At 39.9% G+C, this 70663-nt stretch overlaps 5 protein-coding genes, 3 long non-coding RNA genes and 1 pseudogene across 20 annotated transcripts in view; 4 read left to right on the top strand and 5 right to left on the bottom strand.

Moving 5' to 3' along the window:
• LOC307019857 overlaps positions 1 to 8073 on the bottom strand; it is a 239411-nt pseudogene extending 231338 nt beyond the window's left edge. The window contains exon 1 of the transcript in view: positions 8054 to 8073. The product of the transcript in view is annotated as an uncharacterized misc_RNA (transcript). The remainder of the gene's footprint in view (positions 1 to 8053) is intronic.
• Positions 8074 to 15865: 7792 nt separating this feature from the next.
• On the bottom strand, positions 15866 to 17519 carry LOC307018216. Its single transcript, XR_013802372.1, has 2 exons — positions 16182 to 17519; positions 15866 to 15965 (listed from the first exon to the last, which is right to left on the bottom strand). It is a non-coding gene; the product is annotated as an uncharacterized lncRNA (long non-coding RNA).
• A 297-nt stretch (positions 17520 to 17816) lies between these two features.
• On the bottom strand, positions 17817 to 20492 carry LOC307019174. The gene is made up of 3 exons (XR_013802589.1): positions 20395 to 20492; positions 19634 to 19681; positions 17817 to 19443 (listed from the first exon to the last, which is right to left on the bottom strand). It is a non-coding gene; the product is annotated as an uncharacterized lncRNA (long non-coding RNA).
• Positions 20493 to 20496: 4 nt separating this feature from the next.
• On the top strand, positions 20497 to 28599 carry LOC307019173 (uncharacterized protein). 9 transcript variants are annotated; one of them, XM_079649837.1, is made up of 15 exons: positions 20497 to 20586; positions 21838 to 22122; positions 22281 to 22404; positions 22685 to 22762; positions 22886 to 23243; positions 23339 to 23434; positions 23516 to 23748; positions 24292 to 24470; positions 24558 to 24648; positions 24732 to 25076; positions 25158 to 25275; positions 25453 to 25549; positions 26005 to 26102; positions 26193 to 26387; positions 26834 to 28599. In XM_079649837.1, the coding sequence occupies exons 5-13, from the start codon at positions 23198 to 23200 to the stop codon at positions 26045 to 26047; spliced, it is 1248 nt and encodes a 415-aa protein (XP_079505963.1). In that variant the 5' UTR covers positions 20497 to 20586; positions 21838 to 22122; positions 22281 to 22404; positions 22685 to 22762; positions 22886 to 23197; the 3' UTR covers positions 26048 to 26102; positions 26193 to 26387; positions 26834 to 28599. The 9 variants fall into 9 exon arrangements, with proteins under 9 accessions (XP_079505963.1, XP_079505960.1, XP_079505961.1 ...); XM_079649834.1 differs by lacking the exon at positions 20497 to 20586 and adding an exon at positions 21097 to 21154; XM_079649835.1 differs by lacking the exon at positions 20497 to 20586 and adding an exon at positions 26550 to 26726 and having other exon boundaries at positions 21460 to 22122.
• Positions 28600 to 33172: 4573 nt separating this feature from the next.
• Positions 33173 to 34549, top strand: LOC307018549. The gene is made up of 2 exons (XR_013802430.1): positions 33173 to 34229; positions 34450 to 34549. It is a non-coding gene; the product is annotated as an uncharacterized lncRNA (long non-coding RNA).
• Positions 34550 to 41539: 6990 nt separating this feature from the next.
• Positions 41540 to 43951, top strand: LOC307020468 (proteasome subunit beta type-3-like). Its single transcript, XM_079651833.1, has 4 exons — positions 41540 to 41686; positions 42753 to 42935; positions 43196 to 43303; positions 43405 to 43951. Exons 2-4 carry the CDS (start codon positions 42925 to 42927, stop codon positions 43622 to 43624), a joined length of 339 nt encoding a protein of 112 aa, XP_079507959.1. The 5' UTR covers positions 41540 to 41686; positions 42753 to 42924; the 3' UTR covers positions 43625 to 43951.
• A 2895-nt stretch (positions 43952 to 46846) lies between these two features.
• LOC307017824 (uncharacterized protein) lies at positions 46847 to 50145 on the bottom strand. Of its 4 annotated transcripts, XR_013802266.1 has the most exons (9): positions 50010 to 50114; positions 49332 to 49545; positions 49003 to 49077; positions 48599 to 48640; positions 48376 to 48485; positions 47853 to 47951; positions 47428 to 47495; positions 47282 to 47325; positions 46847 to 47081 (listed from the first exon to the last, which is right to left on the bottom strand). XR_013802266.1 is itself a non-coding variant. In XM_079647643.1 (8 exons), exons 1-5 carry the CDS (start codon positions 49395 to 49397, stop codon positions 47891 to 47893), a joined length of 354 nt encoding a protein of 117 aa, XP_079503769.1. In that variant the 5' UTR covers positions 49398 to 49990; the 3' UTR covers positions 46847 to 47081; positions 47282 to 47325; positions 47428 to 47495; positions 47880 to 47890. The 4 variants fall into 4 exon arrangements, 2 of the variants coding, with proteins under 2 accessions (XP_079503769.1, XP_079503768.1); XR_013802265.1 differs by lacking the exon at positions 49332 to 49545 and having other exon boundaries at positions 50010 to 50145; XM_079647643.1 differs by lacking the exon at positions 50010 to 50114 and having other exon boundaries at positions 47880 to 47951; positions 49332 to 49990.
• Positions 50146 to 50182: 37 nt separating this feature from the next.
• On the top strand, positions 50183 to 52397 carry LOC307017823 (uncharacterized protein). Its single transcript, XM_079647641.1, has 2 exons — positions 50183 to 50694; positions 51162 to 52397. The coding sequence occupies exons 1-2, from the start codon at positions 50307 to 50309 to the stop codon at positions 52205 to 52207; spliced, it is 1434 nt and encodes a 477-aa protein (XP_079503767.1). The 5' UTR covers positions 50183 to 50306; the 3' UTR covers positions 52208 to 52397.
• A 7035-nt stretch (positions 52398 to 59432) lies between these two features.
• On the bottom strand, positions 59433 to 64443 carry LOC307020418 (uncharacterized protein). The gene is made up of 19 exons (XM_079651752.1): positions 64309 to 64443; positions 64062 to 64235; positions 63672 to 63963; positions 63474 to 63574; positions 63245 to 63364; positions 63115 to 63162; positions 62867 to 62947; positions 62702 to 62785; positions 62495 to 62583; positions 62035 to 62095; positions 61891 to 61941; positions 61760 to 61804; positions 61580 to 61644; positions 61383 to 61488; positions 61192 to 61230; positions 60733 to 60886; positions 60530 to 60640; positions 60328 to 60425; positions 59433 to 60113 (listed from the first exon to the last, which is right to left on the bottom strand). Exons 5-18 carry the CDS (start codon positions 63254 to 63256, stop codon positions 60328 to 60330), a joined length of 1044 nt encoding a protein of 347 aa, XP_079507878.1. The 5' UTR covers positions 63257 to 63364; positions 63474 to 63574; positions 63672 to 63963; positions 64062 to 64235; positions 64309 to 64443; the 3' UTR covers positions 59433 to 60113.
• Between the last annotated feature and the right edge of the window lie 6220 nt (positions 64444 to 70663).

The following is a 70663-nucleotide window of genomic DNA, read 5'->3' as shown; positions in this document are numbered from 1 at the left end:
CCCGGACGTACGGGGCAACCTGACTTCGCAGGGACACATTTTATACAGACCCGAAGGTTACAACCTGGACGTACAGGGTTAGACATGCAAGGATAAACATGAGCCGCGGGGCGAATATACGTGCTGACATGCTAAGAACCACCACCAGTTATATGCATCCGTACCAATTTTAAGGTTGGAGAGACCTTTGGATAGCCAGCACGGCACTGAGGTCCGGACGAATGTAGGATGAGAAGCGGTTGTTGTAGGGAAGAGGAATAATTACCTTGATTGCGGCAGGTTTGCTGCACCTATCCTGAACGAGCCCTGAAATGCTCTTAAGACACCACCACCAGTTATATGCATGTTTACCATAGGTAAGCTGGAGAGATCTTGGATAGCCGGCACGAGCCGATACCCGGCGAAGAGGGAGATGTAGACAATGTAATGCGGCTGTTAGCTTGAGTACAATGATGCATGAATATCATACCCTGCTTAACATAAGCCATGGGAGCATGAAACCAAATATATGAGTGCAATATGAGCAGCATGAAATAATATTTGCTTAGGTAAATACTGAGACATGACCCATGATATAGGCAGGGCTCAACGCTAACTTTTAAATGTGGTTGCCAGGCTGGCAACCAGGCATCAGCTAACCCTTATATTTTAAATAATTAAGATGCTATACAGTTATACATCAACTTAATAATGAACATGTGACACAAAAGAATGTTCAAATGCTTTACAATAAGTAATTAACGCACTTATTTGAACCTAAGTGGTAAACTTGTCCACCCTCAATTGCTGGTATACAAAATACCAGTAGTGCTGCTGTTGTCCTGTTCTTCATAGATCCCTCACAAATGAATTGAGCAAGTCACTAGTTTCTTGATCATCCGTTGTCTCCCTTTCAAATGTGGGTTTTCTTGACCTTTGTGCTGACCCCCACCATAGACCCATTGGCCCTTCAGCATTGAAGTCTTGGATAGGCCAGATTAATACATTTCTAATGTTAAATAAATGAAAACCATTCACAGTTAAACATTTGATATTAATTATTGATGCTGTAAATTACCTTTAATATGTCTAACTATATTTAAAATGTGTTACCTTTTTATAGAAGTGATTCTAATTTTATGCCAACATTTTTCTATGGTAAAGTTTCGTTTTGCACTTTTATTTTGGTAGTAATAAGATCGGGACTCTTATTTTGAAGGAACTTTTACCGGAAGTGAATGTAAAACATTGCTCTTTGTTTTTCGTTCGGGTTTACCTTACGCTTTATCAGTTGAATCATTTTGAACATTCGTTTGAGAAGTTGAGGTGTTGGCTGAACTTTTTACCACACAGTCAAACAACTCATTTTGCTTCGCCATTTTGTTGTAAAACAAACACACGGCGCACCGCGCACGCGAGTAAAGGTGCATCGCTTTCTGGCTCCGTAATCACGCCAATGCACGTGCAATTTAAGTATCAGGTTCCGATTGGTCACAACAATTAAATATCACTCTTAAAACAAATATGAACATTGCAACAATGCATAAATGAACTTCTCTCTTTTTCTCTCTCCTTCTCTTTCCTCCTCTCTTTTCTTTCTTTTCTCTTTCTTCCGTTCTTTTCTTTTTCTCTCTCCTTTTTTCTTCGTTCTTCTCTTCTTTTGCTTTTCTCTTCCTGGTTCTTCTTCTTTTTTCTCTCTTCTCTTCTTTCTTTTTTTTATCTCTATTCTTCTTCGTTCTCTCTCTTTTTCTCTCCTCCTCTTCCCTTTCTCTTTTCCCTTTTGCTCTTCTTCTTCTCTCTCTTTTCTTTTCTTCGTCTCTTTTTCTCTTCTCTTTTCTTGCCTGTTTTAGTGGTGAGGCGCAGGGAAAGGAGGCAAGCCTGCTGTGCACTGAACCTGCTAGCCTTCTATGACGCACTTAGTGTCCAGTACTGGCTACTGAGCCGGGAGGAGAAGTAGCTTCGATGGGATGTAGCTTAAGCCCTGCCTGCCTGCAAGAGGGGTTGTAGTTGAAGCCAGAAATGGGTGAAGCTTCGCGAGCAATGAGGGCCCGTTCCGCGTGAAGCCGGAAGCGCCGCATTAGAGCGGCCCTGATGCCAGTGATGCTCTCTCGAGAGACTGAAGGCGTGCGTCAATTGTTTGCCTGAAGTAGCCCCTTTCCATTAAGCCAGAGGAACTTCCGTGGAGCCCGATGTCCTTGCCTTTTCCTTCCGCGTCCGGGTTTGCGGGGTGGCCAGCTAGAACCACTAGCCAACTGGGGAACGCCGCATGTAGCTTAATCCGCAAGACTGCGGAGCTGATGAATATATATACCCAGTGCTTGAATTGGAATAAAAAAGGTGCCAGTACTCTAAATCAGCAACAAGTATTTCGCACAAAGTCATAGTATATCCTATAATGCTGGTGGGTTTGTCTCTTTACTGTATATTTTAGAAAGGCTCACTGTACTTAAACAAAATGACTCAGGGTGCATCTGAGATTAGAGGGGGTGCAGTGGTAAAGTGCTATTTTTATAAGTGGGGAGTGGACCTGACACCCTCTAGTCTAGGGGGGTCCGGGGGCATGCTCCCCCGGGAATATTTTTTTTTAAATATTGAAGTTAGATGCATCAATCTGGTGCAATTTGAGAGCAAAATGAAGAGATATATGGATACCTCTCAACATCCATAATGAAACAACTGTAAACAGATTTACTTTTTCTTTATGGATATAAAAGAAAGTAAAGCTTGACTCCTACTGGCTGGTTAAATGACTCCTCGTCCCTGAGGCCACTACCAGTTTTTTGTGCCATTTTGCTGTATTTATTTGTCAATAGCGTTGCTGCACAAAGTGATAGCCCTCTAGTTTAAATCTACTACCCAAAAAGAAACATATGGAGATGGGTTACTATTTAAAAAAAATTGCAAATCTATTTGGGAACAGTGGGGCCTCAAATCCTATAGGGGGGTCCGGGGGCATGCTCCCCCGGTAAGATTTTTTTTTAAATGTTGGACTTAAATGCATCAAACTGGTGCATTTTGAAGGGGAAATAAAGAGACTACACCCATATGAAACAAAAATGTATACATTTAAATAATCATAAAATCATAAGTACATGGCCATAACCAATAACATACAATATCCAATATGAAAAAACATTGAAACTTGTTTATTTATTTGTTTTTGGTTCATTTATAGTTGTGAGTGTGTCTGGGCTCCTGAATCGGCCTCTCCTGTCTCCCTCCTCTCCCCCCTGCTCCTCTTTGAGGCAACAGCAAAGACTAGTTTTAGCTCTCAACAAGTTTATCTTACCTTTTTTCACCTAGTTAACATTTTGTTTGTATTATTCATGCATATTTTACTAATCACTACCCCCTCAAATGGAAATATGTGTTTACATAAATGGTGACCGAACCGTTTGAGACCCACTGAGATAACTTAAACTAAGTTAACTATCTAAAGACTCAGAGAGTAATTTACCTCACCAGAGCTGTAGTTATCAGCCTCTCAGTCTGACAGCAAAGGACTCTCCCTCCACCTTGTTGTTGAAAAAGCTCCTTATATCCGTTAGCGCAGCTAGCTAGCACCAGATGCTAATAACAATACACGTAACCGGTGCGCGCGCTTTCTCGCTCGCTCGCGCCACACATACACCAACACACACCCTCCTGAGCTTGAATGACACACAGAGAACAATCAAGGGCATTAGTATGATCTGTATGAAAGTGGCAATGTCGGCAGGCCACGTCATGTAGACAGCCAGTCACCCTCTGTGAGGCAGAGTCAGACCCACATTTGCGCTGCGTTGCGTTTACAATATATACGTATATTGCCGGCGGCTGAGTACCGGCATTTTACTGAGTACCGGCACCTTGCCGGTACTCAGTAAGAAGTGCTGGTACCACATGGGTAAAAATCAGAATTGCCGGTACTGCGTACCGGTGAGTACCGGCCCAATTCAAGCACTGTATATACCTGGAGCTGGGACGAAGCCCTGCTGCTGCTTGCGCGTTGACACCTGGAAGACAGCTGATGGAAAAGGGGAGAGCATATACAGAGGGATTAACAGGTGCGATAAATAGGCTTGTGAATGGAGGGAAGTGATAGGGAACGCCACTCCTCAAGCTAACCTATCATTTAGTGAAGGGAGCGAGTATTGCCATGACGTGCAATACGAAGTGATAGGTCTTCCTGCCTGAACTTGCGCTGAGCTTCATTATATTTTCTGTGTGTTTGTGGTCCTCTTTCAGTTGAGACACTGTAGGATGCTTCCGGAAAAGACCAAACACTGGATGTCTTTCAGTCGCCAACATGTGTTTTCGAGACACTGATATTAACGGGGAAATCCTGCAGGACTCAAATGCCTCGTCGGGGGTAACGCTGCCTTTCCCGCAGCGTTACCCCCGGTCTGCACGTTGTTTCTCTTTCAGAAACACAGAGGACTGTGATGCGATCACATGCAGCAAACGGTGTCCACCAAATGTCGAGTCCAGTGTCTATGGAGTGTCGTTTTTATTTGTTATAGTTTGGGAAAATTGAAAATCAGCTAAGTCGGTAGGCGGTAAAAACATGTAAAAAGCGGTAGACTACCGCCCCAATCGGTAGGGTTGGCATGTATGTAGTATAGTATAAAATATATGGATATTAATTTCATGATAAACATTGTGGAACAATCATGAAAAATGTGAATGGAAGTGGCGACACAAAACAACAACAAACTTTTGCCGAGCCAATGGAGAGTTTCATCAGCAGCACGGGGTAAAAACCACCAATGAGCGCTCAGCTCGAGATACCAGCGAGTCGAGAGTGAATTATATCTGCATTTTCTCTTTTGAGAAGCCCCCACCCCCCATGTTGCAAACTCTTTGTTTGAAACTAATTGGCCATCAGAATGTGTGGAGTAAGTCTCCCAAGGGGGATGCTCACATTCCACAGCTCCCCCCCCCCCCCCCCCCACCCCCTCCTGTGATCTCCCAACCCCCAGTCTGTAGGTTTGTGTTCGCTGCAGCATGTCTGTTAGGCCCCGCCCCCCGCACACAGAGAGACACAGGGAGAACGCTCTTCTGGAGTGAAGAGAGCGGAAATAATGATATTGCAAGTTAGAAACGTAAGATGCATTTTGACAGACAAGATGGCCAGTCCGCCACTGCACCCAGCCCAGGCCACGTAAACTGTCAACGTCGGGAGCCTCGCTGCGGGGAAACGGTGGACCTAGTATCCCGATCGGAGTGGGAATAATAATAATAATAATAATCCGTGCATTTTATCCATTAATTTCCCCAACATTGTTGTAAAAAAAACACACGTTTAATCCATGTTGGTGTACTACAACTACAAAAAGCATCGGTTTGTTTTCTCATCAGGAATGCAGACCGGCTCAAACAAACGATTTTTAAATCATCATTCTCACGATCATTTAATGTATCATATGTTCGCCGAATTAACATGAAAGCACTAATAAATGTAGTTTCATCCATTTGAGTTTACAACTGCAAAAATAATCGATTTGTTTTTATATCACATCCTACGGGAGGAAATTCAGCAGCTCTCACTACCGATTTTCAATCCTAATTTAATCATCATCTTCACCACCATCATTCATGTTTATGTTCGCCGAATTGACATGAAAGCACTGACAAATATGAATATACTGTAGTCAACTCCATTAAAACGTTATTAAGGTGCCTAAACTCAGTAATTCACCATTTCTACGCATGACAACACACTTTGTCCGTGTTTGGCTCTCTCGCAGCACAGTGAAGCGTTCCCGCATTGACTTCACTTCCGGCTTCCCCCAAAACTTCAAAATGAGTCGAAGGAATTTCCCCGCGATGTTCGAAATTATTGATATTTATCGGAACGGTATCGCACCTTCTTTTTTAAACTGACGGTTCGAGATGACTAGTAGCCCAATATTTCATTGCACAACAGTTGTTGGGATGCTGTCACAGGCTCTTTAAACTGTCGCACTTTCTGTTGTTTCTATCGCGCATTGCCGGTATGAAAGGGTCTGTGCCGGAAATATCAAACATTTAATAAAAGTGAAAAACAATGAACAAGACTTAACGTATTAATAATAATTAATTATATTTATTCCGTTTGGATGTAGGATTTTTGACTTTGTTTAGAGCAATGATCTTCAGCAGAGAGCTAAGTGCTGTCAGACCGGACCTAACCCTGAAAAGTATTATCATTTGAAATTAATCATTATGTTATTCATATTAAATACATATTGTATTTTTACAACTTGTATTTAGAAATACTCTGTTGTAATTATTGATGCATAAATGTGTTCATCCATTCAATGTGGCATCTGCTATAATGGGGTTAATGTATGATATTACTTAATAATACAATACATTATAATATATGATATGATGATTATATTTTAGTTTTATTAATTTCTTATTTCATAGTTTCTCATTATTATTATTTTAATTTTTATCGCTCATCTTATTTTTGATTTTATTAATCTGTGTGAATCTGTGCTATCCTGTTTTTCACTCTTACCCTGTTGCTGTTTGAACTACTGAATTTCCCCACAGGGATTAATAAAGGTCCATTTTATCTTATCTTAATGTATACATTGATTTACTTCAATCTACTGTACTGTATAAAAACACCCCAACAATATTACAAAAAATATACAAACTATATACTATAAACTATATATAAAGCAAACTATATACTTTATTTGATCTAAAATATTGATGTTTTTTCATTATAGTAGCCTGTGAAAACCATAACAAATAAGTGATTACATGCTACAGTATTCAGCAAACACAACTGCAGAGCTGCAAACATTGCAAACAGACTAAGTTCTACAACACCCAGTTGTCTTTGTGTATTTGTGAATGAAGCGCCATCTCATGGTTAAATCCTGTAATTGAACAAATGGGGAAATTTGGCAACGCCCTCTAGCAATTTGGCAACACCCCCAGCCACTGGGATCCGCCGGGCTTTTGACTGGGACACACCCATGTAAGTCCTATCTGGAGCGCTACATCTGTAGATGCTATTGTATGCATTATTTTTGACCCAACATTTCTACAGGCATGGCAGAATATGGCACTATTTTCACATGAATATTCTAGCCATTGTCTATTTGTATACCACGAGCTGCAAAATGACCGCCTAACCCCACTGTACAGGCGGGTAGTTGTTTAGATATACCTGGGCAGGTTCTGTTTTGCCGTGGTTTCCTGGCACCTGTGGGCCGCAGAGGGGCGGCGTAGTTTCGGGCGACGAAGACTGCTGCTCCGGGGGCAAAGGCGGCGAGTCAGGCGGGAGTAAGCTAGTGTCCACAACGGAGGGTAACGTGATGTCCCCATCTGACTTGTTGCTACTTTCTGCAGTAGATGCAGTGTTGCTGGCGTTTAGTGATGGTTGCTTTAACCATTTTCGTATAAATGATTATCCACAGATGTGTGTCACTGCTGTGGAAACACTTTGGAAATTATGCACGCGCAGCGGAGCAGGTCACGCGCACCTGACACAATTTGTTGTTAGTATTTTTCTCTCCGTTCTCTTTTTTTAAAAGAGGGTGCATAACATTCAACTGCCCCGAAGATCCAGACGTGAAGCCTAAAGAGTAAACACACCAGGTTTACTAATCTACCCGCACAATTTGTCTCTGGTGTCGGAATGTCTCGCTATGTTAGTACATTCTTAAAAAACAAAACCCCATTTCATTTCGGGTTAAAATGTTTTGTAAAGGGGGCGAAGCCTGCGAGCTAGTTCAGGCAGTCAACTCGAGCACTTATGCTGCATTCATACATAACGGCCCCTTGCCACTCTACAACCAACCAAACAGAGTCTCCTTAATTTGCCGCTCTATTTAACCTGTCAGATCTCTCTCCATGCATTTCTTGCTGCTGCTATTGCTGCAGCTACCTCTACGTCGCTGCTGCTTGCCTGCCCCACCACCACCCCAGCTTCCACCCCAGCTTCCACCTGTAGGCTCGGGGGTTAGTTATTTGATCATCACTCATCGTGCTATGTATATCTATGGAGTGATGATGCCCGAGCCTAGTCGCCAAAACTTAACTATATGCTGCTTCTAATAAACATGTTAAAGAAACACGTGAGTTGTCTGACTGAACTGCGTTACCGAGCATTGTAACGGGTAATATATTCAACCCGGTATCACGGCAAGACGTGAACATGAACACGTGAATGTGTCACGGTTTTGTCCCTTCAAAACGTGACAGTTACACGGTATTGTTAACCCATGTTAACCAGTGGAGAAATACCCGGAAGTGCCAAGCAAAGGCTCAACCGCGCCTATTGGTCGGTTTTTATTGTCAAAATTAGATGTTTTTAATTTATTTTTTAATCCTCACACTCGATTTCGCCGATGTTCTTGTGGCCCTAGCTGGTCGACACCTCTTTCAGCAGAAACAAAGGCTACATTCATGTATTACATCGATGTTAATCCCCTTCAAGCGTGACAGTTACACAGTATTGTTAACATGGAGAAATACCCGGAAGTGCCAAGCAAATGGTCAACCGCGCCTATTGGTCGGTTTTTATTGTCAAAATTAGATGTTTTTAATTTATTTTTTAATCCTCACACTCGATTTCGCCGATGTTCTTGTGGCCCTAGCTGGTCGACACCTCTTTCAGCAGAAACAAAGGCTACATTCATGTATTACATCGATGTTAATCCCCTTCAAGCGTGACAGTTACACAGTATTGTTAACATGGAGAAATACCCGGAAGTGCCAAGCAAATGGTCAACCGCGCCTATTGGTCGGTTTTTATTGTCAAAATTAGATGTTTTTAATTTATTTTTTAATCGTCACACTCGATTTCACCGATTTTCTTGTGGCCCTAGCTGGTCGACACCTCTTTTAGCAGAAACAAAGACTACGATGTTAATCCATTTGTGTTGTTGTGGAAATACCTGACGTGACGTTGTGTGATCGCTTAGCAACTGAACTCCGTGAAAAATAAACACCACTAAGGTTCAAGGGTCAAGGGTTTTTGTTATCAGATGCTAGCTACAGTGTAATTTTGGCATTTCAAATCTTAGATCCCGAGCTCCTCCAACAGTGCAACATAATATAAATAGGACATAATAAGAAAATAAATAAAGATAGATAAAAAATAGTGCAAAATTCACCACTTTGTTTCAAATGATGAAACCAGTAGATTCATTCATTTATTTATTTTTGTTGCCCCAGCTAAATCGATGTTAATCCATTTATGTGGTTGTGGAATTACTGTACGTTACATTGTGCGGTCGCGTAGTAAGTGAACACCATGCTACCGATTACTATCCGATGACCATGTACGCACCGGACATCGGCTACAACCTCCTCTCTGTCTGACTTCGTCAAGTAGGTAATGTGCTGCATCGCATGCCTCCAATATTTTAATGTTTATTGCAAGTAAATCAGTTGTAGTTACATATCTTTTTAAAGCACGAGCTAGCTAAACACATATTAGCTTTACTTGACCGGAGATATAAGCTGTGTCCCAATTCAGAGACTCCTGAGGACCCAGCCTCGCAGTCCGCGGAGGAACCAGCTTGGGTCCTCCGTGGACTGCGAAATGAGACGGTCTACGGCGCATGTCCTTGTACGTCACCGGCAGTTACCCCTACATTTTGCCGTCACCTAGCAACCAGCTGCAGTCACAAGTGCCGGTAATAATTTCTGACACTAGGCAAAATATTTTCAAACTGTTTTCAAAACTGTTTTCAAAACTGTTCAATATGGAGTCAGATCTAGCTGTACTTATTTTGGTGTTATATAATATGTTTAAATTATTTTCCCGAGGTCGCAACAGGCCCCCGTGAAGAGGGCTTCCTTCTCCCCGCGCATCTGGATAAATTGCGCAGTCTGCTCCTTGCTCCCTATCAAAACAAAATTGTTCCAGTAAGATTTGTATAACAAAAGCAGTTAAATAAATAAATTAGCTTTATAATGAATCCCAACAATATGAAAACCAAACAGGGTTTAGAAATATTTTCACTTCATATTATTTTATGTATGTAATATAAAGAAGACATCTCCAATTGCCAGTATATTTAAATACACAAATTAAATAGGTTTACTTTTCTTTCATGTCGTTTACTATTTGGGTGAGTACATTTAAAAACGAATCCAGCTGAAACCGTTGTAGCCGTTGATGGGACGTTACAAGCCATACATTTTTTTTAAAAACTCATTCGTCACAGTCACCCGTTGCATCCTGGGATATGGTACACCGCGGAGTGTACATCAGATGTATCCTCTAAATCTGGGGAAAGAAGGCTGCATTTGCGGGCCGCATTCGGAGGAGTCTTGTCTTTTTTTTTAATAGAGAGGCGAAGTCCCGCCCATCTACTTCCGACCCATGGGACCCCGGAAGCGGAAAATTATACATTGACGTCAATGGAGAGAGAAAAGTCATCTTTCGATCCCATTTTAATTGTGCCAAGAATGACACATATGATGTTTGTCAAATTAAAAGAACATTTTGCAAGTCAAAACAATTAAAATGTGTCGTAAAACTGTGAAGTTGCAATTTTTTTTGTGTGAAACCGCTCAGTGAACTACAGGTCTCTGGTCTCGCACAATACGACACACAAAGATGGCTGTCACGTTAGTAAATTGCACCTGTTTCTTTCAGAATGAGGCGAAAAAGTATAAAACGAGGTGAAAATCACTACAAGTCTGGGCCTGTTGAGAGCTGTACACACGAAAGGGAGCGGTTCTATAAGAGCCAGCATGCGGGACCGGTGTTACAGTATAAGTTGAGTCATGACAACTGGCGACATTCTATTATTTTCGTCATCGGAATCCGGGGCGTGTACATTGAGGACCCATTGTTGACTTACCAGGAAAGAAACATCGTTTGTCGTTTACGTTCATCTTTTGCTATATCTGCCTTCCTAAGATCCATTTGCTGCACATTCAGTACTCGTATGTGAGGTTGTGGGGCAGAGGCCGATATCGTGACGCTTACAGGGAGGTATCGAACATTTCAAAGTAGGTTACTGTGTGGATGCCTGTTCAAAACATTGCAAACTTCAATAAATCATTTAAATTATATATTTGTGTCCGACTTTCATTTGTTCATCGTTCTTAATGTGATGTATAGTAGCTTTGATAGCTGTCCATACCTTCAGACAGCCTAAAAGTAAAACACAAGTTGTTTATTCACAGCCTGAACGCTCATCGAGATGACTGGATCAGTCATGACAACTTGTGATCAGCTCCGATTAAATTGTGATATCAATTCTGTAGCTAACCTCCAGGGATCACGTTTATTTTATGAAATACCTGTATCCCTCTCATCACAACAAGACTCTACACTGTGCAGGAAAAACAATTACATACATGAAAATAACCTTGATGCATGGGAATTAAACACACAAACTATCTTCCGTGGCTATATTGATATGTCACAGTAACGGTAAACCACAGAAAAATAAGTCCAGCGGGGCACAAGTTGAATACATATAATACGGTAGTTCTATTATGCCTTTAAGCCTATACGTTTAACCCATAAGAACCCGGACCCATTTCTACTTTTGGGGAAATTAAGGGGAACGTCATTTAGACTAAATAGACACATTTCTGACAAGTAACCCCCCCTAGTGTCAAATATCTGGGCTTTAATGGTAAAGTAACTCTTATTTATAACTTAATTAACAAGGATGATGTTTTGGTTTGCATTTGTTTGAACATACTATGAATTGAAGAATAAAGTATATGTTAACTAAATATAATTGAATCAGCTAAATTAACTGACCAGACCATACTCATATTTCTAATTGTGCATATATGTCACTCCGGGTTTACTGTGAATGTTTAGGGTTAAAGTCCCGATGTGACACCATGTGTCACAGCAATATTTATGGCATTTGTTTCATATCAATTTCATCAAGAAATGTTTCCACAACAGGTTAAATGTAATCAGAATCAGAATACCTTTATTCGTCCCACAGAGGGGAAATTTACATTTGTTACAGCAGAAAAGAGCCGAAGACAGCTTAATGTTTAACAAATGACATGTCATGTAAGCATTTTTATTCTTAAATGGCTTGAATATTAACTTTAGCAACAAAAAACCTTTCCAAATCTAGCTAGTTCTGTCACATGTTTTAGCCTGACACATGGACATCTTGGACATGTTGTTATGGGAAGACAAAAGCAAAGGACAAGGACCATGACCCCAGACTGTTCAGTGTGTGTCACTTAGGGACTTCATGAGATAGAAAAATCTCATGAGGAATCTGTATAAGGAACTTTCCAGAACCTTTAAATTTCATGTGACACCCGTGTCTAAGCAATTCTGTCTGCCTTCCGTGTTCCTTTTGTTATTTACTTCCTCTCTGCCTTCTTCTGATGATTTATCTGTTAGTTTGTGTGTTTAATTCCCATGCATCAAGATTATTTTCATGTATGTAATTGTTTTTCCTGCACAGTGTAGAGTCGTGTTGTGATGAGAGGGATACAGGTATTTCATAAAATAAACGTGATCCCTGGAGGTTAGCTACAGAATTGATATCACAATTTAATCGGAGCTGATCACAAGTTGTCATGACTGATCCAGTCATCTCGATGAGCGTTCAGGCTGTGAATAAACAACTTGTGTTTTACTTTTAGGCTGTCTGAAGGTATGGACAGCTATCAAAGCTACTATACATCACATTAAGAACGATGAACAAATGAAAGTCGGACACAAATATATAATTTAAATGATTTATTGAAGTTTGCAATGTTTTGAACAGGCATCCACACAGTCACCTACTTTGAAATGTTCGATACCTCCCTGTAAGCGTCACGATATCGGCCTCTGCCCCACAACCTCACATACGAGTACTGAATGTGCATCAAAGTGATCCTATGGAGGCAGATATAGCAAAAGATGAACGTAAACGACAAACGATGTTTCTTTCCTGGTAAGTCAACAATGGGTCCTCAATGTACACGCCCCGGATTCCGATGACGAAAATAATAGAATGTCGCCAGTTGTCATGACTCAACTTATACTGTAACACCGGCTTTACAAGGTTTCAGTGAGTAATATGAGTGCAATGTTTAAGGTTAATGTCAGCTAGCTAACAAGGTACACTAACGTGTTTTGTTTTAGCAACTAGTTTTCTACTTAAGAAATTCGTGGTGTCTGTGTATGCTGTGGATAACATTAGTGTTCACAAGAACAAGATACACTCCCGTGTTTTGTTTTAGTTGCTCTTCAGATTGAAGCGGCCAGTTTTATATCGACTATATGTGTGATCTCCTTTTTACATCTCGTTGTGTCATTTGAGTTTATTTGCTGTGTGTAGATTCAAGGATTTTGGTTATCTTGTCCAGGGATGCAAACTTGTCACCTTTCGGCGAAATTCTCCGTTTTTAATCCAAAATAGGTCGTTTGTGTGAATCATGTAGATCTGCACTAAAAATATTTTGGGGTATGGGAGGGGGTCTGGGACCCGGATTAATGTGCGGCTGCGAGCTTTTTTTATATATTATAATGAAGCGCGACTTGTGTGCTTGAGTCTTCCTGCCTGTCGGCTCTGCTCATGATGTATAATAAGCCTCTGCTGCTCGGAGATGATGGTCTAGCTTCAGCAGCTACATTACCTACGGTGCGTTCGTTAATATTAACTGTGCGCCCGGAGTGACTGTGGCACAGACTGGACCGCTGGTGAACAGCTGTTAGAACGGGCCGTTCAGGTGTTCAGAGTAGAGCTCCCTGTCGGAGCGGCAGAGCGTGATGTGCACTGAAAAGTTTTTTTTCCCGTCGCAATATTATCGTTGAGCTAGTTAACTAGCATACATTGTCACTATCTGCTAGCGTTAGCTTTAGCCTTCGTTTTCTAATCGTTTTTTTCATAGGCTATAAACAGAGGTGGTATAAGTATATATCTTGTAATTGATTAAAAGTAGAAGTACTCAGTTCTTGTACTAGAGTAAAAGTAGAAGTACTCAGATCTTGTACTTGAGTAAAAGTAGAAGTACTCAGATCTTGTACTTGAGTAAAAGTAGAAGTACTCAGATCTTGTACTTGAGTAAAAGTAGAAGTACTCAGATCTTGTACTTGAGTAAAAGTAGAAGTACTCAGATCTTGTACTTGAGTAAAATTAATAGTTCCAGAGTGTAGGAATACTCTGTTAAAGTAAAAGTCCTGCATTCCAAATGTTCCTCAAGTAAAAGTAGAAAAGTATTATTATTATCAAAATATAGTGAAAGTAGCGACAGTAAAAGTAGTCATTTTGCAGATTGGTCCATTTCAGAATAATAGATATGATATGTTTTATAATGATTGATCATGAAAGTGTTATCAAAGCTGGTAAAGGTGCAGCTAGTTTGAATGACTTTGTATGCTGCAGGGTAGCTTGTGGATTTACTCCAGGTGGAACTAAAGTCTGATTTAACACTTGATTATATTTCACATCATTCATCCACATCTGTAAAGTAACTAAAGGGATTCAATACATGTAGTGGAGTAAAAGTACACCATTTACCTCTGAACTGTAGTGGAGTACAAAGTAGCAAAACATTGAAATACTTAAGTAAAGTACAAGTATCTCAAAATTGTGCCCAAGTATAGTACTTGTTGAGTTTATGAACTTAGTTACTTTACACCATGTGGCTATAAAGATAAAAAGACTTAAGCCTTGCACAGAGGCATGAAAATACATTTTCAAAATGCTCAACAGTGCTGCCAAAATTATAAACTGACTGCTACACAATTAAAATAAATGTTTTTTATATATTTCTATTAGATGTGACTCTATGGCGTTTCTTTTATTATTAACACTGCTGCTTTAGTTGTTCTGACTGCTAAAATCCTCTGTTATTCCTCATTTTAAAGCCGATATTCTGTCGGGTCAGGGGGCTCGGATCCTTGTCACCTTTTTCATACCTGATGAGTTTGCATCCCTGTTGTCAATTTGTTTGGTTATCTAGGCACAGCTGTGTGTGACTCCCTCTGGTACACTGGTATGTGTTTTCCTAATGTAGAGAGCATTGATTAATTAATAAACTACACACTGACTCTAGATTCTGACCAAATCCTTTTTTGTTGATCAAATGTTTTTCAAAAATGTATTGTATATTATATAACAGCTGCACATCACAGACCGGAGTCTCTGCTACTGTGGACCACGAAGGAGGCGATTATCATCCCCATCCCCAAAGACCCTGCATGGCTTGGCAATCTCCTCCTCCTGGAACAATTCTACACCTAGCATATGCTCCCTGTGTTGGCCAGTAGAGAGGAGGACATTTAAATAAACATACTCTTAACACCCTCGGACTCTGCGTTGTGTTTCGTATGTGTGATGGGGTGTTATGCAGAGGGGAGGAAAACAGGACACAGCAGATTGGGATTGTGGTGGAGATGCTGAGCAGTTATTTAATTGTTGCGTGTAATTATTATTATACTGCGTGCTTCTTAGTTATTCCATCTTTTGCTGTAACATGGATCTGTATGGAACTCTATATGTGTTTGTTATCTACCACACTTCCTTCTACATCATACACCATCATTATACATGATGGTGTATATAGGATATATATATTTGTATACATATCTGTAAATTGTATAATTTTATTTTTCGTATTTGGGATTTCTCTTTTGTCCACTCAAATACACTTGGCCCTTTCTCTTTTCCATGTGGAAAATGGCAGCTGCATATTCTGCTTTTCTCGTCTGGCTCCCTGTCTGCTCATCTACAATGAGACAATTATATAATTAATTACTAATAATCATTTAAACCTGTTATTACCAATATTTCACAAATTCTTCATGTAAACTTAAGAGCACAGCTGTATGTTGAGTGTCAGCTTTGCTTGGTTCATCTTACTGGGGGGGGGGCAGCTACATGGATGTCGGTGCAGTCCACAATAATTTTGCAGTTGAAGGCAGAATGAATTTATTATTGACTCAGAATGAAGCACAACTTCATGTCATACAATACATTGACTTTATTTGTAATTGTGTAAAAAAATATGAATATTGATTAGCAAGCAGGACCTGCAGGAACAGAGAATGGTGATGGATGGAGCTGGGAAGAGAGAAGAATAAAGAAAACAGATCAACTTTATTATCGGATATTAAAAATTCAATTTCAAAACAAGTTGCCGCTCCTACAGTTTTCTAGTATGTAAAGATGATTTCACATGACCAATGCAAAATATCACACTCAATGCATGTGTGTCTCTGAGGGGTGCATTCTGCCTTTGATGTATATAAATAATATACAATAACCAAATCCTATTACGTAGTGGAAATCAGGTTGCCAGAGCAGGTCAGTGTGCATGTTCTTCAGGGTCTCAGCAGTTACAGGTGAGGTAAAGAAAATAAAAGAGAAAAAGGTCAGTAACAACACTTTAAAGTAACAACACTGAATAATTATCTATTTTAATAATTTTCTCTCAGTAATCACTCAACTACTGTCTTTCCAATAAACAGATTGACTCACTCTCACTATCATCACAATGAAACACGTCCAGAAGAATGTCATGCAAAGCTGCCTGCCTTCCTTCCTTCGACTCTCCCTGAACTGCCTGATCTTTTAATGTTCAATGTTAACCATTTGTGCAGATAGCATTAAGTAGAAAATGTGCTCATGTAGCGTTAGCCTAACTCCCGCCCCCTTAGCACCTGGTGGAGGGGGCGATAGGCTACTCTTCAAATGTTTCACAAAATACTTAACATCATGACTACTCTTACTGTTTAACATTTTGGTTTACTTCATGTTAAGGCTAATACAAATGACAAGGCTAAGTAATGTAATGTAATGCTAACTAACATGCTCGCTACTAGCTAGGTAGCTAACTTGACTATGTTCCATGCAAAACATGTATATTACCTGATATGTTTGGTCCAACGACTCCTGGTCCTTTCATAAGACGGGAAGCGATAGAACGAGCAAGTGGTATGACTCCTTTGTGATTACAACCTGGTACAAAGCACACAGGCATCTTGTAAAAGTGAATTTATTGGAGCAATCTCTTATATTTATTGGAGGGAATAAATCAGTCTTCTTCTTCCTCTTTGCTTTGCGAGTCGCAACCAGTCTTGGAGCATTATCGCCTATGACATCACTTACGCGACCCAGAATGCATTTGGGATTTGTAGTCTTTCTAGTTGCGTATTATTCATAGTCTTATATTTCAACAGTTTTACGACAAACTGTGACTTTTTTTACATGGAAATGATTGTTTAAGATTGACAAACATCATATGTGTCATTCGTGGCACAATTCAAACGGGATCAAAAGATAACTTTTCTCTTTCCGTTGACTTCAATGTATAATTTTCCGCTTCCGGGGTCCCATGGAGGCTCCCGGAAGGGGAGGGACTTCGCCTCTATAGAGAACCGCAGTGACGCGTCGTAAAACCCGGAAGTAAACTTCTTCCGGTTCCTTCGCGAAAAACTAATGCAAATTCTCCATAGGATTTTGGAAAATAGCTCGAAATAAGGTCTGTGGTTGACACACATTTAAGAGAGGGATCACGTTTTGTTCAGCCGGATAATCTCCACATGTCAACCCTACTTTTATAATTTTTGAATCATAAATCTAGTCGCCAAAAGCGAAATGCTAACGTTATGCTATAAACGAACTACAAGCCAGTACAGCAACAGGGTAGCACGACTTCAACGTCACGCCAACTTAAGATCGTTTCAACTGACTTGCACTGAAACTGCACTTTGAACATTTTAAACTGTATACCCCGGTTATCTAGGCCCGTTTTGTTTAAGGTATACCACGTTTATCTAGGCCCTTTTTGTTTTATGTATACATGTCACATTGTGGGAAACGATATTTCGATATTTCTGGATGTATAACACATGTAGACTTTTTGACAATAAAGCTGAATTTGACTTTCGCGTGCTTGCATATTTTAACAGAGCTTTTCATTTTAGCCACACTGAATTTAACTAGAAGTCATGGCTGTGTCAATTACCAGTCTGATATCGTTTTACAAAGATGACAAGAAGAGTGTAGATAGAGGAGAGAACCACTACAAGTCAGGACACGTAACAGTGCAGCCTAGATGAAGGTGTGCTTACCGGTGTTGTCAGGGCTAGCATGAGGGACAAGGTTTATAGTGTCGGTGAGTAGTGATAGCAAGAGTACCGTTAACCTTTTAAGACCGAGTTAATTTATTCACATTAATTCCCATCAACAAATCAATTGTATGTGTCACATGAAATCTTTATTAGGCAAGGCAAGGCAAGTTTATTTATATAGCACTTTTCACAAGGCAATTCAAAGTGCTTTACAAAAAATGAAAGACATTAAGAAAATGGCATTTAAAATCAGTCATTAAAAAGAAAAGCTAATAAAATAAACATTAAAAGAAAAAATACATGGATAAAAGTTACAGTGCAGTCTAAGATATGAATAGTTCAATTAAAAGCAGCGACAAAAAGAAAAGTCCTCAGCCTGGATTTAAAAGTAGTAAGTTGCAGCGGACCTGCAGGTTTCTGGGAGTTTGCTCCAGATATTTGGAGCATAATAACTGTACGCTGCTTTACCATGTTTAGTTCTGACTCTGGGGACAGAAAGCCGACCCGTCCCTGAAGACCTGAGAGATCTGGATGGTTCATCATTTAGCAGGAGGTCAGAAATGCATTTTGGTCCTAAACCATAAACAGCAGCAGTATTTTGAAATCTATTCTTTGACACACAGGAAGCCAGTGTAAAGACTTCAGAACAGGAGTGATGTGATCCTCTTTCTTAGTGTTAGTGAGGACTCGAGCAGCGTTGTTCTGAATCAGCTGCAGCTTTCTAATAGATTTTTTAGTGAGACCTGTGAAGACACCATTGCAGTAGTCCAGTCTACTGAAGATAAAAGCATGGAAACATTTTTCCAAATCCTGCTGTGACTTTAGTCTTTTAATCCTAGATATGTTCTTTACGTGATAGTAAGCTGATTTAGTAACTGTTTTAATGTGACTGTTGAAACCAATAACAAATTTAAACCGCTGACAAGAGAGCCCACCTCCGAAGATCGTGACTGGCTGAGGGACAGACTCGGGGGCAGGTTCTCAGGAATTTCTTGGCTTCTCTCCCCCGAGCCAGAAGAGGAACACTACAGCTTGGAAACACTTACTGTTTCTGAAATTATCAAATCTGTTGGGCATCAGGGACCTGAGGCAATTGTGGCAAGCATGGCATTGTCTGAAGAGCAACAGAGGGCAATTCAGGTGGCTACCACTGGTCAGCGAACCAACCCAAACTGGCATTTGTTCAGGAAAGGAAGGTTGACTGCCAGCAACTTTGGAGCTGTCCTGAGGTCAAAGCGTGTGACTGCTTCCTTTATTGCCAGGGTGCTAGGGCAACAACAGGCCCTTGATGGTGTTTTGTCTGTACAGTGGGGGACTATGAATGAATGTGAGGGCGTCAGGGCATTCACCACTGCAACTCAGATGCAGGTCCATGAGTCAGATTTGTGGCTCTCCCTATCAGGATTGTTGGGGGCATCTCCGGATGGTCAGGTAGGGTCTTCCGCTGTGCTGGAGGTAAAGTGTCCCTACGGAGCCAGGGAAATGACAATTAGTGAAGCATTGCAAATCAAGGGCTTCTGTGTCAGTAAGGAAGGAGAAACATTCAGCCTGCGTGAGGAACATCCTTACTGGCACCAAGTGCAAGGTCAGCTTCACCTCACTGCAAGGAAGAAGAAATAAAAAAATGTGAATTGTTTTTAATTTACATTTACTCGCCTTTGCAATGTTGTGGTTGTTAGAGTGTTAGGTTTCCTGTCAGCTCATCTGTTGGGAAGATATAAAATATAGTTTCATGGAAGTCACACCGTCACATATACTGTAAGAGCATTAAGACATACAGTACATAGGCTAAAACAAAACATCTAAAGATATAACCTTGCACTTTGATAAGTCTCGTGAACATTTTCACTATTTAGACATTTTTATAGATGAAAATTGAACTAAAGAAATAAATGGTAGATTAATCCATATTGAAAATAGGTGTCAGCTGCTACACTAATTATAATAGTTATATTTCTTAATTAATTGAGATAAGATTTTACTGTATTGATCCCAATTTGGGAAATGTTTGTGTTGCAGCAGCATAACAAGAAAAACAAAATATAAGTTATTATATATACAAAAGTATGTGAGGGATGGAATATTAAATTGAATATAAATGTAAAATGTACATGTGATTTTACGTCCAAGAGAAGCTATGGAGCAGAGAGTTCTCTGCCAGCCAGAGGTGATTTGTTATTAGTTCAATATGTCAAACTGATTTCCCTGACTACAATCTTTAGTTACATGGTGAAACGTTATGCTGCTTGTACTAATAAGACTTATCATATAAGCCACACAGGTTTTAATAGGATGTATTCATTATCTTTACTTATGTTGCGGTCTTTTCAGCAGCGCCATCTCTATAACGGCGATACAGTCACTACCCATTATTTACATTTCACCGTGACATGGACAAAAATGTAACGTCAGCTTACCTCATGGCACGAATCCAGACTCTCCTTTGGAAAACATTGGCCGGGAAACGATAGAACAAGCACGTTTCATGCGAAGACCTGTGGCTGCAACCCGGAGCAAAGCAACAAACCATTGCGTAGCTAACTAGTAGCGCTAGCTTTAGCTAACGTTAGCCAACGAAACGAACTGCCAAGTAAAATTGGAAAACACTGGTAATTAATTATTCTATCATTTGTAAAACTACGATGTTAAAAACGACAATTTCAAAAATACAGATTCTAATGGTCAGATATAGATATACAGATACTAAAGATAGGCAGGTACTTGCTTTCAAGCACAACACAGGGGAAAACAAACTTAGCGGGAGTGTTTACGAGTTCGGCGTAATGACGTACAACGGCCTCGACAATTTCTGTAGTCCTATTCAGCCATTCGGTAACAACCATCGTTTTTCAGACACGTAAACTCTTCAAAAATCCCCAGTGGGGTCACTGCTGATGTATTTAATGTCGTAGAACAAAACGTCAATTACCTCTTAAACTTGTGTCAACCACAGACCTTATTTCGAGCTATTTTCCAAAACCCTATGGAAAAAATGCATTGCTTTTTGAGGAAGGAACCGGAAGTGCTAAAAATGCTAACTTACTTCCGGGTTTTAAGGCGCGTCACTGCGGTTCTCTATATGGACAGCCTTCGTTTGGCGGAAGTGACGTATGTGGTCTCCGAATGCATCTTCAGGAGGATGCGGCCGCTGAATTGGGACACAGCTATAGTGCAGTGGTGAGTCCTACAACCCGGAAATTAGTTAGCATTTTACAACTACTGGTTCCCTCGTCTCAGAGTCAATGGGATTTCTCCATAGGATTTTGGAAAATAGCTCGAAATAAGATCTGTGGAAAACGAACCTGCTTCATAAATGCACCTTTTGTTCAGCCGGATAATCTCCACATATCTACCCTACTTTTATAATTTTTGAATCATAAATCTAATGGCCAGAAGCAAAATGCTAACGTTATGCTATAAACGAACTACAGACCATGGATGTATAATAAGAACCTTTAGAATAATTACCTTTTAGAAGTACACCAAAACATAACTGCTAACAATGTAAATGCTGTGTTGGAAACAAAGTTAATGTAAGAAAATGTTGAGTTAAATACTTTTGGCACTGTATATACAAAGCTTGGAAAAATGCCTATTGTGGCTGTCATACTTGCATACAGTGGCAACTAATAGTATTGTGAAGAAATGTCATGACAACCATCAACAGACTGTTACTGCACGCTGATTGTTGTGGTCCTATTTAGGACAAAACGTTCAGAGCTGTCCTTGTTCCAGTCCGCCCCTGATTGATTAGTGCTTTAACTCGTAAATTACACCCAATGTTAAAGCTTGTTGATGATATGTGAGATTGTAAATTGTCATGCATTCTAAAGTGTTCACTGTATTTTTTCTTTCAACAGATACCAAACCAAAGCAAGATCAAACAGCACTTTTAAGAGCCTTTTTCAATTTCTTCTCTTCTCCCTCCTCAGAGCTATATTCCCTACATTTCTTCCTGTCTTCTCCCCATTTTTACCATCTTCATCTCTGTCTCTTTACCACTTTCTCTTTTGTATTTATACGCATGCAAACACACACACCTGTGTGTGTTTTGATTTCTAGTTCCTGAAATGGCTGCTAAACAAGGCAAGGAACAGCTAGAAGATGCAATTTTCCTTGCCGATTTACTTTGTAAACAACTGAAGGTACATTTTTTTATTTCAATTGCATTGGTTTTGTGCCCGATGTACTGATTAGGTTGATTGATTATGTGCTTGTAATTTTGTAATGCTTGTAAGTGAATAGGAATACCCTGGGAATGAAAAGCAGCTTGTTGTGAAAATGCATGACTACTTTATTGAAGGAGGAAGAAGACAGGGCTAGAGCAGCATCTAACAGGAGCAGAATCCGCTGGGTTGGCAAAGATGCTCAGGGGTGTCCTCTAAAAAGGAGGAGCAGAAGTCGGGCAACCTGCCGACGTACTAAAGGTTTGTGCATGTATACAGGTATTCATGATTAACATATCATTTTTGTTTTGATTGTTCGCAATATGATTGGTACAGCATGTTTCAGCTTAGAGAGGTATTGAACAAATATCTGTTATTCTGTCGTACATATAAAAATAGGCCATTGTAATAAATAGTTAGAGTTGGTTAGAACTGTTAGAACTCTTTTAATGCATAACATTTGCCTGCGATTGCCTCCTGTTCTCTGTAATTATTATCTGTTACCAATATATCTATTATTATTATTATTATTATTTTTCAGCCAGAACTGTTGCCATTGACAGTCCAGTGACTGTGGAACCAGCTGGAGCAACCTCTGCAGTACCCCCTCAGCTTTTTGGTAGGATGACATTTACTATCATTGAAAGTTAGGAAATGTGTCAACATAACATCAAACGAATACGTGATGCAATATGAGTACGCTTTTGTGATGCTGAACATTTTCTTTTTTGTTTGTTTCCAGAAGATGAGATTCAGCAATTGCAGGAACTTTTGGTTGATCAACCATCAACCTCTTCCTCATGGTGCCTGCGCCAAAGTGCTGCCCAATTGGAGTGGCAAAAGGCAAGGTCCCATCACTTGGACAGCTTGCTGTCTTCAACTAGGGTACCGGAAAGGAGATGCTCACATTGCTCCGCTCCTGCGGTCCTTCGCTGCAGAGAATGCATGCCCCTTGAATGGTTGTGTCATCACTGACATTTCTAAACACAGCATACACACCCTTCATATCAGGGAGTCCTTCAATTAAGGATATTTCAAATGTATTCCCCCAACAATGTCACTAGTCAAGACAAATGACATGTTCACTTTGAGACACCAAGGTATTTCACTTAACACAATTTAGCCCCAAGTGGTTATTTTATAACTTTCCTAATGTGCTGGTAGTTTAAGACATACTTTTAACCTCTCTTCACAGATCGTCTTCTGCCCACTGGTAGGCCTTCACACTCGTGTAACCCTGAAGGTGTTACAGAGTCTATAGGCAGGCCTGTCATTTTCGTCTGCATTAATGGTATGATTTTAAGTGTTCTTTTTGTCACCCTAATACAGGTAATGAATGTGATTGTTTTTACTAAACTGTATTTGTTATTAGGGCGTTATGATTTGCATCTCCCCAAGAGGGTGTGCAACACATGCCATTACGAATGGACACCTGATTGGGGAGACCTCATTAGAAGCGGTTACTGGCCAGCTTCTGTGAACGGAGACACGTTATATTCCACGGATGTCTTCAAATCTTTTGAGGACCTGAAGACTGTGGCACCAGGTTTGTCCAGACAGGCCTTTTTACAGATGCTGGAATGGAGGACACAGCATTATGGAAGGGTAAGATGACTTTCACTGAGTATTGCATAAGTAGAGGGCATTGTGAAAAGATGCATTTTATTTTGTGTAGATGAAACATGTTGATTGGAAATATGTTTATGTCAAAATAACTAAATTGAAAAGCTTACAATGTTACTGAAAGTAGTTTAACTAGTGTTACATTAGAGCTAAAAACCTAGCACTGGTAGATGTAGGACATACTGTATAAGATCAAACATATCATAATCCAACTTTTGTTCTTTACTGAAGAACACAATTTGTATGATGAAAAACATTGTGCTTTTCTGTGGGAAAAAATAGGATTATGTGATGTATTGTACTGTAGAGAAAGTAGAGTCATGGTGCATATGACAGAAGCTGAAATAATGCTCCTTCTCTTCCAGCATCTGCCAATCCTAACCTCACCTTCACTTTTCAGGATATCGTGTGTTAGGGATACTCCTAATAGCCCCCGTCTTGCCCCCAACCACTGTGAAAGTCTTCCTGTTTCCTCGTATTATTCTGACATGTGTAAGGTAACAATTTTGCTTCTCAAACTTCCAGACAGGAAAAATCCATGGAGATGTCTTCCAAAGAAGCTTTCTGGAGTATATGGCCTGCCAGTACGAGTGCCAGAAAATGACGTGTGAGGAACCCTTCTCATGCCCAGCTTCTACTCCCAAAATGTTGGCTGTGTCAGTGGATGGGAATAGGAAACAGTACCGTTTCCGACAGTCACAGAGGTACATCTTTTTTGTATGTCAATTGAATTTAAGAAGTAGCCTATCAATGATGATAATAATGAATTGAATATTTATTTTTGAATTTAGGATCGATGAACCACTTTTTAAAGGGCCCTTCATCATGGAAGACTCGGCTGTCAGAGACTTTGTTGAGAAAGTCAGAACAAATGTAAAATGTGTAAGCACAACATTTTTTTTCCTATCATTTTTCTAGCCTTTACTTGTTTTGAGAGTGTAAGATTAAAATGTCTTTAATTGTAGACCCCAGGAAAAGGTACATGTTGTACCAGCCAGTGGTCAGCAGCTCGAGAGACAGCAAGAAGAGCCAGCAGGCTTGATGAAGAGGGTTTAGAGGTGGCTGTATGTAGACATGGAGTGCTACTGAAAGCTCTCAACATGTTCAGAGGAGAAATATTGGCCTACCTCTTGTTCCTTCAAACGCAGTTTCAAGCTACAAACGTGCATTTTTATTGCACAGATATTGCTTGTAAATACTGGCCCTACCTCGAGAAAGTGGCAAAGACAATGCCAGAACTGCGACCTTTGCTGAGCATGCAACCGTTTCTCTCGGTCATGCATGCCAAGGCCCATTCCACAAAGTGTGAGGTAGGCCCACTCTTATATTATTGTGATTGTAAGAATTTTTTTTAATTAATCTATAACATATAATATATATGTATTTGTTAGATTGTGTGGAGTGGGAGAAATTTGGAGGGTGCTGGTTCGACGGCCGGGGAAGAAGTGGAGATGGTGAACAGCTTTCTGTCACGTTGTGCCATCAAAGCTAAGTACATGACAAAATCAGGTATGTCCTCTTGTCATTAGACCAACATAATTCTGTCTTGAAGTTATTATCCATCTCTTACTTTACTTTATCTTTGTCTTTGATGTAGTCTGTTTCAACAGTACTAGAGTTTTTATGAGTTGATTTCCAAATACCCAAGTTATATTATCTGCTTGTCAATTTTACTTTTAAAAACAGCTCGTAATGACATGTTGACTGTCCATGCAATGCCATGGGATGGAACAGACGGAAGCAGGAAAACCTTCATGTCGTGTTGGCCAAGAGATATGTCAAGGTAATTGGCCATGTAAGTATAGGCATGACAAGATTAGATTTGTAAGACTAATGTGCAAACCTGTCACAAACAAATAATTGTCCAAGCTGGTAAAGTGTTGGATACTGAGTGCTTGCGCAGGTCTGGAAAAGTTTGAATGATTAATTACTGTTTTCAAGACATGAAAAGTTTTGGAAATTTGGGTGAAAATCTTGAAAATACATCTGTATCGGCAACATATTTTTTACAACAGACAATCGCAATGTTGGAGGGTGAGACTCAAAAAATGAAGGACACCTGCGAAGACCTTGGATGCCCTGAGTACAAAGTCCAACAATGGGTTAATGATGTTAGAGACTGTGCAACAAACGGTATGCTGTTTCCTAACTTGATAACATAACATTGTTATTTAACGTATAGTATTAACACCTATGTTTTCTTTGTCCTCAAACTGTGTTTCTTGTTATTTACCCAAGACAACACATCAGGCGACAATCAGTCTCTCCAGATGTCCATTGAGCAGCTATTTCTAGGGCTGTGCCAAAAGAAAGCTTGCCTCTCTATAGACAGACTGGTAAGTTATTATTATTCAGTTGCAGTCATGTAATTAAAAAATTCCATTGAACATTGTTTCTGTAATCTTTTTTACAATTACGTCATATAGACAGCAATAAGATTTGGCAGTTGCGTCGCAAAAGGTTAAGGGAGGAAAAGACCAAACTCTTAGCGACAATACGCCAGTACAACACCGGACAGCCTCCTGAAGGAGAAATCCAGGAAGAAGAGGTGGAGAGAAGACTGTCTGCAGAACAGCAAACAACAGACAGTCTAATATGGCCATGGGAAGTGCAAAGTGATGGTAAGAGCTTCTCTTGTTTGTGTTTATATAATATGTTTATTTTCTGGCACTAAGCAAGACCTATAACACCAGCTTCCCAGTCAATGGACTATGACCGGTCACTTATCCTACTGGTGCATGTCTTGGTCGGTAATGGTATGCTTGCTGTTCCTCTCTCTTCAGAATCGGTGTCCATTTTGGCCCCAAAAAAATTATTTGATGCCTACATGGGCAAAAGGAGACTTGTGGAGGAGAGGGCCATAATTGTGAGGGAGATGAGGCAGCACTGCCTTTATCTGAGAAGTCAAGCTGACAAGATCAGGATGCAGATGCAATATGTGTGATGTGGAGGACATAGTGGTAAATTCCATGATGCCATAACCAAATACTACTTAACATCCACAGTGTGTACTAGTAACAAAAATGAGATGCCTTTTCACTATTCTATTCTCTATGTTCTGCCCTAGACATGACTCAAGAAGGGAGAGATGGATTAGCTAGTCTTCTAAAGAAAAGACTTGCTGACGTGGACACACACATCCAGCATCTTTCTTCGGCTTACAGCCTGGCAATCGGACCAAATGTCCCTCAATGGCCTGATGATTCTGTGGAGAACCATGACCAAGACAGTGACATCAGTGATGACAGTGAGGAAGACCCTGATCAGGACATCACACACACCCTACCCCCACCTTGAGGAAAGGACGCTGGGGCACAGCGCCTCTCTCCCCCACCCTACCCCCTCCTTGAGGAAAGGATGCTGGGGTACAGCGCCTCTCTCCCTCACCCTACCCTGAAGGACACTAGGGTGTACAGCAGGGGGGGCCAACCAGTTTGAGGTTGAGAGACAATAATTTCCCTGCGTTACTGCAAAGAGCCACATCATACAGATAGGCACACATGCTGGGTGTATGTCCCCCCACCTCTCTCTCTCCTTTCTGTGTGCTCCCTCAGTCTCTTCCTCTATGTGCCAGTCTCTCTCACACATAGAACATGAACATCTAAACATTTACAATAATTGACCCACACACTCAGACACACCCTCCCTCACACAGACACACATATCTCTGCTCAGTCAGAATTCTTGTTAATGTCACACACCATGATATTGACTGAAATGCACTTAACCTCTCCTACCAGTAATAAGACCAGAGGCCAGTTATCGTCAAACAATAACATTGTGTGCACTCTCACACACAACTTCTCACTTCAAATAATATGAAAAAAAGTTGTTATCTTACTATGCATGTTGCTTCTTTGAACTAAGTGAACATTCTGGAATGAATTGCCTTGAACAATCCTTAAAAATGTGCCTTGTGAGGAATATGTAAACGTTTGTATTTAAAACAAACCCATGACTAAGGTTGGTTCAAACATTGCTATGTTTTGTATTTTAGTTAATTCTCCTCACATGATAACTGTCTCAACCTTTACCTAACCCTCTGACTGACAGAAGCTTTGCTGACAGAGATGCACTTTCTCTATTTTTTATTTCTTCACCACAATTCACCTATTTGGGAGTCCTTCTGTGTCAGCAACCAGCTTTCCGTGAGCAGGCCCTCTCTCACACTCACACACACACCTACCTACAACTACAAAGTGTTGCCGTTTAGGGTTGAAAACATTATATTGAGTTATTACGGTTTTATCTGAGTTATTATCTTCAGAAGCAGAACTCTCCCTTCACTGTCACATTGCGAGTGCAGTAAAGCCTGCCTCCGGTGCTGCAGGATCTGCATTCTGATTGGCTAAATCACTTCTATGTTGAAAACTCTGTAACGATTGGCCTGGAACTTGTGTGTTGTTTACCCTTGGTGAACTGGGATACATATGCGCAAAAAAACACACAAAATAAAAATTCTATATGAATTGAAGTTCACAAACCATGTCAACTCACTAATTTCTTTGTTGATGTTCACATATCTGTTATCTGATTAAATAAATGCTATTTTAGCCCACTCCCTTCCAACTGGACAGATGTTATCCAATACCCATAGTCCGACAGGTATTCACCTGGCTTTCTTAAAGTAAAACAGGTACACAAGTTAACAAAATACTACATTTATTGTCATGTTTCTCACACTATGAATGTACCATTACAACAGCATTTGTCTACATATAAGAGGCAATGTAAGCTGTGTCCAAGTTCTGACACCCATGTGCAACATCTCAACTGGCTCATATCTTGTCTTATTAATGTTTCTCATAACTAATTGTATTAAAATAAACTAATTTTCCATCCACCAGCTTGTCACAGGAGTCTCAATGTTCGTCACACCCTCTGAATGTACCATTACAACAGCATTCAGCTACATATAAGAAAACATACAAGTGTGTCCAAGTTCCGACACCCTGTGCAACATCTCAACTGGCTCATATCAGAATCAGAAATCCTTTATTAGTCACACGGCGGGGACATTTCCGCTTGTTACAGCTAAAGTGGCATAGCAGCTAAACAAAATGCATACCACAGAATAAGCTAACATATTAATTATATTATATATAATTATATTTAAAAACATTTTAGAAGGCCTCACGAAATACTTTAATGTAAATTAAAATGTGAAGGAATGTGTGTAATGTGGTGATTGCTATAATTGACATTATTCACCCAAGGATCTATGGGTTGGGGTATTGTTCCGCACGGACATTTTAGTTAACCGGACTTCCTGTTGTGAAATCCGAAAACATTTTAAAAGAATAAAATAATACTTTATTCCGAGTGTGCTTGCTTTTCTCTTTGAAAGTCATCACATAACGGCATTGTAATACACGGTTCGGCTGCATTAAATATTACATATCTGCCGTAGTTCTCTATTTATAGAGCCCTGATGAGACTTCTAGACAAACAGGAAGAACTGCCGCCGAAACTGAATATGTGACGTGGATCATAAATATATCAGCAATTAAACAACATCTTGCATTTCTTTTCACACAATACGTCTCTTTGCAGTATCAATACTAATTCAGCTGACTTTTATATTTGATCCAATTGGTAGATAGGCTGTATGTACACCATAAAGGTGCACAGCTGATAGAAAGGGACACCTAGTGGTTAAATCACGTTATTGAATTTTATTATTTTTATTATTAGATATTAATAGGAGACACAGTCAGACACACTAATAAAGCTTTATTTAAACATTAAAGAATACTTTAGGTTAAGGTCTTCTTTTGAATAAGAAAAAAGCTTTGGGGATATACATATTAAGCTGACGAAGTACTAATATATTGCTTTCCTGCAATGTTAACTACTGTATGTGTAAGCACTTATTTTAACTGATATTATACATATGCATTATACTCTTATAAGATGTATGTAGATAGTATAAGAAATGTGCAGAATATGACAGTTTAATGGTGGAGGTATACACACATATTGATAGATGTCTTGTAATGCACTGTTGAGGAACCTGCGACCAAAGTTTTTCATCTCCGACCTTGTTAGGTATTGAACAATCAATAAATAAAGAACACAGAATTATTAAATATAAAACACAGAATTTGTGTGATTATACTAAATGGTTTACAAATAAACACCACTGCATATTTACAACTGTTACACATGCTGATGTAACGCAAATGTTTCCACCTTGGGATCAATAAAGCATATCTTATCTTAAGATGATCGATGCTACTGCCATATTTACAAAATTTGCCTCTGAACCTTGACAAGTGCATGTTTCAGGCTTATCAATGAACAACAGGAGGGGTCACAGACATAAGACCAGCTGTTAAATAAAGCTCTTCTGACCTTAGCTGTCATGTGGGTATACAGGACTGTCTCAGAAAATTAGAATATTGTGATAAAGTTCTTTATTTTCTGTAATGCAATTAAAAAAACAAAAATGTCATACATTCTGGATTCATTACAAATCAACTGAAATATTGCAAGCCTTTTATTATTTTAATATTGCTGATTATGGCATACAGCTTAAGAAAACTCAAATATCCTATCTCTAAATATTAGAATATCATGAAAAAGTATACTAGTAGGGTGTTCAACGAATCACTTGAATCGTCTAATTAACTCGAAACACCTGCAAGGGTTTCCTGAGCCTTGAAAAACACTCAGCTTGGTTCAGTAAACTAAATCACAAGTATGGGGAAGACTGCTGATCTGACTGCTGTCCAGAGGACCGTCATTGACACCCTCCATCAGGAGGGTAAGACACAAAAAGAAATTTCTCAAAGAGCAAGCTGTTCACAGAGTGCAGTTTCAAAGCACATCCACAAAAAGTCTGTTGGAAGGGGGAAATGTGGCAGGAAACGCTGCACAACCAAGAGAGATGACCGCAGCCTTAACAGCATTGTGAAGAAGAGTCGCTTCCAGAATTTGGGGGAGCTTCAAAGACAGTGGACTGAAGCTGGAGTCCAGGTATCAAAAGTCACTGTTCACAGACGTGTCCGGGAAATGGGCTACAATAGCCATATTCCCATGGTCAAGCCACTTCTGAACTCAAGACAACGGAAGAGGCGTCTGACTTGGGCTAAGGAAAAGAAGCACTGGACAGTTGCACAGTGGTCCAAAGTCCTCTTTTCAGACGAAAGCAAGTTTTGTATTTCATTTGGAAGTCAAGGCGCCAGAGTCTGGAGAAAGGCTGGAGAGGAGCAAAATCCAAGTTGCTTGAAATCCAGTGTGAAGTTCCCACAGTCAGCGATGGTTTGGGGAGCCATGTCAGCTGCTGGTGTTGGTCCACTGTGTTTCATCAAGCCCAGAGTAAATGCAGCTGTGTACCAAGAGATTTTAGAGCACTACATGCTTCCGTCTGCTGAAAAGCTCTATGGAGATGAGGAATTCATTTTCCAGCATGATCTGGCACCTGCCCACAGTGCCAAAACCACCAGTAACTGGTGTACTGACCATGGCATTACTGTCCTCGATTGGCCTGCAAATTCCCCTGACCTGAACCCCATAGAGAATATGTGGGGTATTGTGAAGAAGAAGCTGAAAGACACCAGACCCAACAATGCTAATGAGCTAAAGGCCGCTATTGAAGCATCCTGGGCATCCATAACACCTCAGCAATGCCACAGGCTGATTGCCTCCATGCCACGCCGCATTGATGCAGTAATCCGTGCAAAAGGATTCCCAACCAAGTACTGAGTGCATTAATGGACATTTTCAAATGTTTGATTGTGTTTTGCTGTTATAAATCTTTTTTTTTTACTTGGTCTGAGGAACTATTCTAATTTTTTGAGATAGGATTTTTGAGTTTTCTTAAGCTGTATGCCATAATCAGCAATATTAAAATAATAAAAGGCTTGCAATATTTCAGGTGATTTGTAATGAATCCAGAATGTATGACATTTTTGTTTTTTTAATTGCATTACAGAAAATAAAGAACTTTATCAAAATATTCTAATTTTCTGAGACAGTCCTGTATATTAATGCTGCCCATTATGGGCACAAGCAATTTTCACCCATTTATTAATTATATGTTTTACATTTGAGTGTTTCCTATCCCCTAAACCTCCAGGGATGTACAGATGTAGCACTGAATTTCGGACTCCAGTTTACAGCTTCCTGCCTACGGCCTGCCAAAGACCACTATACACAAGTTATTGAGCCGTTTCCGCTCTACATCCTGAACTCCTCCCTTCGATGCAATGCACTTCCGTTTTGGCGGACTGGGTTTGTTTTGCTAGCTAGCTCCGTTGTGCCGACAAAGCACTGATATCGCAGAGACAAAGAGGATATAACAATTACAACATGAAGAAAAGTGGTTCGGGAACTACGTGTGCGGTAGTTGGTTGCAATCACTCGAGAAAGCACCTGAACGAGTGGTTAGATAGAGAGTGCTACGACCACAAACCAGCACCCAGCACCCAGCCATGTTGTTCATTAAATACAGATAAACACAACAAATACTGCATGCATTGTATTTTTTAATATTATATATGAATATTTTCATAGTGATGTAATTGTGTGGGCTGCTTTTATATTTTAATTTGTAATACCTGTTAGGATTAAACATGTGATCTTTCTTGTTGAAGCCATTTCTTTAGTTTCCTCTCAACAATTAATTAATTCAGTGTTATTTATGTACAGTATGAGCTTAATATGAATGATGAACTGTGTTAAAAGAAATTGTAGCACTCTAAGGAACATATGAAATGCAATAATGCAATAACAGTGCAATAATGAAATTAAATTACATCAAACTTTATTTTCACTCAAACAGTACAGGCACATATGATATATTGCACGGCATAAAGAGATCATGTAAATTGTGCATTATGTAAACAACAGACAACTGTTGGCTCCTGTGGGCATGACCTAAATAAGGCAGTTTATTTTGGTTTTAAAATGCTGAGATATTTACTGCAGAACTGTAACCTTCCCTCAACAAAATCGTCAACAATTTTCGGGAGCATGTGGGCAAAGTAGAATGTGCGCAGCCTTATGATATTCCTTCAGACTGTCCATTGCTTTTCCATCTATTGCCATGGATTGAACGAAGTAGGAGCAAATTTTGCTGTACGTTATGCTGGGCCACGTCGTCATGTTATCCTCCCAGTTTTGCACTGAATTCGGGTGGGGGAGAGTAACGCCATCTCCAGTCAAAGAAGTAGAATCGTGTTCCCAAGCTAGCATCACTGTTAGCATCGAAATCGCTGTGTTTACACCAGTGCCCGTCTGACTGTTTACACCGGTTTACACCGACAGACGCTGTGCAAAAGACTTCCGGCGGAAATAAAGTGCATTTGTGTAGGGTTATGGCGCTACCCGTGTTTTGGCGCGTAAACTTGTCTATAGAGAGGCGAAGTCCCTCCCCTTCCGGGAGTCTCTATGGGACCCCGGAAGCGGAAAATTATACATTGAAGTCAATGGAGAGAGAAAAGTTATCTTTTGATCCCGTTTGAATTGTGCCACGAATGACACATATGATGTTTGTCAATCTTAAACAATCATTTCCATGCAAAAAAAAGTCACAATTTGTCGTAAAAATGCTGAAATATAAGACTATGAATAATACGCAACTAGAAAGACTACAAATCCCAAATGCATTCTGGGTCGCGTAAGTGATGTCATAGGCGATAATGCTCCAAGACTGGTTGTGACTCGCAAAGCAAAGAGGAAGAAGAAGACTGATTTATTCCCTCCAATAAATATAAGAGATTGCTCCAATAAATTCACTTTTACAAGATGCCTGTGTGCTTTGTACCAGGTTGTAATCACAAAGGAGTCATACCACTTGCTCGTTCTATCGCTTCCCGTCTTATGAAAGGACCAGGAGTCGTCGGACCAAACATATCAGGTAATATACATGTTTTGCATGGAACATAGTCAAGTTAGCTACCTAGCTAGTAGCGAGCATGTTAGTTAGCATTATATTACATTACTTAGCCTTGTCATTTGTATTAGCCTTAACATTAAGTAAACCAAAATGTTAAACAGTAAGAGTAGTCATGATCGTAAGTATTTTGTGAAACATTTGAAGAGTAGCCTATCGCCCCCTCCACCAGGTGCTAAGGGGGCGGGAGGTAGGCTAACGCCACATTAGTATCAGCGATCTTTTCTACTTAATGCTATCTGCACAAATGGTTAACATTGACCATTAAAAGATCAGGAAGTTCAGGGAGAGTCGAAGGAAGGAAGGCAGGCAGCTTTGCATGACATTCTTCTGGACGTGTTTCATTGTGATGATAGTGAGAGTGAGTCAATCTGTTTGTTGGAAAGACAGTAGTTGAGTGATTACTGAGAGAAAATTATTAAAAGAGATAATTATTCAGTGTTGTTACTTTAAAGTGTTGTTACTGACCTTTTTCTCTTTTATTTTCTTTACCTCACCTGTAACTGCTGAGACCCTGAGGAACATGCACACTGGTCTGACCTGCTCTGGCAACCTGATTTCCACTGTACGTAATAGTATTTGGTTATGGTATATTATTTATATACATCAAAGGCACAATGCACCCCTCAGAGACACACATGTATTGAGTGGGATATTTTGCATTGGTCATGTGAAATCATCTTTACAGACTAGAAAACTGTAGGAGCGGCAACTTGTTTTGAAATTGAATTTTTAATATCCGATAATAAAGTTGATCTGTTTTCTTTATTCTTCTTTCTTCCCAGCTCCATCCATCACCATTCTCTGTTCCTGCAGGTCCTGCTTGCTAATCAATATTCATATTTTTTTACACAATTACAAATAAAGTCAATGTATTGTATGACATGAAGTTGTGCTTCATTGAGTCAATAATAAATTCATTCTGCCTTCAGCTGCAAAATTATTGTGGACTGCACCGACATCCATGTAGCTGCCCCCCAGTAAGATGAACCAAGCAAAGTTGACATACTCAACATACAGCTGTACTCTTAGGTTTACATGAAGAATTTGTGAAATATTGGTAATAACAGGTTTAAATGATTATTAGTAATTAATTATATAATTTTCTCATCGTAGATGAGCAGACAGGGAGCAGATGAGAAAAGCAGAATATGCAGCTGCCATTTTCCACATGGAAAAGAGAAAGGGCCAAGTGTATTTGAGTGGACAAAAGAGAAATCCCAAATACGAAAAATAAAATTATACAATTTACAGATATGTATACAAATAAATATATATCCTATATACACCATCATGTATAATGATGGTGTATGATGTAGAAGGAAGTGTGGTAGATAACAAGTAAATATAGAGTTACATACAGATCCATGTTACAGCAAAAGATGGAATAACTAAGAAGCACGCAGTATAATAATAATTACACGCAACAATTAAATAACTGCTCAGCATCTCCACCAAAATCCCAATCTGCTGTGTCCTGTTTTCCTCCCCTCTGCATAACACCCCATCACACATACGAAACACAACGCAGAGTCCGAGGGTGTTAAGAGTATGTTTATTGAAATGTCCTCCTCTCTACTGGCCAACACAGGGAGCATATGCTGGGTGTAGAATTGTTCCAGGAGGAGGAGATTTCCATGCCATGCAGGGTCTTTGGGGATGGGGAGGATGATCCCCTCCTTCGTGGTCCACAGTAGCAGAGACTCCGGTCTGTGATGTGCAGCTGTTATATAATATACCAGACAGATATACAAAGACCAGTATAGAGGAATGTTAAGCCCTCCCACTATTTTCCAAGAGGGCGTTGCCAGATTTTCAATTTCAGGTTTTAACCAGGAGATGGCGCTTCATTCACAAATACAGAAAGACAAGTTTCATGGACTTTCAGTTGTGTTTTGAAGAGCATTTGAACACATCAATATTTTAGATCAACTAAAGTATATCTAATCTTGTAATTCAATAATATATAGTCTTTATATATTAAATAATCATAATTATAATGTAAATGTTTACATTACACTTCTTTATTTGTTATGCTCATACTTTAACCTTTACAATCGTTTGCTTTAATATGCAGTATATTTTTGTGTTTGCTTCCTCCTGCTCCCTTTCGGACACATACTGTATGATTTATTATTATTATTAATATGAAGATATTATTAAGATAAGATAAGATGTTACTTTATTGATTGAACATTTTAGTTTAGAATGTAAGGTCCCACGGTAATTCAGAAGGCTCACAGGTCACATTCCGACCATTATTTAAAACAATAGGTGCTTTCACACCTTCTACAGTTTGATTTGTATAGAGGGAGCTCTGTCAGTTTTCGAATTACCCATTTGCTTTCGGGGAGCCCTATTTTTCAGAGCACATCCTGCTACTAAATATGTCACACGCACGCTCTGTTGACTGGCGCAGCAGCGCGGATGCGATCAATTGCTATAAAAACACTCTTCTACTAATAAAGACGGTGTCACTATGCCGGCGGATGTGGCCGTTGTTGAAGCCTCTTCAGGCTCCGCATCGGCAGGCCTCTTTGTCATTTTTAGACTCTTTCGCTTCTTTGCTTGTGAATCCAAAAGCTGTGACGCTTGGCTGTTTTCGTTTTGCCATATTTTTTTATTACACAGCCAGAGTTAAAAAATATATCAATATGAACATTTCAAATACCGCGCCGGCATCACCACCATAATCATAGCAACGTAAGTAAGAATGCAACGCCGCCACATACAGATGGCAACACCCAGACATATTCACAAATATAAAACAAATATTCAGAAACTGTAATGAACAATAACTATTATTTATTTCAAGAACTGTTATTTACAGAAACTCAACATTTCTAATCTGTGTGACACAAATATGCACGATTGTTTTGGGCTCCCCCTATTTATCTCAAAGTCAGCCTTCAGGGGAGCTCCCTCCCTCTTCGGGGGAGCCAAGCTCCTCCTAGCTCCCCCCCATTTCGAACAGTGTCTGTGGCTGAATGGCCAGCGATTAGGTGCGGCACATTTGTCATAGGTGATCAGAGCTAACTGCCTGCCGTCAGATTTCATTTAAAAAACAGATCTGATTTTAAGACTATTTCTGCGCTCATAAAGAATGATAAGAATAAGAATAATGCGTATTGAACTGGTTTCATTAATTAGTGAGTTTATTTAATACTAGAACCGCCAATCGGGTCAATTTGTGTGATGTGTGTTGTGTGTGTGCAATGTAACTTTTTTTCAATAAAATATTAAAGTCTCCCAGTCCCTGACTTTTCCTGAAAGTGTGTTATGTAGCACCCTATGTTGTTAAAAATTGCATTCTAATAGCGGGATTTGACAGGTTTAGGTAGGCCTATACAAAAATCTCTGGCGGTTCTAGTGTTAAGGTAATTAGGTACAGTAGAAGCCCTTTTTTTTATCAGTAACGAATTTAGCAGTTGAACGTAAAAGTCAACTAACTGAGGGTCACTTGCAATGACAGTGTTGTGTCTAACTGTAAGCTTGTCACTCAGAGTAACCTACCGTTAATTTAGCTGCTGGAGAAAAAAGATCAAGGGGGGAGGGGGGGAGAGAGCTGTGGTTGATGGGCCATTAGTTGTGTAAATACACAGCTGAGAGCTGCCGTTTCATTCAGACTGTTTAAAAAACTGTAACAACGGACTATTTTTCTTAGCATGTCAATTTAAATCAATACATACAACTATTTTTTAAATCAATACATACAACTATTTTTTAAATCAATAAAAGACATTTTCTAAATCCATAAAAGCATTTCAATTAATATTGGGAGTCATGTCGTTACTTTGTTGAGAATTTGGCCGTGTAATAAGCGGGATAATTTGCAGCGACTTGTTCCTTATGGGGAAAATAACACCCGTCATGTGTGTGTAGAGGTGTGTGTGGTTAAAACACTTTCATGAAGTGAAGGAATTTCCTTCTATAAAACAGCTGTGGGCAGCAGTGAGTGTCACGGACATGAATTCATAGATCAAGGCAGACTGGTGCACACACTCTCCTGTCCTGCCAGGCGACACGCCCGTTCTAAGCCGTGTCCCTCACTCCTCACATCCCAAGCATCCCCACAAGTGTATTATGTTGTTACATCGTTTCAGATGTTATGTTTCAGTTGTGCTCTGTCTATGTTCAGTGATGCAAACTTGTCACCTTTCGGCGAAATTTGCCGTTTTGAATCCAAAACAAGTCGTTTGTGTGATTCATGTATATCTGCAATACAAATGTTTTTGGGGTATGGGGGGGCTGGGACCCGGAGTAATCTGCGGCCGTGAGCTGTTATGTGCCATCATGACACGCATGGTGTTCTTTTTTTATATATTATAATGAAGTACGAGCTGTGTGCTCAAGGCTCTGCTGCTCCGAGATGATGGTCTAGCTTCAGCAGCTACATAACCTACGGATGCGTTCGTTAATATTAACTGTGCGTCCGGAGTCACTGTGGCACAGACTGGACCGCTGATGAACAGCTGTTAGAACGGGCTGTTCAGGTGTTCAGAGCAGAGCTCCCTGTCGGAGCGGCAGAGCGTGATGTGAACTGAAAAGTTTTTCTGTGGCAATATTATTTAAGGAATCGTTGAGCTAGCTAGCTAGCATACATTGTCACTATCTGCTAACGTTAGCTTTAGCCTTCTATTTCTAATAGTTTTTTTCATAGGCTATAAACGTGGTATAAGTATATATATTGTACTTGAGTAAAAGTAGAAGTACTCAGATATTGTACTTGAGTGAAAGTAGAAGTACTCAGGTCTTGTACTTGAGTAAAAGTAGAAGTACTCAGATATTGTACTTGAGTAAAAGTAGAAGTACTCAGGTCTTGTACTTGAGTAAAAGTAGAAGTACTCAGATCTTGTACTTGAGTAAAAGTAGAAGCACACAGATCTTGTACTAGAGTAAAAGTAGAAGTACTCAAATCTTGTACTTGAGTAAAAGTAGAAGCACACAGATCTTGTACTAGAGTAAAAGTAGAAACTTACTCAAATCTTGTACTTGAGTAAAAGTAGAAGCACTCAGGTCTTGTACTTGAGTAAAAGTAGAAGCACACAGATCTTGTACTAGAGTAAAAGCAGAAGTACTCAGGTCTTGTACTTGAGTAAAAGTAGAAGTACTCAGATCTTGTACTTGAGTAAAAGTAATAGTCCCGGAGTGTAGGAATACTCTGTTACAGTAAAAGTCCTGCATTCAAAATGTTCCTCAAGTAAAAGTAAAAAAGTATTATCATCAAAATATAGTGAAAGTAGCGACAGTAAAAGTAGTCATTGTGCAGATTGGTCCATTTCAGAATAATAGATATGATATGTTTTATAATGATTGATCATGAAAGTGTTCTCAAAGCTGCTAAAGGTGCAGCTAGTTTGAATGACTTTGTATACTGCAGGGTAGCTTGTGGATTTACTCCAGGTGGAACTAAAGTCTGATTTAACACTTGATTATATTTCACTTAATTAATCCAGATCTGTGAAGTAACTAAAGGTATTAAATACATGTAGTGGAGTCAAAGTACACCATGTACCTCTGAACTGTAGTGGAGTAGAAGAACAAAGTAGCAAAACATTGAAATACTTAAATAAAGTACAAGTATCTCAAAATTGTGCCCAAGTATAGTACTTGTTGAGTTTATGAACTTAGTTACTTTACACCATGTGGCTATAAATATAGAAAGACTTAAGCCTTGCACAGAGGCATGAAAATACATTTTCAAAATGCTCAACAGTGCTGCCAAAATTATAAACTGACTGCTCCACAATTTAAAATAAATGCTTTTATATATTTCTATTAGATGTGACTCTTTGGCGTTTCTGTTATTATTAACACTGCTGCTTTAGTTGTTCTGACTGCTAAAATCCTCTGTTATTCCGTGGGGTGGGGGAGCCGGTGGCTCGGATCCTTGTCACCTTTTTCATACCTGATGAGTTTGCATCCCTGTATGTTAAAAAGCCTCAGTCACCTTAATTCATGTAATAAAAACATCTCAGGTCAGTAACACTCAAAGCTAAATGTGCAATACCATGTTCAGCTATGTTACTATTTATAATGTTATTGTTGTTACATCAGAAGATGTACATATTGAAATGATTTCTTAACTTACAGTAGGCTATTTTTTACAATGTGTGTTGGAAGGATTTATTAAATTACAATGAATATTGTCATTGTTGAAGGCTTTTAGAGAAGGGTGAACTATAAGCCTGAATTACATAAAATGTTATACCTAAAAACATAAAAGCCACAATAAATAAGTCACAATTATTGTAGTTATTTTTACCTCCCGTATTGCTTTCAACCCACCAGCTTTTATGGTGTTGTTACGTCACTAACTGTAAGCTTGTCACATACAGTCTATGGTCACTCAGAGTAACCTACTGTTAATTTAGCTGCTGGAGAAGAAAGATCAGGGGGTGAGGGGGGGAGAGAGAGCTGTGGTTGATGGGCCATTAGTTGTGTAAATACACAGCTGAGAGCTGCCGTTTCATTCAGACTGTTTAAAAAACGGTAACAACGGACTATTTTTCTTAGCGGATGCATGTGAATTTAAATCAATGCATGATACAACTATTTTTTAAATCAATAAAAACATTTTCTAAATCCATAAAAGCATTTCAATTAATATTGGGAGTCATGTCGTTACTTTGTAGAGAATGTGGCCATGTAATAAACGGGATAATTTGCAGCGACTTGTTCTTTATGGGGAAAATAACACCCTTCATCCAGATGAGGATCCCTCCGCCACACTTTGGGATCCTGATCGACCGACGAAACTCCATTAAAATATACATATTTTTGGTGAATTACTGAGTTTAGGCACGTTAATAACGTTTTAATGAAGTTGAATACAGTATATTCATATGTGTCAGTGATTTCATGTCAATTCGGCGAACATAAACATAAATGATCGTGGTGAAGATGATGATTAAATTAGGATTAAAAATCGAGAGCCGGGCTGCATTTCCTCCCGTTCGTTTTTTTCGAATAACAAAATTATTTCATTAAATAACAACATGGTGATGTTTTGCAAATGATTACATGTCTCTTATTTAGCACAGTAGTATGATATCCGTGACATATGGATCTTAACAAAATTCCGCTGTACATCCAGCATACTGTATCTCACTTTATTTCACATGAGCTCCAGTGTGGAACCCCACTGCACCCCCTGGTGGATCAATGATCCATTGCAGCTGGCTTCATTATAATTACATTTATCTATCACGGGGGCGGTCTCAAGTCAAGCTGGAGGTTTTCCCTTGAGCGAGGGCAGATCACGTACCAATCACGGCCCTCGCGTTTCAAACTGTCTGAAATGAATTGCTACATCTGTACACAATTTTAATACTGGCAACTTCTTATTATGTTCTTAAAACGTCTTTTAAAACTAAAATTCCCAGTAGAGACGTGCCATAGAACATGTTGCGAACATGGTTGCGAAACACACAATAGCCAGCATGTGTAGTTCTGGGGACGGGTTGGGGGAGGGGGGTGGTGGACCCATCCGAATCCAGTTTTGAATAGTCTGCCGTGGTTCCATCCCATTTCAAAGTGCCGCCTGTTCGGCGCTCGGCGTAACCCACGGCGCACTGCCACTCAAACATCCAATCACAGAGCTTGAGGACTCGTCATGGGGTTTGTCAAACATAGCGGAGAGAATACTTCTGTGTGTATGTGTTTGTGTGTGCCAGGTGTGATTCACATGGGGGTATGGGCACATAAGGGGGGGAAACACATCTAGTGTATGTGTGTGTGTGTTGTATCTGATCCGGATGTTTACTAATTCCATTTCTTTATGGCGGTTATTGGTGTTAAAAAGTTGACTAAATCATCAAAAATTCAATTGAAGTGCTGATCAGCAATAGCTTGGTTTCAGTCACGTGACTTCTATGACGCGCGAAATTCAAGTGGAGCTCAGGAAGTGAAAACGCAATCATTCATCAACGCAGGAATCATGGAGGACACCGACAATTTCAAACAATTAAATGAACCTGCACGCCGCAGATATCGTGAAAAAATCACAACACACTCACAATGGTAAGAGCACCAGACATTAGATCACATGCCAATGTGTTTTTAGGTAAATGGTCAAATGTAACTAGTATTTAAGGGTAACAGTTACAAGAGATGGCTAAGCTAATGTTGGTAGCCAGCTAGCTTATAGACTTCTCCATCCTGCTTAAACTTAGCAAATATTCAATGAAAACATATTTTAAGTTTGGGGTTGCAAGTAACTTCAATCTCACAACTCTAAACGTTTCAATATATTCAATGTTGTAGTTAATTATACAAAACATTTCATTGTGATGGTAGCCGGGGCATAGCTGCAATGCTAAATACTTAGCTTACCTAGCTTCACACGAGCTAACGTTGTGTCTTGTAGGCTAACTTAACTGTTACAATCATTCCCCGAATTCACTTTAATGGCATTATGATTCAATAAATCCGGTTCACTTAAAGGGCTGATGTTGTGTTTGGGTCAACATCAGCTAACGTTTGGTTAATTAGACATTGCTAGTTTGGTTAGCTAAAGCTTCAACCTACTAAGCTAGTCAGCAATTTGTTAATGTGAGTCCACTGACAGCAGACAACTGCAACAACTTCAACAACCCAGCAACGAGGTTTCACTATACATCATTACATTTAAACATGTATAACGCGGGATAATAAAGACTTTGGTTCAATAATAATGTTCTACCACTACACTTTATTTTATCTTACTTTTATTTCTTTTGATCATTGAAATGATTTTAGATGAACGTTATGCTCCATGTTTACACATTTGGGTGGTTGGAAATAACCCTGAGTCCTGTTTTTGGTCTTTAAATGAAATACATAGATTTCAGTCATTTATTTTGAGGACAACATTATTCAGTATCTTATTTGCATGTTGCAAATAATACATATTCTTAGGATATTCTTTTCATGTTATGCTGTATAGAAGGGCCTCAATTTAAACATAATTTTTATTTCAATGAATGTGCTTAAAAATGAGCTTTATGTTTAAATAGTTTGATTTGTCTCTTTAATCAGTTATTGGATCTATCAATGGTTTAAGCTCTGACTAACTTAACTCTTCTTACGTTTCTCCTTCTTCATCCAGTCTATTATGTCCTATAACGGAGGGGCCGTCATGGCCATGCGAGGGAAGAACTGTGTGGCGATAGCAGCGGACCGGAGGTTTGGCATCCAGGCTCAGATGGTCACCACAGACTTCCAGAAGATCTTCCCCATGGGAGATAAGCTGTATATTGGGCTGGCAGGACTGGCCACTGATGTTCAGACAGTGAGTGTGTAGACCTCCACCTTGTTCTCTCAAAGTGGCTAAACAGTTGTGAACACCAGGCTACAACTCTCAGATCTAGACTAAGTAAGACTTCTCATTTAGAGAAAGCCTGGAGTGTCAAGTACAATACTACACCTATAATGTTTATACCAACAACAAAAGTGTTGTAGTTGAATAGTATTACTATGCATTCTAATAAATAGGGGAGAAAACGTTATTAGAAATTCTGCTATCCATGGACGTCTTTGCCTTGTGTGTAGATCCCAGAGGCTTAAATTCAGACTGAACCTGTACGAGCTGAAGGAGGGTCGCCAGATCAAGCCCAAGACCTTCATGAGCATGGTGTCCAACCTGTTGTACGAGAAGAGGTGAGTGCACTGAACTTAATACAGACCCATGTCCACATTTAAGCTGCTTACAGTAGGCACAAATACCTGCATAAATGGTAAATATGTCATGCTCTCATCAGGTTTGGGCCATACTACATCGAGCCTGTGATCGCCGGAATAGATCCAAAAACCTCCGAACCATTCATCTGCTCCTTGGATCTGATTGGCTGCCCCATGGTGACAGAAGACTTTGTTGTGAGCGGAAGTTGTGGTTCTCTCCTTGTTGCATTATTATTTGCACAGTGGCAGCTCTTTAACCTGCATTACAGTACCTTCATATTCACTGACCACACTCACTAGAGAAAGTAGGACTGTGTGATATATTGCGATTGTAAAAAAGATGTTTACTGAAAAGACTAAATGATACAAAGATGACTGAATAATACATGGTTTCTTATTTACATTTACAATAACCCTCAATGGCCATACATGGGAGCGTCACCAGACCAATTGTCATCTCTAGAATATTGTTGAATGAATTAAGCCTGAATGTAGATGAAAGTTGTATATTGATTAGGGCTACACAATTTACAACACACAAAGAGATGTTTACTGAAAAGACTTGAACACAAGATGTTTGAACACAAAAATATGTTTACTGAAAAGATTAAATGATACTGAATAATACATGGTTTCTTATTTACAAGACTACAGCTCCATGACTTTACTCCAATGGGACGACAGACACTGACAGATTAGACAAGGCACAGCAAATAACCCCAATATTGTCAATTAATGCTAGTGCCTCACCTGGTTTTGTTAGCATGTGCTCTATGGGCACAGCCCTGCTTTGCAGAATCTGATATTTTCTTCTGACTATTCCTATGACTCTTTCGACATGAATACGCACATTAGCTATTTTTCTTGTCTCTTCCACCTCGTATGCTGACAGCTGATTTTTCCCCCTGGTGAATGCAGGCATCTTTAGTGAAGCACAGTAAAATCCCACACTATCGCCAATATCGAACCCACGGTCTGCTAGGACAATATCTCCAGGTAACAGGTTTTTTAGGAGCCCACTCTGTATTGTGATCTTTTTATCACTAACTCTTCCTCCCCAGGCACAAGATATGTAAGTGACATAGCCTTGGGGAGCAACACCAATCAGAAATGTAACAGTATGGTGATGCTTGTAGTTGGACCATGTTTGTGCTCTTGCTAGTAAATTAGAGGGCCTCTCAATAAAAACTTCAAAACAGTCAACAATCACAGCAACTCTACATCCAAATGCCTGTCTGAATCCCATTGGCATTGTAGCTTGAAGAACATGTCGCTCTGGCCACTCAATTATAAATTCTGTACTCTCATGAAGTATGTCAATTAACTTATGCCAAATTCTAGAAGCAGTGGAGAGAGAGATGTTGAACCTGAAGGCCAAATCTTTCAGAGGGAGATTTAGTCTCAGCCTCAGCAAAACTAAAATGAACTGTTCAAATTTGGAGAGCACAGACATAGGGCCACAGGTGATGTAGGGCTCGCACAGTTGAAAAACCTGAAGTAAAACTAAGAAGTTGGGGAGCCCGGTGTAAAACTTTGTCTTCTCTTCGTTGTTCTCAAAGGACTCCTAGTTGAACTTTGTATCCAGTGCCTTTGTCCGAAGATCTCCCAGCTCTGTTGTGTTCTGTCTCAGAACATCCTCCATCCTCTCGATGTCCTCCATCGTTAAATCAGTCTGGCATCCTGCATCTGCATACAATATAGCAGTAGCAAGCATAATTAGTTATTTAAAATAGTCAAATATGAATGTGAATTGTTGTGAAGTTATCTTTTTGACAACCTTTTTACACACATGCAAGTTCTCTGTTCCAATTATTGCAGATTCTCAAGTCAGTACTCTATTTTCTAAACCTAAACCTAATTCAAAGTTTGCATTGATTTTCTGACAATCACATTTGTAATATTTAATAATAATGCTGGTGGTTAATTTACCTTGTTGGTCATTTAATATCCCACTGGTGTCCTCTGGTTGTGGGCTCTCGGTTGTCTGCAAGAGATCCAACAAAGCCTCTGCACATTCTGATTGTCTTTGTTGGTCTTCCTTGAGCTCCATCCTCTGCTCTCGTCGAAGAGATGCCTCTGATCTGGGCTTACTTGTTGTGTGGTAACCGAGGCTAACAGTGGGAGCCCAGTCTACCGACTCAACGTTACCCAAAGCGCTAGGACACCCTAAAAAGTCCCAACAAAGTCCATATTAGACTACAGGTAACTTAAACATGATCAGTATTACTAAGTACATAAGCATTTAACCACAACCCAATAATACATAAACAAAGCCACAAAAACCAAGTTAGCTAATACATCTGATGAAGTGGTCGCTGCAGACACGTGCATTAGACGACTCTGCTCCTCCCGACCGCAGATGTAGGTTTGAAAGCCATTTTTTCCGGCGTTCTTCGGTTAGCTTCTTAAATTGCTCAGCTTTATGGACGACAACCTTCGGCACTCGGTAAAACCTCTTGTTTTTCTCTCGGCCGGATCAATTGGAAATACCGTAAACTACACAACACACCGGCATTTTCACAATGGTAACAGCAGCTAGATCCTCCGTAGAAAATTACTTCCTGACCTCCAATGGAATTTCGCGCCAAAGGAACGCAGCGGTGTGACGTCAAGTGAAACCAAGCTATTGTAAATGTTCAAATGTCTACTGTGAAGGAGATCATAAACCTTAATGCAATTGAATGTAAAACAAAAAGGTTTTGATTGATGAAAGTAGTAAATCGGTCAGATTTGACCCGAACACAACAGGAGGATCAATGAACGCATTTTGTGTTGGCTTTGTTGGAGTTTTGTCAGCTAGGAAGTCAAACTGTTTTGTTGTTATATGTAGGTGTGTATTTCAGATCTATATTTTTGTCCTTTTGGTACAAAGAGCATGTGTTGCGGTCATGTTGCCATTAAGAACAAACGGAAACAGAAATTCTCATGTTGTCAGATTGGTTTATCAAGGACTAGGGAATATCGTTTTAGCTCCTTAATCTCAGTAAGATGCACACTTATGGGATACAACTAGGTGAAAAAATTACATTGCCTACTCCTAGATCTAGTGCCACTAAAGTCCCGTTCAATCTGTAGAGTCCATTCGGGTCAATATAAATACAATTAATGCAAAGCTCCTTTACCCTTGACTCGGCTCTCCTGTGTCTGCACACCCTGTCCATTCTGGTACTGTTACCAAACTACATGTAACTTTCATGACAGCAGCCGAGATGTTGCAGCCCCAGCAGACCAGAGCATAAAAGATTGCTTATGCCATCACAGAGTCATGGAAGGTCTGAAGTAGTGCCCCCTGCACTCCAAAATACCTGTCTCCTCAGCAGATACAGTCTGCTCTGTCTCTTCTTGTAGATAGCAGCAGTGATCCGACCAGTCCAGTTTATTGTTCAGATTAACACAAAGGTACTTGTTAGATTTCACAATCTCAATCCCTAAATATTTATAATATTATTTCATGGGTTATATCTATTTAAAATGTGGTGTAGTAGTGTCTCATGACACAATATTGAAGCATTTGACTCCATGTTGCAAAAAGGGAAATGTTTTAATAAAACAAATCGGTATGTTCACACACACACACACAAACACACACACACACACACACACACACACACACACACACACACACACACACACACACACACACACACACACACACACACACACACACACACACACACACACACACACACACACACACACACACACACACACACTGAATTGACTGGCAGGCTCCCAGGTGTCTTCCCATTTTCTCCCACTGAAAAAAACAATGAATAAAAACAACCATAAGATCATTGCATGTGCCACAAGATAATTTCATATGCATGGGTTATCATAAAACAACAAATTACTTAGGGTCAGTTTTGTAGAAGCCTGATAGTAAACTAGTTATGAAGTAATACATTTATTTATAACGCACAGTCTAAAAAAAAGCTAACCAAAGAGCTGTGTTCTCACCATGATGCGCAAGGCAGCCAGCAGATCATTACCTCCTCTCTTCCCTACACACGGGCACACAAACAGACAAAAACAAGTGTTAGCCAGATCAGCGACTACGGGTAAATGCATTGCTGCTTCATGCTCTGTCAGTTTCAACATCTTACCTTCTCTACCCTTCTGTCTTTTATTCCGTTGTAGTTGAATATCTGCTGCCTTGAGCATTTTCTGCAGCCTGAAATGGTGCAAATAAGAAGTTATAAACAAATGAAGAAAAGGTTTGGACATCCTCCAGACGAATATTTGATTAATGACTTTCATATAGGAAGAGAACATTAGCTAATCTGCAATGTGGCCTATTTGTGTCCAACTTCCTTTTTGTTTTATTTCATGAAATATAATTTCTAACCACCTTATAAATAAAGACAAGTCATTGAGCAAACCTTTATGGTTTTTTATGGTTATTAAAAAGAGAGGGATTATGGAAACCTGGATCTGATATCTTGTGTACAAAAGGACTTGCGCGTGAGTGGGAGAATAGTATACAGCTATTTATTTGTTCAGTAGGATGTACCACAAAAACAAAACATACCCTTATTCTTCTTCTTCATCCCTTCACCTGTGGTACTGCTACACCCATTTGCTACAGAGGTAGCAAGTCTTGGAGAGGAGAAGCGCTCTGTGGGCAAACCTGTGACAGATGTAAGAAAGTTAAATGAGTGACGGTAGAGACTGGGGCATAGATAGCATCACAACCTCTGTGGGCTATAGATGATTTTTTTCCCTTCATGTTCCTGATCTACTGACTTCAAATATGGAGTATGTCAAAATGTATTATGTAACTTAAATAACTTTCATAATATTTGTTGTTAGCGTCCAGCTGTGACTTTATGACAAATCACACCCTATTTATGGAAAGACGGTTTCCCTAAGATATCTGTGAATTGTGATGTATTTTTTTTTCTGTTGTATATGTAAAATGACCTTGGGTTCCTTGAAAGGTGCATTTACAGTAAATGACAAGTGCTATTATTATAAACCATGATGCCAGAGGGCAAATAACACTCAACACTCATTATTTAAAATGTAATGAATCACACAAACAAAACACTAACCCTTCTTCCTCTTCCCTGGCTGGGACGCAGCCGATGGTGTAAGGAGTGAATAGGTGCTTGCAGCTGGGACAGGGATGAGTGTCAGGGTGTACATCTCCTCGGATAGGTTTCTTACATAGAAGTAGAACGAGTAGAATGGAAGAATGGATGAACGCCACCTTCTTCAATGTACAGAACCTCCTATTTTACTGGAATTCGCGATGAACTATGCTGTGCTACTTACCAGAGGACTTGGCGGGGGTGTCTGCGGTGGCAATGGCGACTTCTGAAAAAGAAAAGGTTACAATTTGTAAAACATACAAATTGCTGTTAAAAGTGACAATGACTTTGAAGCTTACAAAAATAACACAAGTTTATATTGCATCAAGTACAACCACTCAATGCACCATGCAAATATAATTTTACCACAGAAAAAGGACACATTGGTCTCTAACCCCACCGATAGAAATGTCCTCATAAGTGCTAATAAAAGTAATGACATTAAGTTCTTAGGCGTTATTTTTCTCATTAGGCAGTTCAACAAATGTCATTTTGAATGGTCAGCTCCTGGCTGTTTATAAAATCCTAATATAATGAATATAGTCAGAAAACAATAAAAAGAGTGGTACAATAGACTTCTGCAATTACTTGATGTGGCTGGCGAGTTTTCCGCAGGAGGCTGTGGGGTTTCGGAGGCTGCTGCAGGCTCTGTATGACTCCAACCTAGATTAAAGAAAATAAGCTTTGGATAGCATCAACAACATCATGTAATTCACTAGTTCTCCCATTTGTATGCTTGATTTAAGGAAGAGGTGTAAGTTAATTGCTGTCAATTATCCTCCTAAACTTTATTAAGAAAACGACATCTAAGTGTCTAATTTCATTTCCAATGACATTATTGGTTAATTCTACAAAAATGTAAGTTACAGTACTACCTACTTAATAATTTCTTTATTCCCTTTAACCGACAACAATACCTTTCGCAACAAATTCAAATAACACCTCCATCCTTCGGAGGCAGGTGGAGGCATTGCTGCTGACATTGCACCTTGGCATCATTACTTCGCAGGTCCTTCTTTATTCCAGGCCGAGCTAGGAACAAGACGCCTCTGGCTCCAAGGGCCTGACATTTTTCCAGCTATCTAGTCCGTGACTGTAAGTCCCTCCCCAAGCTACAACAAAAACTGTATCCTGTTTAGAATAGAATAAAAACACTTGCATTTTTATTTAATTTGAGTAAATTAATTTAGTATCAATGCAATAATGGCCCCTTACTTAGTTTTAGTACAATTTCAAAGCAAAGCTAAAATTCAGCGGTAAAATATTATGTCATCGAAACGTAAGGTTACACAACTTCTACTATCTTACAAGCTTGACCATGACATTGCACTGTAAAAGCACTATCTTGAATTTGACGAAAATATATGATAATGTTAATCTGTTGAAATCCTATATATAAAATTGTTTTTATAATATAATCTAGAATTATAGCAGTACTACAGTATAATACACTGCAACGTCGTCTACTGTGTTACCAGCTAGAATAAGACCATTTTAAATGTCCCTGTAAGTTTTGCATAACAAAGAGATAAATATATGACACTGTTAGTCGATTGTAATGCTATATATAAATCGTGAAAAGTTTAAGTTCTTACCTGTGGGCACAACTACCTGTGTGTGTGTGTGTGTGTGTGTGTGTGTGTGTGTGTGTGTGTGTGCGTGCGTGCCTGCCTGCGTGCGTGCGTGCGTGCGTGCGTGTGTGTGTGTGTGTGGGGACCTTCACTCCTGAGCTATACACAAGTTATTGAGCCGTTTCCGCTCTACATCCTGAACTCCTCCCTTCGATGCAATGCACTTCCGTTTTGGCGGACTGGGTTTGTTTTGCTAGCTAGCTCCGTTGTGCCGACAAAGCACTGATATCGCAGAGACAAAGAGGATATAACAATTACAACATGAAGAAAAGTGGTTCGGGAACTACGTGTGCGGTAGTTGGTTGCAATCACTCGAGAAAGCACCTGAACGAGTGGTTAGATAGAGAGTGCTACGACCACAAACCAGCTACGAAGAGGCAATGTCCATGCGCTCCATTGTTGACATTTTTTCGCAAGCCTTATACCGACTCGGAATCAAGGACCTGGCTGAAGGCATTGAATTTAAAGAAACCACCCCGCAACGTTTTTGTTTGTTCCTATCACTTTGTTGACCAAAAACCAACCCAGGATAATCCTTTCCCAGCGTTGTGGTTGGGGTACAATCGCCCTCCCCAGCCAAAGAGACGTCAACTCACCCAGCGGACCACTGCCTCCCCCCAGATAAAGAAACGCAGACTTGAAGCTGAGGGTAAGTTCAGCAACTTTAGCTATGAAGCTGACAATACTGTTAATTATGAATAAGTTGTCATACACTAACATTGCTACCGGTATTTTGCTAAGGCAGTTGATTGTTTTGGAGATGGGACAAACAATGCCCAGGACGGCTACTTCATTAATTGTGTGTGTGTGTGTGTGTGTGTGTGTGTGTGTGTGTGTGTGTGTGTGTGTGTGTGTGTGTGTGTGTGTGTGTGTGTGTGTGTGTGTGTGTGTGTGTGTGTGTGTGTGTGTGTGTGTGTGTGTGTGTGTCTCTGTGTGTGTGTGTGTGTGTGTGTGTGTGTGTGTGTGTGTGTGTGTGTATGTATGTGTGTGTGTGCACCTGCGTGTAGATAGATAGATAGATAGATAGATAGATACTTTATTGATCCCCAAATGCCTGCCTGGACTCTATGCCTGCATTCATTTAGCTCCATCCATGTTTTCTCTTCCCCTTTTTAGATGCTCCTGAAACCTGTCAGCCTGCCTGTGAGACTGAGCCTGCTACACCAACATTTCAAGATGCCCAGACCCAATGGGAGGATCCGTCACATATTGACCACACATACTCTTCAACAACACAGTCTGTTAAAATAGACAAGGCCACACAGTGCGAGGCAGAAATGGGTCCTACTGTGACTAGCACCACGGTCATTGATGATGCTAGGTCCCGGCTGTATACAGGAGTGCGTATGGTTCAATTTTTCACCCTGGTGACGGTGTTGTTGCCTTTCAGTAAGCCATCAATTACCCTCCCTGTTGTTGACCAAATCCTGATGACCTTGATAAAGCTAAAACTAAACCTAATATTAGGAGATATTGCTCACCGCTTCAATGTGTCTACATCAATGGCAAGCATTGTGATTAGTCACTGGATTGACGTGATGGGTGAACAGTTCAAAGTCCTGATCCCCTGGCTTCCAAGAGAGACAATTCGTGCCACCATGCCCTTGTCGTTTCAGAGGAACTACCCTCGAACCACCTGCATCATTGACTGTGCCGAAAGTGCCATGCAGAGAGCCACTAACCACGACTCAAGGAGTGACACTTTCAGCCAGTACAAATCACGCAACACTGTGAAATATCTTGTCACTGTGGCCCCTAATGGGCTAATCATGTTTATATCTGACGCCTATGCTGGCAGAAGCAGCGATAAGTTTATCACCATGGACAGTGGGTTTCTAGACTATCTGAGGGCTGGTGATGAGGTCATGGCGGACCGTGGGTTCACCATTCGAGACTTGCTTGATGAGAGAAGGGTCAGTTTGAACATCCCTGCTTTCACCTACAGGCGCAATCAGTTGACCAATGAGGAGACGACACGCACCAGGCGAGTAGCCAATGTCCGCATACACGTGGAAAGAGCAATCCAGAGACTGAAGGTCTTTAAGATTTTATCCCAGACCGTTCCCATCAGCATGGCACCGAAACTGGACAACATCTTAACCATCTGTGCTGGCCTAGTTAACCTGAAGAGTCCACTGATCAGAGTGCCTCGTGAGGTTTAGAATCTTGCCTCGTGTCCCTGTCTACCAACACCCAGCCATGTTGTTCATTAAATACAGATAAACACAACAAATACTGCATGCATTGTATTTTTTAATATTATATATGAATATTTTCATAGTGATGTAATTGTGTGGGCTGCTTTTATATTTTAATTTGTAATACCTGTTAGGATTAAACATGTGATCTTTCTTGTTGAAGCCATTTCTTTAGTTTCCTCTCAACAATTAATTCATTCAGTGTTATTTATGTACAGTATGAGCTTAATATGAATGATGAACTGTGTTAAAAGAAATTGTAGCACTCTAAGGAACATATGTAATGCAATAACAGTGCAATAATGAAATTAAATTACATCAAACTTTATTTTCACTCAAACAGTACAGGCACATATGATATATTGCACAGCATAAAGAGATCATGTAAATTGTGCATTATGTAAACAACAGACAACTGTTGGCTCCTGAGGGCATGACCTAAATAAGGCAGTTTATTTTGGTTTTAAAATGCTGAGATATTTACTGCAGAACTGTAACCTTCCCTCAACAAAATCGTCAACAATTTTCGGGAGCATGTGGGCAAAGTAGAATGTGCGCAGCCTTATGATATGCCTTCAGACTGTCCATTGCTTTTCCATCTATTGCCATGGATTGAACGAAGTAGGAGCACATTTTGCTGTACGTTATGCTGGGCCACGTCGTCATGTTATCCTCCCAGTCTTGCACTGAATTCGGGTGGGGGAGAGTAACGCCATCTCCAGTCAAAGAAGTAGAATCGTGTTCCCAAGCTAGCATCACTGTTAGCATCGAAATCGCTGTGTTTACACCAGTGCCCGTCTGACTGTTTACACCGGTTTACACCGACAGACGCTGTGCAAAAGACTTCCGGCGGAAATGAAGTGCATTTGTGTAGGGTTATGGCGCTACCCGTGGTTTGTCGCGTAAACTTGTCTATAGATGCCTGTCTTAACACCCCATGGCCCTGCAGTCGGCCAGAGGCTGTAAAAGTCCTGGAAAGCAGGCAGGCACCTCGTTTGAGAGATGACTGTGTGTGTATTAGAGAGCGTGAGGAGACACATTTTTACCGCCCATGCTTGACTGTTTATCTGTGCACTTTCAACTGTATACAATACAACACAAAAATGCCCAGTGCTGCTAAGAAATAAGTTCAGAAAGCTCTGAAAGCTCTAACAAAAGTAATTCTCCAGGTATTTCAGACAGAGTATGCGGATTCGGTCTGATCAGAACAAAGAAAGTCTGCACACATTCCCTTACTGTCACACTTTCCTCTTACTATGGCCCGTGTCTGTAAAGGTGGAGAGACTGTCTCCCCCCTTCCTGCCGGGGGGGGTGTGTGTGTGTGTGTGTGTGTGTGGGTGTGTGTGTGGGTGTGTGTGTGCGTGCGCGTGTGTGTGTGTGTGTGTGTGTGTGTGTGTGTGTGTGTGTGTGTGTGTGTGTGTGTGTGTGTACAAAAGAGAAAGTGGTAAAGAGACAGAGATGAAGATGGTAAAAATGGGGAGAAGACAGGAAGAAATGTAGGAAATATAGCTCTGCTTGACAATGCATGACAATTTACAATCTCACATATCATCAACAAGCTTTAACATTGGGTGTAATTTACGAGTTAAAGCACTAATCAATCAGGGGCGGACTGGAACAAGGACAGCTCTGAACGTTTTGTCCTAAATAGGACCACAACAATCAATCAATCAATCAATCAATCAATGTTTATTTATATAGCCCAATATCACAAATGTTACATTTGTCTCAGTGGACTTCACAGTTTGTACAGAATATCAGTATGACAATACGACACCCTCTGTCCTTAGACCCTCACATCGTACAAGGAAAAACTTCCAGAGAAAACCCCACAGTTTAAAGGGAAAAATGGGAGAATCAGCGTGCAGTAACAGTCTGTCGATGGTTGTCATGACATTTCTTCACAATACTATTAGTTGCCACTGTATGCAAGTATGACAGCCACAATAGGCATTTTTCCAAGCTTTGTATATACAGTGCCAAAAGTATTTAACTCAACATTTTCTTACATTAACTTTGTTTCCAACACAGCATTTACATTGTTAGCAGTTATGTTTTGGTTTACTTCTAAAGGTAATTATTCTAAAGGTTCTTATTATACATCCATGGTCTGTAGTTTGTGTATAGCATAACGTTAGCATTTTGCTTCTGGCCATTAGATTTATGATTCGAAAATTATAAAAGTAGGGTAGATATGTGGAGATTATCCGGCTGAACAAAAGGTGCATTTATGAAGCAGGTTCGTTTTCCACAGATCTTATTTCGAGCTATTTTCCCAAATTCTATGGAGAAATCCCATTGACTCTGAGACGAGGGAACCAATAGTTGTAAAATGCTAACTCACTTCCGGGTTGTAGGACTTACCACTGCACCATAGCTGTGTCCAAATTCAGAGGCTGGGTCCTCCTGAGGACCCAGCCTCGCAGCCCGCGGAGGAACCAGCTTGGGTCTTCCGCGGACTGCGAAATGAGACGGTCTACGGAGCATGTCCTTGTACGTCACCGGCAGTTACCCCTACATTTTGCCGCCCGCGTCACCTAGCAACCAGCTGCAGTCACAAGTGCCGGTGTCGGTACCAGATGTGTTCGGGGTACCAGATGTGTTCGGGGGCCGTCTCTTACCAATGACGTCACGCATTGTACGCATTGTGATTGGCTGTACGGTAATTTACCCAGGGGTGCTCGGGGGAAAATCACATCTACAGATCATGACGAACCGAATTGAAGTATTCCGATACTCCTAGCGTGTGACAATGTTTCTGAAAAACATGTTAAAAAAACATTCAAACGGAGCAATGGCTGTACGCCATTGGCTGTACGGCAACTCAAGAGGACCATCATACACGGTCAAATTCCGAATATTTAAACATAGCCTACACTTCATTCTTTACTTTGTCCGTTATTATATGTAGAAGATATTACTTTTTTCTCCGTGATGTTGTTTCCATAGAATCCTTTTCCGTTTCACAGAACACAAATTGGGTTATTTACATAATTATGTTTACACTACTACTCCCATACTCCTAGCGTGTGAAAATGTTTGTGAATAAAGTTTGCAAAGTCTCCGCAAACGGAGCAGTGGCTGCGATGCTAGCTTTGCGGCTAGCGGTTAGCATTTTCAATGGAAATATACATTGAAACATCATGTTTCAGTAAAAAGAAGGCCCCACTGATCATCTACTCTCTGAGACGATTCGAGGGATGCCTGACTTGAGTTTCTAGCACCAGGGAAAGTGGACAAAAGTGCCCCAGATCAGCCTCTTAATTTACCCAGGGCCTAGTGCTTGGCTTTGGTTATAAAAATTCAGGAAACTCCCCTGATTATTTTTATTAACCCTTTCACGCCTGAATTATGAAAGCCTCAGTCAGGATCTTTTTACCGAGTGTTATTATTTCTCTTGGGGCATGAAAAACAAGATTTGAACTTTTTTTTTTTTTATCTAGTTTTTTCAAAGACATTTTTATATGTCCACTCAGTTGGACACTATGCGTTCAGGGTTTGAACTGAAGAGATGTACATTTTGAAAAAATTATAAAGATGTGCAAACTTAAAATTAAATTATAATAACATAAGTATATTGATTTATGGCCCAAAAAGATATTGCAGATGAAGTGTTTTCAAGATTAACCAGGGCCAGGGGCCAATTTGAGGCCCCACGCACAGTTATTTGATGAGTGCTAGTGGAGCCTCACAGCAGCGAAACCGTGCCGCTCCACCCTAATTGCGCCATATAAGCGCATAGGTGCGCCTCAGATGAGGCCCCCCTCCGCAAGGGGTCCTTTACTTCCAAACTTCTCTTTCTGTCCCTTGATGTATGCAAGATCTTTTAAAGGAATCCTTTTCCCTCTGCTGCAGGAAAAGTTAATGTGGGCTTGGATCACACAGCCATCACAGCCTCCCCCCTCACAACTGGTAATCCGACACTTGCAAGTGAACATTTCAAATAATTTGTCTAACTTGACACTAAACCTCTCCTTGGCATCAAGTTTGCCCTTCCCAAGGGAAAACTTCACTGCCTGATTCCAGACCTCCTTCAGGGCACCTTTTCATCAATAACAGGTGGGTTGATAAGAGCATTCGCTTTGCTACACTGACCAATCAGACCAGGGAAAATGTCACCCACCAGCTGGTCCACTGGGTAGTTCCTCCTGCCATCTTTAGTTTGATCCCTCAAGTAGCTGCCATACCTCAGGATATCCCTCACAGTTGGCAGTTCAGACACCAACAGCTCTCGCCCAGGGTTAGGGTTAGGATTACCATGAGCTCAACATAATTATGTACAGTAAAAGTCCACAGCCAAGAAAATGTTATTTGCATGTCATTTTATTTATGAGTATGGAATTATGGAATTATAACACTGGAGCTTGTTATTATTGAACTTGATCATTCTGCTTCAGTTTGTGGGCTACAGCCAGTTTATGGTAGCAGCACGTTAACAGCTTCATCCTCTGAACGTGCGTCTGTTCAAAAAAACTGCAGGAACCCAGAACACAGACAAAAAACATAACCCCTTTCACATCTCAACTATTGTAACGGGTCCCCGATATGACCACGGTAGCAGTGATGATACCTGTATTAAGCACCTCGCAGATTGCTTCTCTGATTGTTTTATTGCACAACAAAACCATGTATATTAACCTTCTTTTCTATGCATTTCAGTTCATTAACATTCTTTAATTAACACTTCACTTTCCTGACACAGTTCCACTAACATACATTCACTGTCAGTTACCCTTTTCTGTGATAAACACATATTTCACTTGAATTTCACATTCAGTAGACATTTATTGTACCTTAAATACATTTTAAGAATGAATTATCTAGTCTCCTACATGAGAGAAACAAGGCCTGGGCAAAGGCTAGGAAATCAGGCTTAGAGTTAGAATGGCTACCTTTTAGGCAGCTAAGGAATAGCTTCACTTCACATGTCAAAAGTGCTAAATCTAAGTATTATCAGTCATTTACCACAAACAACCTGAACAACCCTAGAAAATTCTGGAAAGCCATAACATCGATATCAACCGGTGATAGCCGTAATGAGCTACCTCCGTGCATTACCACAGCATCTGGCTCTATATCGGACAGGGCCACCATACTAAATTGTTTTAATGAGCATTTTGTGTCCTGTGGCTCTCTGTTTGATTCTGTTTCTAATTCTGCTTCTGTGAACACCACAGTCTGTGACTCTGGACAATGTGGTCTGGAAAACCCTTTCAGTTTTACTCCTTTTACTGTTGATGTTGTTCGTGAAGTCTTAACCAAGTTAGATCCTAAAAAGCCGGCTGGTCCGGACAATGTAGAACCTTTCTTTTTAAAGATAGCTGCAGATGTTATTGCTCCACCTCTCACTACTCTTTTTAACCTCTCTCTCAGCACGAACAAAATCCCAAAAGTATGGAAGTCAGCTTATGTCCTGCCACTACTAAAAGGAGGGGAGGCCAGCTTATTAAACAATAATAGACCAATCTCTAAATTGTCAGTTCTGGCCAAGGTTCTTGAATGCCAGTGAGTGAGCAGGTAAAGGTGTTTTTATGTACAAATGACATCCTGTCTAAACTTCAGTCAGGCTTCAGAAAGCAACCTAGCACCATCACTGCCACAAGGAAAGTGGTGAATGATGTGACGAGTATTTTAGACAATAAGTAGAGTTGTGCAGCCCTATTTATTGACCTTTCCAAAGCGTTTGATCCCGTCGATCATCGCATCTGGAAGCAGAGGCTAGTCAGTATTGGCTTATCCTACCTTGCAGTAGGGTGGTTTGTGAACTACCTCTCTGAAAGGTCTCAATGTGTTCATTTTGATGGGCTGTCTTCTGAGTGGTTAAGCATCACTAATGATTTTCTGACTTCTGACTGCTTTGGATATATAATTACACCACAATAAGGTTTTACTATCACAGTGCACTGAGATTTGTGACAAACTGTAAAGCACTTACGCATCACTGTACACTGTAAACCAAGGCGGTTTTGCCATCACTTACTGTACGGAGGCTCAGTCACTGGTACATTTTCATTTACAAAGCCATGTTGGATAAAGTACCATCTTATATCTGCTCCCTGATCTCTCTGCAAATTGAAAGTACTTATTGCCTGAGATCTCATGCTGTGGTTTTATTAAATGTGCCAAGTGCTAGGACTGTATTAGGGAAGAAAGCTTTTAGATGTGCAGCTCCACTAACTTGGAACAGTCTGCAAAAAGAATGTAAAATTACCAAGCTGGTACCACTACATGTTTTTAAAGCTCGGTTGGATGCTCCACAGTCAGATGCTGTTGGTACCTGTACATGTGGATAGATATATAAATTGTAATCCCTGTAATTGTTGCTGTATGATGTCCTTTTGTTGTTCTGTTGTTTATGTTTTTATGTCTTCATGTGGAACCTACTGCTGCAGGTCTCCCTTGAAAAATAGATCATTGATCTCAATAGGATTTTACCTGGATAAATAAAGGTTTTGAATTGAATGTCGAGCATTAACTGCAAGTCACTCAAATGCATAAACTGGAGAATAATTATGTTACAAGTATTACAGAAAACATATCCAAGTGTAACAAACATCCAGTATTAACCTTACTGTTTTTTACTAACAGTAACCAACTAATAATTTTCACAAAGTGCATATTTATTCCAAACTCACAATATATATATATATATGTAATAAAACATAATACACAATGGTACACAAACTCTTTAGGCACTGGTCAGAGGCATTCATGTAAAGCAGATCACCAGAATCCAATACTGGTAAAAACGTTGCAGAGATCAAATGTTTCCTTGTCTGAAAGGAGAAACCTAACTTTAAAACAACATTTTCAGTGTGTGACTTGAAAGATAAGTTCTGATCAATAATAAAACCTAGATATGTGTATGTAGTGACCCTTTCAATGTCAATGTCAGTCCCTTGAACAGTACAAATGTTGGGGAGAAAATAAGTTCACTTTTTGCCATTTGAGAATATCATGAGTTTGGAGTTGTCTGCATTTAATACTAACTTGAGTTGAGATAAATGGGATGGAATAACATAAAAGGCAGACTGGAGGAAATCAAGACTTTGCTCTATAGAAGAGGATGAACAATAAATAACAGTATCATCTGCATAAAAATGGAAAGCAGCATTTGAAAAATTATTAGAGATTATTTACATATATGGCGAAATTATTGGTCCTAATATGGAAACTTGGCGCACAACTCTTTCAAATCAAATCAATCAAATCAAGTTTTATTTATATAGCACATTTATAAACGATTTTTGGTCTAGCCAAAGTGCTGTACACATAATAAAAATACCCTACAGTAAAGACACTTTACAGCTAATACAACAGCAGTTTGTTCAGAATATCAGTATGAGAAGAAAACGACACCCTTTGTCCTTAGACCCTCACATCGTACAAGGAAAAACTTCCAGAGAAAACCCACAGTTTAAAGGGAAAAATGGGAGAAACCTCGGGGAGAGCAACAGAGGAGGGATCCCTCTCCCAGGACGGACAGACGTGCAATAGATGCCGTGTGTAAATCGAAGAGATAATATATTTACAGCATAGGTAGACCAAATGTTAGGAAATGAATGTGTCTGTAATAAGAAGATGAATCCACGAAGATGTCAACAATCCTGTGGGAGCCTTCAGGGAGGCAGCACGACGAGACCCAGGCCCGCAGATACAGGTTTAGCCACGACCCGAAGTCCACGACTTAATCCAGAACTCAGGATAGAGGATCCAAGACACAGGACCACAGCAATAAGATCAGCCTTGATTCAAGATCCCGGCGTCGATATAGACACAAAAGAAGAAAAATGTCATTCAATCATTCAAGCCAAATGGAATGATACTCTATCATCCCACGCAGGGGAAAACCTCCATATCCTCCGTGCCCCTGAAAACAAACATGAAAGGCTCCTTATTATCAAGGTCTTCTCTCTTGAGTGCCACCATCAAGGCCTCCTTCTTCATTAATTGCAGTGATAATTTAGTCTATTCTGACATTTGATTGTGTGAGTTAATCTTTACCTATGACATCTTGTTGGTTTGGGTTATGCATGGATGTTATAGCTAAGCCAAATGGAATGATACTGTGTCATCACACGCACCTATGATATTTGGTTGCAGAAGGGACTGCAATAGCCCGGATGTTGTTCATCAGAGTAGATGCCCTGCAATTCTCCTCTGTTACCTTTCCCAACATATCCTATGAATAGAGAAAGAAAATATTGTAATTGAATCACACTAGGACCACAGCACACTAAATATGTAATGACACATAAACAATATTATCCAGAATAAGAAGTCTACCTGGTTTGCAGTTTTTATAAGGCTCCAAGCATCCACGGCAGACGTCAATGGTGTACATGACGTGGAAATTCTGCTTGTATGAAGCAGAGAACCAACTCCATGTAGCAACACCTGTGTAAAACAAGCATTTCAATAGAGTCAGTAAAGATATGCATAGACACCACCGCTGTCGTATACTGCTGCGCCTTCACTGAATCACTTACTCTCAAGCCAGCGAAAGTGGGCCCCTCTTCTGAAAGACACAGTGGACATTGTGTCTCTGAAGGTGGTACACACTAGAGCGAGTGTTGAGTACGCTTTGTCACCTTCCTGGAGAACCATTTCCATCAGAATGTCCGAAAGAAGACAGTTTGGCAGCTGTGAAGTATTGGTCAGACTAGAAGATCAAACATATTTAACAACACATTGACTAGACTGTTGCCAGCACAATCGAAATACCAAGATTCTTTGGGCTTCAGGTAGCAAAAATACACATTTTGAATATTAATGTTGAATATATCACACACATTTTTCTTATGTTTTGTTATTCTTCTCCTTGAGGTAAAAAACAGCTATCAATAAAGTTTAAAAAAGCAGTGAGACATAATAGTTGCGAATTCTGCCGTGATCACAGGTCGTTTTTTAAACAAAAAACAGTTACTGCTTAACTGAAAAGATATTACCTCCAATATGAAGCACATGTCGGACTTTTGAGACTGGACCTTTGAAGGAAAATATAAGGTGTGGGTCATGTAATTGTTTAATTACATGTGTATACAATTATCAATATTGATATGTATGCATGTGTTAAATAATCTGGATTGTTACATTTGTTTATCACAAACAGGAGTGTGCCTATCGGCCTCATGTTCACCTCATGTTCTGTCTTTCGTTTCTTTGGGACCCTGTACACTGGCTCCAGTGCCCCTTTGAGCAGCTCTCCGGCCTCATTGGTCCAGTAAGAAAACCTCTGTCCGTGGCTATAAAAATCACATAATATCAGGATGAAAATGTAAATCAGTGTCAAAGAAACTGTTGTCTATAAAGTAACATTTAAAAGGTATGATTTACCCTTCAATCTGGTACCGTTCCATCAGCATAATGCACCACCATTTCCGGATCTGTGCTATGTCCCGCTACAAGACAATGTAACAATAATAAAGTTGAAAATGAATGGAACCTCATAATTTGTCTACTCAATGTTAGCCCCCTCTTCCCCCTGAAATACTAACTCAGAGGATAAATACTGACCTCGGTAAACCAAAGTGGAGCATCTGTGCTGAGGTTGAGTGCATACTGTGAAAGGATAAAGATCTGTTAAGTTATGTGTTTCAAAAATTAACAAAACCCCTTAAAAGAAAAGTGTCAAGAGAGGAATTTACCATCAGTATGAAGACACCACAGTCATTGCCCGTGGTTTGGTGAGGCAAACCCTGTAAGAATTGGGAATATAACAGTGAGGTGCATGGTCAAAGGGAAAATAAAGACATGTGAAAGCAGGTGTATGAGATGGTGGAGAAATGTACCTCGACGTCGATGCCAAAATGTACTGCCCACTGACCTGGAGCAATGCGGCGCGCTAGGTCACTGTCAAAATAAATTATAAGACATGGGAATTGATTTGTTGAAGGAACGCTATACTCAATATAATTCCTGTTTTTGGAAAAGCCACTGAACGGGGCTAAAATAAAACAAACAAAAAGACGTTTACCAGCCTCTGAACAAAGCTGAACTTGAAAACAACCTTTGAACAAGGCTTATAACAAAATGAACATTATAATTCATAGCATCCTGTTGCATACCTTTTTTTTTGGTTCCACTAAGGACACACTAGACTTTGTGGAAATGGAGATATATTGTAAATGAATTTGATCAGATTCAGACCCCTGGTCTACAAGATGGTTACTGCAGTATTAGAATACTATAAACTATTTAGAATTCCCATACAAGCCACAGAACGGGGCTGGGTAATCATGTTACAAAAACCTAAAGATGTCCTTGTAGGAACTGTCACCAAAGCCATCTGACTTAAGAGGGTCGAGCAAATACAACTCTCTCTTTGCTGGCTTGATCACCTGTCAACCATTCACAAAACAGCTGAAATTAGACATAATCCAACACCACAAGAAAACCACACAGCACAACTTGTGTTCATTTTGTACCAGCTGGTGAGATCATTTGGAACAGACTCACGCAAAGCAAATAGTGATCTGCCTCTCCTTGCTGTCGACTCCAGGCAGGGATTAAAACCATGTCCTTGGTGGCCATTTTGTCAGCCTAGTATTATAAACAAGGGATTTTAAGTTGCTGTATATCAATGTCAAGCAACATAGAAGGTCTCAAGCAACAGGAATTTACTGGAAAACTGGCCAACGCGTCAGCTGTTTTGGACTTCCAGGTAGGAACCACATACATGTCCACGATGTGTATATGTTTGCCCTATATTGATAGTTTTCCAAAAAAAATGAAATCTTCATAGAAGTATGTTCAACAACAAGAGAAAACCACACTTCACGAGATTGGAGTTTCACCACTAAACAGCTATTTAGAAAATATGTGTTATTCAAAAGAAAAAGCTGGCCAATGATGTCTGTTCAAAACCTTACATGTCTTTGGGTGGCTTCTTGTACCATCTTCAGGCACGTGTTTCCAATCTGAAACAGTAACAACAGTAAGTTACCTGTGCCATTTATTTGAGACAAGATAAGGTTGGAAGGAAAGCTCTAGTATACCTACATTTGACTCCATGCACTGAGGAAGACCCAGGCTCCAAAAGTCCTCTCTGGTCAGGCACACATCCCCTTCCTTCACAATGACCTCTGCTCCAGGCCTATCGTGGTCTAGCACATAACTGAGCTGCAAATAACAGATTGCAAAACATACTTCAAGCCAATAGAAAACATAGACAAATTAAAATCAAAACAATGCACCTCCATCACTGTGCATGAAGTAAACATATATCTACCAGCTTGGATTGAATCGGATGTAGATCCTTTGCGTATTTCGCACCAGAGAGGGCATACTGGTGGTCAGCAACTGATCCCTCCGAATCCAACTTCGGTTCAGCTGTTATTAGATAGATAGACAAAAAATAAACAGTATTATTCAAGTACCACACATGAAGTAAACCTAAAATGTGTCCTTGTATTGATAATCGAAATACCTCTCAACGTAGGCTGGATAAAGGGCTTCAGCTGAGACACATTCACACCCTGTCTCAGCTGAGCTCCTGTTGAGCCCAACAGGGTTGCCACACCCTTGTTGGTGATTGAGGAAACCACATAAGGCCCAAACCAGTTGCACTCCAGTTTTCCACCTTTTCGGCCCTCCTTCCTCTTATTCGCTCTTAGGACCTCATCTCCAACATTAATCAGGAAAGATTTTACATTCTTTCGCTTGATTGTTTCATAACGGATTTTTTGTCTCTGTTGTGCAGTTTGAATGTTCTGGTAAATCTGAGAAAGATATGTAACAGTTATCATTTACAGTCTTTAACATACGCTTGCATTTTTTAGGAGTTATTATGTTTTAAATATTGCCATTTTATTCTCACCTTCGAGTGCAAATCTGCAACGGTTGCAGCCTTTGCCTCAAGCTGCTGTTCTGCCTCATCAGCAGGCACCAAAACAGAGGTATCAACCCCGTCATTGTGTGTTGCATTTATTGAACCCGGGACGCGAGGGTGTCTCCCAAACTGGGCAAAATAGGGCGTGCACTTGGTTGACCTCTGAAAACCTAAAAATTCCTTTTAGTATCTCTGTTGAGCATTGTTTCCATCTGCATTTGTTACAACATTGTACCTGCTTTGAGGTGTTAATGCTGGCCACAATGCCCCTCAAGTGTTCATCCCAGTCATTCTGGTCCTCTCCGCAGTACTTGGAAAGTGCTTTTTTGATGGTTTGGTTGGTACGCTCATCTTGGCCATTGCACTGGGGATGCTAGGCTGAAGTGATGCAGTGTTTTACACCCAGTGCATCGAAAACACCACGGTTGACCTGCAGGTGGTTTAGTGTACACCAATTACCCTGATCGTATTACATTGTTACACATAACACATACACTGTATTAGATAGATTATTGTACCTCATTCACAAATTCCCGTCCTTGGTCGGTAATGATCTTCTCGACAAGCCCGAAATCGAGAAGAATGTTGATGATCTTTTTTGAGGCCTCAGCAGCTGTTTTCTGGTAGAGAGTTTTTGCTAACACCCACTTCGTGAATAAATTGGTCGCTGTTAGAATGTATCTGCAATATGAAATGCAGAATGTTGTAAATACATACAGAATAACTGTCAATTATTTCCTTTCTTTTTAAACCAGAATCTTCACGTTTAGAACCTTTAAAGGAGGTTACACATGCTTCAGCCCATCATGATAGTACCTTTTGGCCTTAGCAGTGGTGGGAAGTGGGCCAATGAGATCCACACCAAGGACAGTCCATGCCTCGGGAACATGAATCGGATGCAGTACGGGTGCAACCGTTTTAATGGCCTCGTGTTGCTGGCAGCGGGGACACTCATCAACCTTCGCAAATATCATACATTTTCAATCAGCAAAACAAAAAACTTTAGGTATAAAAATGATAGAACAGAGAAAACTTTCAGAGGAGACAGAATTAAACTGTTCAAGTTCTGAAATATGTTTTTAGACAGCTCGGATGTAGCTCAAACTGTCTCACTCTGTTTCAATGTACACATACAACACATTTCTATAGATCAATAATCAGTCAGTCAAAAACTCCCACCCATTTCTTCACGTCTTCCCGCATAGTGGACCAGTGGTACGTTGCCAAAACCTTCTCGGTGGTGCGCCTTCTCCCTGCATGACCTCCGGAACCCAGGTTATCATGGCACTAATTCAGAACATCGATAATTTGGTCCTTGGTGCACACAACCATCCTCTCATTGTCCTTGTACGTGTAGTACAAATCTCCAGCTGGCACATCAGGAAAAGAAAAACAATCATTTAGACATGGGTAGAGATGACATTATGACTAAAAGCTGTTCAAGAAATCCAGTGGCAAATGGGGTTTAGACGTAACAACTACAGTAATAGTGTGTATACTAATAAAAAGAAAAAGGAGAAACAAGCTGTGGAGTCCTTGCGATTTACTGAAACATTTTGGAATTGCAATATGATAAACCATTAGAGGTATGATCACTTTTGCACCAAAAAACACCATTAGATAAATAGATAGATAGATATATACTTTATTGATCCCTAAAAGTAAAGGAATGTGATGATGTCACATGTACAGGGGGTTTATACCTCATAATAAAAACGTATGTTCATGACTTAACCATGGCCTTATTCTGTTACTTACCTTTGATCAGGTATTGTTTGGATGCCCTCCGAATTAACGCCTTCCTTGTATCAGGCTTTTCAGCGGCGATGGTGAGATCGTGGTAACCACCATTGAGCACGTAGTGCTTTATCTCAGTATAAAAGCTCTCCATTTCTGTCATGAAAGTTAAGAACAAAAGAAAATATTACATACTACCTATGGCGTGAAAATGTCGCGGTCATTATGGGGAAGCGGAGGGATCGAGATCGGCATGAAGGTGTTCTTTTCACCATAATGACCAAGTCGCTGCACATTATCCCGCTTATTACATGGACACATTCTCAACAAAGTAACGATATGACTCCCAATATTACTTGAAATGCTTTTGTGGATTTAGAAAAGGATTTTATTGATTTAAAAATAGTTGTATGTATTGATTGAAATGTACATGCATCCGCTAAGAAAAATAGTCCGTTGTTACTGTTTGAGCTAACGTACCAACGGCAATGAACATAACAAAAGAACATATTACATATTACCTATGGCGCGAAAATGTTGAATATATACATATTTCATGGATTGTGATTGCTGTGCATTATCCCTTACTTAATAAATACTTTTTTTGATAATCTATTATATAGAAAAGTGTATCATATTGATATATAATATATCATTACTTGATAATATATAATATAATCAAATATAACAATCAAAATGAAATAAAAAAAATAGTCCGTTGTTACTGTATGAACTAACGTACCAACGGCACTGAACATATTACATATTACCATATTACGTTATATACTTATTACCTTCGATTTCTCATATTCTTCTCCTCATTCGTCTTTGTTTTTCTTCAAGTTTGTATTGTATTTCTTCAAGTTTTTATGTTGTTGGTCGAATGCACTTTAGCGTCAGCTAAATGCAATGTAATGTAATGATAAAAAAAACCTCTATACTCTAGACAGCGTGGGTAAATTACAGCCAGTCACAATGCGTGACATCATTGACGTCATTACGTCGTACGTCGTGACGTCACTGGTAAGAGACGGACCCCGAAAAAATCTGGTACCCCGAACACATCTGGTACCGACACCGGTAATAATTTCTGACACTAGGCAAAATATTTTCAAACTGTTTTCAAACTGTTTTCAAACTGTTTTCAAAACTGTTTTCAAAACTGTTCAATATGGAGTCAGATCTAGCTGTACTTATTTTGGTGTTATATAATATGTTTAAATTATTTTCCCGAGGTCGCAACAGGCCCCCGTGAAGAGGGCTTCATTCTCCCCGCGCATCTGGATAAATTGCGCAGTCTGCTCCTTGCTCCCTATCAAAACAAAATTGTATGAAAACCAAACAGGGTTTAGAAATATTTTCACTTCATATTATTTTACATGTAATATAAAGAAGACATCTCCAATTGCCCGTATATTTAAATACACAAATTAAATAGGTTTACTTTTCTTTCATGTCGTTTACTATTTGGATGAGTACATTTAAAAACAAATCCAGCTGAAACCGTTGTAGCCGTTGATGGGACGTTACAAGCCATATATTTTTTTTAAAACTCATTCGTCACCGTCACCCGTTGCATCCTGGGATATGCTAGACCGCGGAGTGTACATCAGATGTATCCTCTAAATCTGGGGAAAGAAGGCTGCATTTGCGGGCCGTATTCGGAGGAGTCTTGTCTTTTTTTTTAATTGGGACAGCCTTTGTTTGGCGGAAGTGACGTATGCGGTCTCCGAATGCATCCTCAGGAGGATGCGGCCGCTGAATTGGGACACAGCTTATATCTCCGGTCAAGTAAAGCTAATATGTGTTTAGCTAGCTTGTGCTTTAAAAAGGTATGTAAACATTAAAATATTGGAGGCATGCGGTGCAGCACATTACCTGCTTGGCGAAGTCAGACAGAGAGGAGGTTGTAGCCGATGTCCGGTGCGTTCATGGTCATCGGATAGTAATCGGTAGCATGGTGTTCACTTACTACGCAACGCAAAATGTAACGTACAGTAATTCCACAACCACATAAATGGATTAACATCGATTTAGCTGGGGCAACACAAATAAATAAATGAATGAATCTACTGGTTTCATAATTTGAACCAAAAGTGGTGCATTTTGCACTATTTTTTATCTATCTTTATTTATTTTCTTATTATGTCCTATTTATATTATGTTGCACTGTTGGAGGAGCTCGGGATCTAAGATTTGAAATGCCAAAATTACACTGTAGCTAGCATCTGATAACAAAAACCCTTGACCCTTGAACCTTAGTGGTGTTTATTTTTCACGGAGTTCAGTTGCTAAGCGATCACACAACGTCACGTCCGGTATTTCCACAACAACACAAATGGATTAACATCGTAGCCTTTGTTTCTGCTAAAAGAGGTGTCGACCAGCTAGGGCCACAAGAAAATCGGCGAAATCGAGTGTGACGATTAAAAAATAAATTAAAAACATCTAATTTTGACAATAAAAACCGACCAATAGGCGCGGTTGACCATTTGCTTGGCATTTCCGGGTATTTCTCCCTGTTAACAATACCGTGTAACTGTCACGTTTGAAGGGGATTAAAATCGATGTAATACATGAATGTAGCCTTTGTTTCTGCTGAAAGAGGTGTCGACCAGCCAGGGCCACAAGGACATCGGCGAAATCGAGTGTGAGGATTACAAAATAAATTAAAAACATCTAATTTTGAAAATAAAAACCGACCAATAGGCGCGGTAGAGCCTTTGCTTGGCACTTCCGGGTATTTCTCCACTGGTTAACATGGGTTAACAATACCGTGTAACTGTCACGTTTTGAAGGAACAAAACCGTGACATATTCACGTCTCCCAGCATGGTAAAACGTCACATGTTCACGTCTTGCCGTGATACCGGGTTGAATATATTACCCACATTACATTAGTAATGCGTTACATTACTTCGTTACAGCAAAAAGTAATATACTGTAACTCCGTTACTTTTGTAACGCGTTACACCCATCACTGTTTATAAATATGTTTATTATTATTTTTTAATGCAAACCGTCATCGCCACGGAGGAGCACACAGCCTCTGTGAGCGAGCGAGACAGAGAGCTAGGGAGGGAGGGACCCTCCTCCGCTCCCTTCCCTGGCTTCCGGTAGCTGCTAGAATCCACTTCAAGACACTGGTACTTGCGTACCATGCTGCGAATGGATCTGGCCCTTCCTACATCCAGGAGATGGTTAAACCATACACCCCAGTGCGTGCACTCCGCTCTGCATCAGCCAAACGGCTCGCTACACCCTCACTGCGAGGGGGACCCAAGTTCCCATCAGCAAAAACACGTGTGTTTGCTATCCTGGCTCCAAAATGGTGGAATGAGCTCCCCATTGAAATCAGGACAGCAGAAAGCTTACACATCTTCCGGCGCGGACTGAAAACTCATCTCTTTAGACTCCACTTCGAGCGATAGAATTACTAACAAAGCACTTATATACTAATAAAGGACTGGCTTATCTAAAGCCAGTTGAGTGGCACTTGAAATGTTTTAGCTCTATGAAACCTGATGTACTTATATGTTTATATTTTCTTCAAGTTTGTATTTTGTTGGTCGAACGCACTTATTGTAAGTCGCTTTGGATAAAAGCGTCACTTAAATGCAATTTAATGTAGAGGGAGAGAGAGAGCTAGGGAGAGCACACCTTTATCTATTTAATATAGATAAAGTAAGAAATCATTCCAATGTGTACTATAGGACGGTAAAAAAAAAAAAAAAACTTTAAAAGGGAAGTGATTAGTAAAATATGCATAAATAGAAAGCAAGAATGTTAACTAGGTAACATAAGATAAGAATAAACTAGTTTAAATGATTTGTTATTGGTTGTGATCATATTCTAAAGATTTTTGGATTATTGAAAAGTATACAGCTCCCTATACAGCTGTATCCATAAATTCATGTTGTGCTCAAAGTGCACCAGATTGATGCATTCGACTTCAACATTTAAAAAAAAATCTTGCAGGATGTGAGGTCCACCTCCAAATAAAATGGATTAAATGTATTTGTTTTCTCAACATTCTAGACACAATACCACATAATGACAAAGTGAAAAAAGCCCAATGCCTCAATGATGTTGCCTCATTGGTGCTGTGACAAAATATATTTTGTGTCCAAGAATAATTTAAGTTGTTCACTGAGAAGCTTTTCAAGGACCTTCACTACAACACGTAATTGTGAGATTGGCCTATAATTATTAACAGCTGAATGATCCCCTCCTTTCAGTAAAGGAAGAACATATGCAGATTTCCATATGTTAGGAATCTCATTGTTGGAAAGAGTAAAATTAAAAAGATAAGTAAGCGGCTCAGCTATAAAGTCTGCAGCTAATTTAAGAAAATGAGGAGGAAGTGTGTCTGGACCTGCCGATTTGTGTGGATCCAGATTCTGCAAGGCTTTATGGACCTCTATCCCCTCAATAAACGTGAAATTGAATGGCTGAGTCACGGGATGGGATAGAGGTGGTGAGAAATCAACTTTCTGTCCAGGGTCCGAATGTAAGGACTCAAACAAAGAACCAGAAGAAATAAAATGTTAATTAAAGCAGTTGAGAATGGCCGATTTGTCAGAGTATGCGAGTCTGTAACAATGCAGGCTGGTAATTCATTTTTAGTTTCTGTTCCAAATGAGTGTCGTATTACCTTCCAGAATGTATTTGGATCATTTAAGTTACTAGTAGTATTCGAGATGTAGCACTCAGATTTTGCCTTTTTAACGAGGAAGGTAAAACGTGATGATAAAGCCTCATTGCTTGCTGAAGGGGGTCTATAGCAACCTACAACAGTGATAAAATGACCCTTAAGAAGTTCCAATTTCAGCAGAAGTAGTTCAAATTGTCTGC

Source organism: Notothenia rossii (assembly GCF_949606895.1).
Source record: "Notothenia rossii genome assembly, chromosome: 9".
Lineage (NCBI taxonomy): Eukaryota > Metazoa > Chordata > Actinopteri > Perciformes > Nototheniidae > Notothenia > Notothenia rossii.
The sequence above is the reverse complement of the archived record's forward strand: the minus strand, read 5'-3'. Positions and strand labels throughout refer to the sequence as shown.

Coding starts and splice junctions, on each gene's coding strand:
- LOC307019173 (XM_079649837.1), top strand. CDS start 23,198: ATGTCACTAGTCAAGACAAATGACATGTTCACTTTGAGACACCAAG. Junction 23,244..23,338: donor GTTCACTTTGAGACACCAAG/GTATTTCACTTA, acceptor CTCTCTTCACAG/ATCGTCTTCTGCCCACTGGT. Junction 25,550..26,004: donor TGGCCAAGAGATATGTCAAG/GTAATTGGCCAT, acceptor TATTTACCCAAG/ACAACACATCAGGCGACAAT.
- LOC307017824 (XM_079647643.1), bottom strand. CDS start 49,397: ATGTCAGCAGCAATGCCTCCACCTGCCTCCGAAGGATGGAGGTGTTAT. Junction 48,486..48,598: donor CACCCCCGCCAAGTCCTCTG/GTAAGTAGCACA, acceptor CTTCTATGTAAG/AAACCTATCCGAGGAGATGT. Junction 47,952..48,375: donor GCCAGGGAAGAGGAAGAAGG/GTTAGTGTTTTG, acceptor CATCTGTCACAG/GTTTGCCCACAGAGCGCTTC.
- LOC307017823 (XM_079647641.1), top strand. CDS start 50,307: ATGAAGAAAAGTGGTTCGGGAACTACGTGTGCGGTAGTTGGTTGCAAT. Junction 50,695..51,161: donor ACGCAGACTTGAAGCTGAGG/GTAAGTTCAGCA, acceptor TCCCCTTTTTAG/ATGCTCCTGAAACCTGTCAG.
- LOC307020468 (XM_079651833.1), top strand. Junction 43,304..43,404: donor AACCTGTTGTACGAGAAGAG/GTGAGTGCACTG, acceptor TGCTCTCATCAG/GTTTGGGCCATACTACATCG.
- LOC307020418 (XM_079651752.1), bottom strand. Junction 62,948..63,114: donor AAGAAGCCACCCAAAGACAT/GTAAGGTTTTGA, acceptor CTATCAATATAG/GGCAAACATATACACATCGT. Junction 62,096..62,494: donor TCCTACAAGGACATCTTTAG/GTTTTTGTAACA, acceptor TTATTTTGACAG/TGACCTAGCGCGCCGCATTG.